The sequence below is a fragment of the Tiliqua scincoides genome, chromosome 1 (assembly GCF_035046505.1).
Source record: "Tiliqua scincoides isolate rTilSci1 chromosome 1, rTilSci1.hap2, whole genome shotgun sequence".
In the NCBI taxonomy this organism is placed as follows: Eukaryota; Metazoa; Chordata; class Lepidosauria; order Squamata; family Scincidae; genus Tiliqua; species Tiliqua scincoides.
The window spans coordinates 13,957,264-14,007,854 of NC_089821.1; the positions used below are offsets into that span (position 1 = coordinate 13,957,264).

Here is a 50,591-nt window from a genome sequence, read left to right on the forward strand (position 1 = left end):
CACAAGGGGTGGAATCAGTGTTTGTGTTTGGGGGGGCCAGAGCACTTCCTTAATTCGAGAGCCCAGGTCAACCAAGCAGGTAGACCTGGGCTCTTGGCTGAACTTTGGCCTCTGATAGGTAGACGCCTATTCTGCCTGGGCTTCTATTCTGACTGCCCTCTAGAGTCATCTCTCCCGGCCATGTTTGGGGTGCTCCCAATCCCAGCAGGTACCTTTCCTGCTGGTGCAACAGTTTGGGGTAGCATGCACCCTTGGCCCTCCCTTGGATCCACTCCTGCCGGGATTGGTTGGCAACCTTCAGTCTCGAAAGACTATGGTATAAGCCTACAGCACCCGGTATTCCCAGGCGGTCTCCCATCCAAGTACTAACCAGGCCTGACCCTGCTTAGCTTCCGAGATCAGATGAGATTGGGCACGTGCAGGGTAACAGGACGGGCATCAGACCAGGTCAGTGGTGGGGGTTACGGCACCCTGGTTCCTCCTCTTGATCCCTTGCTTGATGAGCTGAGTCACTGCAACTGGCCAGGCTCTTATCCTCACCCGTTCTTACCCTTAGCCAGTGGTGTAGCTAAGGGGGTGCAGGGGGTAACAGTTGCACCGGGCATCAGGCTTTAGGGGGGCAACAAGCCGAGCTTGACACTAGTGACCAAAATTGTGAAAATCTTGGTATGTATGAATAATATCATCATGTTATATATCATTGGAAAGGTAATTTAATGCAGAATGCAATGAAACAAACTGCACTTGAATATCTGTTTGCTCTCAAAACTTATGGCCAATTAACCAGAAAATGAAAACACAACTGCCTTGTGGAACAAAAAGTGGATTTGCTTAACTCCAAACCAACCTATGAGACTGATTAATCTGAGTGCCAATGAGATGTTATTATGATACAGCATGGAACCAATAATGTTTTATTTATTTACCTAATTAAATTTGATTTTGTCATGGGGGGGGGATTTACAAAATCTTCTTTGATCCCAGGTAGCAGATATATGCCTTAGCTATGCCACTGACTGGGGAGAGGCAGCAGAGCAAGTGGGTGGTGAGCTGCTGGGGAGAGGAGGTAGGTTCCTCCCACTTTTCACTTCTTAAAAAGCCTGGGCGTGATGTCACTTCCGGCTGTGACATCACTTCCAGGGCAACATTTTGAACGTGGCACCGGGCTACACGATCATTAGCTACGCCACTGCCCTTAGCTGGCTGTCACTCTCACTTTGAGCTTCTCATCAGCTGGCTAAGTGTTTATATGCACTCAAGCTCTCCAGGGGATTGCCTTTCCCTTCCATATGGTCACCTCCAAAAGCCCTCATTGTCCCCAGACTCCTCATCCCATACCACTCCCCAACCCTCACCCTCCGCCATCTCTGGCAGGGATTGTCGCATGGTGTCTGAAGAAAACAGAACATGGAGCTCATGCTGGTCCCAGCTGTGCCACCCCTTCCAGGAGCACTGAAAAGAGGCTGGGGGCCGCAGCTTGAGCAGCAAGCAATGTGGGAATTCTTGAGCAAACCCATGGCCCATTGGCCACATCTGCTAAGCGAACCCCCTGTACATCGAGTATTTGCGCCCTGGATGATTGTGTCCTGGTCAAATGTGTCCCATTCATTGGCATCCCTGGATATTTGTATCTTTGTGTGTGTGTGTGTACTGGTTATTTGCATCCCTCTACAGCCAGGCAACAAACCCATGTTATATATTCTAAGCCTCTTATCCCAGCCCTAACCCTAACCCCACCTTTGTGCTTTAAAAATAAAAAGTACATCAAAATATACATATAAATGTGTGGAACGCAAAAAGAAGGATGCAAATATACAATACTGGGATGCTTTGACACCATTTTTCCAAGATGCAATGGTCCTGTCACTGAGGATCCCAAGTGCTTCCACCCACTCTGCAGTGGGTGGAACAGGGTGGGGGGTGGTGGGAAGAACTGAGTGGCAACAGGGGCAGGAAAGAGGGTGGATCAGGCCCAGGAAGGGGGTGGGTTTGGTGACTGAATTCTGACCCCTTTCCTGGGCCTGATCTGCCTTCATGGGTCAACGTGGACTTGCTCCTGCGATATCACTGGCTCAGGTTCATGTTGACCCACCCTTTGCCTGGGGCAAAGGGACAAATGTTCCCTGTCCTTGAGGAGGCCTCCCAAGGCTGGGGTTTCAGTGAGCACCACCTTGGCGCCTCTGCATCACTGCATGGGGAGTTGCAGTGGATTGGGCTACCCGTGGTCTCATCTGCAGCAAAGATTCCAAAGTCCACTTTGGGCACCTGAGTGGAATGGAAATCAGTGTGCACATGTACATTTGTGAATTGGATAGATACAGTACATACATAAAATGAACTTGAGAAGTCATTTCATTTTCTGTCTCCTATGGAAAAACATGACAAGTATCTATGAAGAATAACGGGTTAAATATACTCACAAATTACAGCAGGGTAATTACTGTACTTTTATTAGAACCAAACTAAAAAGGTGACCAAGATGTGAGCAGCTTGTCAACTCATCAGTCTGGAAGTTAAGGAAATTAAAAAAGAAGACAGGGAGGGACAAAAGCATGAGATGAAAAACCCCTCCCCTATAATTTTTAATAGTGTTAGAGTGGAATGGGGGAGGTGTCCTGCAGATTTAAGGACAATCTTATGCATGTTTACTCAATACTTTCAATTAGTTCAGTAAACTTATTCCCAGGTAAGTGTGCATAGAATTGCAGCCTCAATTAATTAGGCTGTGTTTGATGGAAACAGAGCTCAGGGTGCACCAAAGGATACAAGGCAGACAGACATTACTGCTGTTCCTATGCAGGTATAAAAGTCAGCAGTTTTTTCAGTTCTGTCTCTAGCGCTAATTGGTCCTAATAAAGGTTTTGCCCTTTGTTATTTTTAGATTTTGTCTGATGGACCAAAATGGCTACCAGCAATTATATTCATAGTAAGTTTCACAATAGTTACCAGTGCTAATAAATCCTTTGAGAGTGCTCTCAGGATCACACAATGCCAATATTATTGGTCTGTCTATAAGACTCACAATGACCAGCTCTGTTCTACTCTTGTACAGATAAATGAAGTAAGAATGGTAAGGAATTGAACACCCAACCCCCCCTCCACCTCCACTGCAATCTTTAACTGCCTAATAATAGTGCTGTCTGTTTATTTAATAAATTGTTATGAGAAAGATGCTCTTAGCCCTTGATCAGAAGAACTGAAGTGCAAGCACTGTTAACAGCAATGGCACATTCTTTAAAAGGCTACAGTAATTAGCATTGTTAAGTTCCCAGTGGACACCTCAGCCATAGAAATTCAGATAGGTTGGCTGGTGGACCCATGTCAACCCCACATTTACCCTTTGTCATGCGTACTAAATAAGATTTAAACAAAGACAGCAGGAAGTGTGAATCTTTTGGAAGTTTTCAAAGCCTTGCCACACCTCACTTTCAGAAGAGGCACCCCACTGAATTGGACAATACTTCCAATTCCAGGGCTTAATTCCCACCCTGGGATCAGAAGCAGAATAGGGCAGCAGTGCCAGCTGGGAGCTGATGAGGTGCAGCTAAGCCTTTTTAAGGAGGTGCTTCTTTTAGAAGAGAGAAATAAATTGGTCCATGTCTAGGGCAAAGCAACACTTCATGTTATTAATGTGATTGGTCCTGGCACGCTTGATGTTTCTTGCCTAACTAATGTCCATGGGGGAAGGCTGCATTCCAGCTAAGAATCGTGGTGTGAAGGCGGGGGGCTTTAATTATTTGCCCCCACCAGCCAGCATTCTGATCTAGATTGGGAGTCCTACAGCTGCTTTTTGTTCCACAAGGGAAGCTTTTATTAATGACAAGACAAAGCATTTGGAGAAAGCTAATGTGGTGACATTGGCACCCTAGTGTGGATGGGGTTGACTTGCAGTTATCATCACTGGGTAAGTTAGGTCTGCAATCAGGCAGGGGATGGGGCACTCAATGGACTTATTACAGAATTCATTACTGAGATAATACTGAAAGCCCAGCTGTATAGGTGCCACCCTGATCAGAATTGTCAAACTTGAGCTCTGAGATGGGAAAGTTCTAAGATTGCCTGGGGCAGATAAGTCTGCGCTGAGCCGCACAACATTGTTTCCGCTTTACTTTACTTTATAAAACAGTGGAAAGAATGTAGTTAATATTTGGGGAGTGGTCATAGCTTCAGTAGCAGAGCATTGGTTTGTGAATGTGAACAGTCGCTGGTTCAATCCCTGGCATGTCCAGGTAAGACTGGCAAATGACCACTGCATGACACGCAGGAGAGCCATTCTCAGCTCTAGATTGCACCAGGCTAGACAGACTAATGGTCTGAGCTTGGTATAAAGCAGGTTCACGTGCAATATTGATTGTAATCAAACTGGAGGTTGTTAGCAGACTGGAGTCTTCCATTGGCACTCACTCTGCTTTCTGCACCATAATTCAAATAACAGTGAAAGTATGGGTGATTTTATACAGCAGGTAGAGTCCCTGTAGTGTAAAAAAAAAAAAAAAAGGTATACTCTGGATCTCTCTAAGAAGTTTTGATGTCTAGAGGCTAAAGTCCCTGGACTTAAATGTAGGGAAGCCTAGATCCAAGTTTCACTCCAACCGCAGCCTCAGTGGGTGGCCTTAGGGCAAGTCATTACTCTCTCAGCCTTGGTCTCCCTTTTCCCACCAACTGTAATATGGAGATTGTAATATTGGCCTACCTTGTCAGAAATACTGAGATAATGTATATGAGTGATTTGATCATTTGAAATGTGCAACACAAATGTTCATTATTATTGCTAATGCTCTACTTTGCAGCTTGAATTCCATAAAGATTGTAGAACATGTCTACTTATCCATAAAGATAAGTAGAACATGTGCAGCGCAATCCTATGCATGTTTACTCAGAAGTAAGTTCATTGGAGCTGCCTTACTGTGCTAGATAAAACATGGAATGCCATAAAAACTGTTCCTTCCCCCATTTTTTTCCCCTTGGACTTGATTTCTTCTTATGTCCAAAGTTGTAATTTGAGTTTTATGTTCTTATGGGGTGTTGCCACTGGAATAAATTATTCATTTTTTTTTTTACACTTTGCTAATAACTTCCAGCCAGCTGTCTTTCTGCAATATTTCTTCTCATAATTGAGTGTGGGAAGCAGCAACAGATAAATGAACTCCAAAATCTGTGTTGTCATGGATTTCCTTTGGTTCCAAAATTAAAACAAAACAAAAGCAAGACATGCTGTAACTTGGCCAGGTCAAGCGATAGGTCGGCTGCAGCAGAATTAAAGTGCTTAGCTTATGTCTCTTCTGCTGGCATCCCTGTGGCTTGCTGTGAAATAAAGATGACTTCCCCTCTCCCAAAATTAATGCCTGTATTGCACAGAGGTTTTCTTTGCTATCGCCAAAAGCATAATGCGCACAAGGGAAATGAAGTTCAGTAGGGACCAGACAAACTCACTGAACTTAGCAAAGAGTTTTGTGGCACTGGAAGGACTAAGGGCCCAATCCTTTCCTACTTTTGAGTGCCGATGCAGCTGCAATGAAGCCCTGACATAAGAGAACAAACATTCCCTTACCTTGAGGAAGCCTCTGTGACTCCCCCCCCCCGGCCGCATGGCTGTAAGCACTGGAAAGCTGGATAGGATTGGGCCCTAACACATTTATTTCAGCACCTGATCTTCTTGGGTTCTTGCTCTCTACAAACCTGGACTCCAGTTGCTGGCCATGCAAGCTTCTTTTTCCTGCAGGTGCCCAGTTCCATGAATCAGGGGTTAGAAAGCTTTGCAATCATTGCTTTCCACAGCCAGCTCTTCTTTGGGCTTCTCTTTGGTGCAACAATCCCGCAAACCTGCGGTTTTCAAACTCTCAGGGAGTTTGAAACTTGCAGTAAGTCTTTGCGGGGGTGGGTGGCTGGGGAGGCAGCAGGGGCAGGGGGAGGCAGCGACGGCAGGATCGCGTCGCTCAGGGGGCTGCAGAGACTGGGGTGCACCCTCCAGTCCCTGCAGCAGCCGTACCTGGGTGCACATTGTTTAACTGGGAGCAGTTAATGCATTTTACTTCCGCCTCTTAAAAGGAGCCCAGATGGATTGTCAATCAACTTGGAATTATAACCTGAATGTAGATACTAGGTGTGATTTTTTTGTTCCTTAATATTCACAGGTGATATTCAATTTTATGAGCTGCTCAAAAAAGGATACAATAATTGGGCCTGTATTCAAACCTGAAAGGGAGAATTAGGTTCTGAACATGCATTCCATGTTTCTCAGATCTGTCATTATTAAATTATTATTCAGAATATTTATATACAGCTTTTCAACAAGAGTTGTCCAGAAAGCAGTTTATAGAGTCAGTATCAAGGAAGTTATTGTATTAAACCCAACAAAAGCCACAGGTTTGAGTTAAAAATACCACAGGATGTGTAAAGCTCAACCACCCCCTTTGCTCAAGCAATTGCTTTCTGTGTTGTGTGTTACAGGAATACTGTCAATAACTGATTTTTACAGGTATGCGACAACATACCCAGTGATATCGGGTCACTCTTAGCCTGTGATTTGGTTGCCCCTCTAGCTTAGATGTGGGAGTTCTGGTTTCTTTTTCTGGAAGGCAGGTACTGGAATAAGGAATTTGGAGAGTTCCCTGGTTTCTATGTAATTTCCAATTAGACCAATGGGGTATGTGATTTTCCATTAAAAACCGGAATAGAAACTGGAATGTAGTTTTTTGGGGGTGTTTTGTCACTTAGGGCGCAATCCTAACCCCTTATGTCAGTGCTTTCCAGTATTGACATAAGGGCAGCGCAGCTCTGAGGTAAGGGAACAAACATTCCCTAACTTTGAGGAGGCTTCCATGAGTGACACCCAACTGCAGGAAGCAGCACATATCCCATTGGCACTGCTATGCCAGTGCTGGAAAGCACTGACATAAGGGGTTAGGATTGCACCCTTAGTGTACATAAGAACATAAAAACAGCCCCACTGGATCAGGCCATAGGCCCATCTAGTCCAGCTTCCTGTATCTCACAGCAGCCCACCAAATGCCCCAGGGAGCACACCAGATCACAAGAGACCTCATCCTTGCATCTGGCATTCTGATATAACCCATTTTTAAAATCAGGAGGTTGCACATACACATCATGGCTTGTACCCCGTAATGGATTTTTCCTCCAGAAACTTGTCCAATCCCCTTTTAAAGGCATCCAGGCCAGATGCCATCACCGCATCCTGTGGCAAGGAGTTCCACAGACCAACAACACACTGAGCAAAGAAATATTTTCTTTTGTCTGTTCTAACTCTCCCAACACTCAATTTTAGTGGATGTCTCCTGGTTCTGGTGTTATGTGAGACTGTAAAGAGCATATCTCTATGCACTCTGTCCATCCCCTGCATAATTTTGTATGTCTCAATCATGTCCCACCTCAGGCACCTCTTTTCTAGGCTGAAGAGGCCCAAACGCCATAGCCTTTCCTCATAAGGAAGGTGCCCCAGCACAGTAATCATCTTAGTCGCTCTCTTTTGCACCTTTTCCACTTCCACTATGTCTTTTTTGAGATGTGGTGACCAGAACTGGACACAATACTCCAGGTGTGGCCTTACCATCGATTTGTACAATGGCATTATAATATTAGCTGTTTTGTTCTCAATACCTTTTCTAATGATCCCAAGCATAGAATTGGCCTTCTTCACTGCCACCGCACACTGGGTCGACACTTTCATCGACCTATCTACCACCACCCCAAGATCTTTCTCCTGATCTGTCACAGACAGCTCAAAACCCATCAGCCTATATGTGAAGTTTTGATTTTTTGCCCCAATGTGCATGATCTTACACTTACTTACATTGAAACACATCTGCCATTTTGCTGCCCATTCTGCCAGTCTGGAGAGATCCTTCTGGAGCTCCTCACAATCACTTCTGGTCTTCTCCACTCGGAAATGTTTGGTGTCATCTGCAAACTTAGCCACCTCACTGTCTCCAGGTCATTTATGAAGAGGTTGAAAAGCACGGGTCCCAGGACAGATCCTTGGGGCACACTGCTTTTCACCTCTCTCCATTGTGAAAATTGCCCTGTTTCCTGGTCTTCAACCAGGTCACTATCCAGGAGAGGACCTGCCCTCTAATTCCCTGACTGTGGAGTTTTCTCAGTAGCCTTTGGTGAGGGACCGTGTTGAACGCCTTCTGAAAGTCCAGATATATAATGTCTATAGGTTCTCCCACATCCACATGCCTGTTGACCTTTTCAAAGAATTCTATAAGGTTCGTGAGGCAAGACTTACCCTTACAGAAGCCATGCTGATTCTCCCTCAGCAAGGCCTGTTCGTCTATGTGTTTTGAGATTCTATCTTTGATGAGGCATTCCACCATCTTACCTGGTATAGCTGTTAGGCTGATCGGCCTATAGTTTTCCAGGTCCCCCCTCTTTCCCTTTATAAAGATAGGCGTGGCATTTACTATCGTCCAATCTTCTGGCACCGTGGCCGTTTTGAGGGACAAGTTGCATATTTTAGTCAAGAGATCAGCAACTTCATTCTTCAATTTCTTAATAATTCTTGGGTGGATGCCATCAGGGCCCGGTGACTTATTGATCTTTAATTTATCAATGAGGTCTGAAACATCTTCTCCTTTAATCTCTATCTGACTTAATTCCTTGGTCAGGAGGGGCTGTTCGGGCAGCAGTATCTGCCCGAGGTCTTCTGCCATGAAGACAGATGCAAAGAATTCATTTAATTTCTCTGCCATCTCTAAGTCTCCTTTTATCTCCCCTTTCCCTCCCTCACCATCCAGAGGGCCAACCGCTTCTCTGGTGGGTTTCCTGCTTCTAACATATTTGAAGAAGCTTTTATTATTCCCCTTAATGTTGCTGGCCATGTGTTCCTCATAGTCTCTCTTGGCCTCCCGTATCAACTTTTGCCACAGTTCATCAAATTACATTTCTTTTGCCACAGTTTATGGTCCTTTTTGTTCTCCTCATTAAGGTAAGACTTCCATTTACGGAAGGAAGCTTCTTTGCCCTTTACAGCCTCTCTAACGTGGCTGGTTAGCCATGCAGGCACCCTCCTGGATTTAGTGGAGCCCTTCTTCCTTTGCGGTATACACCTTCGCTGGGTCTCTATTACTGTTGTTTTAAGCAACCTCCATGCACTCTGGAGAGATTGGACTCTTTTTACCTTCCCTTTCAACCTCCTTCTAACCAGCCTCCTCATTTAAGGGAAGTCCGCCCGTCGGAAGTCAAGGGTTTTTGTGAGAGATTTGCCCGGTATTCTTCCCCCGACGTGCATGTCGAAACGGATCGCAGCATGATCACTGTTCCCCAACAGCTCCGTAACATTGACATCTCTAACCAGGTCCTGAGTACTGCGCAATATTAAATCCAGAATCACCTGTCCTCTGGTGGGCTCCATGACTAACTGCTCTAAGGCACAGTCATTTAGCATGTCATGGAATCCGGTCTCCTTTTCGTGACCAGAACACAAATTGACCCAGTCTATATGAGGATAATTGAAGTCCCCCATGATTACAACTCTGTCCCTCCTTGTCACCTCCCTGAGCTGTTTCCTCTTTTTAAGGTCCCTTTCTGATTTCTGGTCTGGAGGACAATAGTACGCCCCCAGTATTACATCACTGCACAAGCCTGGTAATTTAACCCACAGAGATTCTACGGTGGAGTCGGACCCACCTTCAATCTCTACTTTGCTGGATTCTATCCCTTCCTTAACATAAAGGGCCACCCCACCTCCAACACGCCCCTGCCTGTCCCTCCTGTAGAGTTTATAGCCCGGGATTGCGGTATCCCACTGATTCTCCGCATTCCACCAGGTTTCCGTTATGCCCACTATGTCAATATTTTCCCTTGTCACCAGACATTCCAGTTCTCCCATCTTTGCTCGGAGACTTCGGGCATTTGCATAAAAGCATTTGTACACGGAATGCCCCAGGATGGCCTGCTTATTTGCTCCTTTGTCTCCGCATCCTCTCACTGTGCCAAACCGTCTATCGCATCCCATCATGCTACCTTTCCCAATTTCTTCTCCTACCCTGCCTTTGTCTTGTTGTTCTCTAACCTCCCCATCCTCATCCCATAGGCATGAGGAGTCCCGAACCGGATGCTCCTCGGCTCCTGTCGGCCTTCCCCCAGGGATCAGTTTAAAAGCTGCTCTGCCACCTTTTTAATGCTATGCGCCAGCAGTCTGGTTCCATTCTGGTTCAAGTGAAGCCCGTCCCTCTTGTACAGGCCCCGCTTGTCCCAAAATGTTCCCCAGTGCCTAATGAATCTAAACCCCTCCTCCCTACACTTACACTCCCTCCCAAGTGTAAGTCCTCATTAGTCCAATGGAAGTGGGGGTTCTGGCTTCTTTTTTATAGCCTTCCAGAACCACAACCCAGAATAGGAGGGGCGTTGTGAGTTGCTATAATAATCCCAATTATTCCAATGGGTGCTGTGATCTTTATTGTTGTACATATTTGGGAAGTTGATATTCCTATTCCTTTTCCTGGAAGCTGTTTATTGCCCAGATTGGGTTTCAGAATGTGGAATTTAATCACTCCTACCTAATCTGTTGTGGTATATTTGGTGGTGCCTGACACCAAGTCATTCAAAGCTGTTGCTTGTCAAAAACAGGTTTTGGCTGAGGACTTAGTAAGTTTCAATTCTATATGGATGTCTTTTCTGACTTCTTGTTCTTGTGTGACTTTAACACACGTTCCTGCGTTTTGTATGATACCGAGTTAGAAAACGTCAGTTCTGACTTGTTCTATACTATTCCAGATGGGCTTTTCCTGGGAAGGGATTAACAAAAAACCTGCTGTTGGAATGGTTTCAGATCTAAAATATTGTTCTGAAGTGTCTAATACATCCTTCCTTCCCCACTCCATTTATCAATAGCCCGTTCCATTCTGGCTTTTATACCGTCCCATCTTTGAATTCAGAGACCTTCTATAAGTTGATGATGCTGGTGTGATTAAGCTTCTTTTTGATGTTCCCAGCTTATCAATGATCACTGAAATTCATCTGCCATTTGGTATCTCATTGTTATTACTTCTGAGCTAGAGGAACCATCTGTGATTTTTTTTTACTCTTGCATCTTCTCATTGAGCTTTTGTCATTGAGATTGAGCTATTGCCACCATTCTGTGGGAACTTTGCTATAAGCCTTTTCATATTGTGTGCCTGAACTTAGTAGATAATATTATCTACTATCTTACCGTCTCTGTTGTTGTCAACTGCCTTGTAGAAAGGCAGAGGGTCAAGTAGTAATCATTATTTTGAATACTTTATCCACTTTTATCCAGGTGCTGTTGGTTTCTCACCAGTGAAAATAATGCACAAACAGAATTCATGCTCAAATTGAAGAGCTTTATTTGAAAAGAAAATCAAAGACAAAAAAAAATGGTTTGATATCCAGTCTCTAGAGCAATGGGAGCAGTACTGAATATTGTTCTATTCCCAGGAAGGCACACTTGGCAGCCTGTACAATGCTACAATGTTGATTGACAGCACCCAGAAATTCCTCAGTACTGCAGAAAAAGGAAGTGTGGTAGTCTTACTGAGCTCCTGCTGTTACCACTACCTTTTGAGATTTTATTCTCAAAACAAGCCTGTTCTCATTTTCACCCTCATTGCAGGACTCTTTCTTTCCAAACAATCGAAATGCATAAAGACCCAACATGCAAACATTTTTTTTAATTACACAGCAAAAGTGTACTGTGCAGCTAGGAAGACCCAGAACTTCAAACATGGCCCAGCTACAAAACAATGCATAGAACATTGTACAAGGTATATGTGTGCCAAGAGATCACAGTTCACATTCCTGGAATATGTATGTTTCAACTGGAATATGTATGATTATGTCTAGTTAGGATGCTTTTTCTCTACTACACTGAAATCCTAAATGTCTCAACACAATTGAAGTGGCCCCAAGACGAACAAACCTCTGATGCTCCTTCCATAGATAGGGGATTTCATGATGCAAGGAGAAATGCAGTTTCTCCATTGGGGGGGGGGGGGGAGGCGAACAGCACAGCAAAAACAAATCTTATTCCCATAATAATTGTATTTCCCCAAGCTGCTTCCTTCATTTAAATCTGAGGTATGACTAAGAATTAATAGAATAGGTCATTAAGGCCTTCCTAGTGCTTAAAAGACTGCCTGTCAGCATTATCTAAACTCATAACTATGAACTCTCCTATCCACTCTGCCTCACCCTTTCAACTGATTTAAGCTCTCCTTCCCTTTTTCTCTCATGTTCCTTCTCTGCTCTTTCTATCACATACTTCTCCCTTTTTTCATTTCCTCCTTAACTTCATGTTTTATTTCCTGATGTTTTACCTTGTCACACACTAAGGTAAAATTGTCTTACATTTCTTTTAAATGCACTAGGAGCTCAATCCTATTCTCCCCCTCCCCACTGGTGTAGCTGTACAAAAAAGGAGCACACTGTATCCAGTGGGGGTGGGGGTGGATCAGGGGACTTTGGAGGGTAAAGGAGATTACCCTTACTCCTCTGTAAGCCTCCTGCTCTGCAGTGGGGCTCCTTGGACCTCTGTAGCACAGGTCTGGCAGGTTGGGGAGTCAAAGGGGTCTAGTGATGGTCTGGCAAACCAAGGGACCTGGCAATAGATGGGGAATACTGCCTCCTCTTGTGGCATTACTCCCCAAATGGCCACTGACTGTGCACTCTGCATGCCATTGACAGCTATTTTGGAACTCTGTTCCACTGTTGCAAAGTGATCCAGCTAACAGCCTAAACCTACATAGGACCGGGCTGCCTGTTTTTTGAAGGGAAACATTCACATTTAAGTACCAGAACTGTATTAATGACACCACTAAAGCACAATTCATTTCATTCATTCATTCAATGTCACAATTCAGAGACATTCAATTTTCTCTTTTCTTCTGTTTAGAAGACTCCATTCACTTTTTGTTCAATGGAGGCTGAGCTCTGTCTAGGTCAGGGGTGTCAAACTCGTTTTATACCGAGGGCCGAATGGCATTCTTGAGGCCTCCTGAGGGCTGGAAGTGATGTCATTAGGCAGGAAGTGATGTTATTAAACAACTCATAACCAAAAATTAGCACTTTTTCTCACTTAGAAGAGAAAGCACACAAATCTTTATCATATTTCAAGATATGGGAGAGCCCAATTTTCGTGGGGGCTGCCCTTTTAGCAGTAACACCTCAGCACTGCTCAGCAGCTGAGAGCCTGAGGGCCAAATAAAAAGCTTCTACGGGCCGCATCCAGCCCCCGGGCCTTATGTTTGACACCCCTGGTCTAGGTTATCAAACAAGAACTGGAACATTAAATTGTCTACCATTAACTTGATATGTATCTGTTTTCAATGGCTTTTCTAAGCATGTTTGTATTTTACAGTTTCCTAAAGGCAAATTTTATTTTCTTCTATTCTGTTTGAATATACAGGGGAGGGGAGGGGAGGGGAGGGGATATGATAGCATATCATGTTGTTGCAACAGCCCTGCAAGCTAGGTGAGCTGAGTGATTTGCCCAAACTCATCCCCCTGGGCTTCACGGTTGAACCAAATATTATACTACAACCTGCTATAGCCCTACTTTTAGAAGTGGTCATTCTGCTTGTATCCCTCCCTGCTTTTGGATACCTGATTTAAAATACCTGGCAGACTGAAACTGGGGCACAGAAAGAAGACCTTGATGTCACTAAGATAATTTGGACAGGTGAATGCATCCTTTTGGCCTTGCTATCTTGTTTTGAAGGTTCAATTGCATTTCTGTCTCACATCTGAAGGGTGAGCTTCATCTGTGCCATTACATCAATCCTAGTAGCGAAACTGGTAGGACTAGACAAACGAATCAGCATGCTAACAAGGGTTTCGGGGAGGGAACAGAAGTCCTACAGATCAGGATTGAAATGTGACGGTGTATGACATACAAAAGTGACCCAAATATAAGTTATTGGCTTGGTGACTGGCAACACATACCAAACACAGGTATCATTAATGCCTTCACATGTACACCTGTATGGGGCAGAGGGCACAATCTAGGCAAAAATAAGTCCAGAAGTAGCAAATGTATTGCTGACTTTACTGTGAGGAGAAGATGTTTTAGTCCATTAGCTCAGACTGGATGAGATGAAAGATTAATTCATGTTCTCATGGGATGCCTTTTGAAGTGACCCAGAGTACATCTACATGGAAAGTTTACATTGGACTGACTATACATGTGATTTTTTCAGGGATTATTCTTTCAACACTCTTGTTAGAACCTAAATAACATTCCCCTCAGAAAGATGAACAACATTTTTCACCTATCTAGGTTCTTGGGACCACTTCAAAATACCCAGGGGGAAACAACTGTTGCTTCAGAATCAGTCCTATATCTTTCTAGCTTTGTGATGTCAGAGGAATCCAGGTCATTTCATCAGTGAATATTTTGTCCTTTTTAAAGGATGTGCTACACAACCACTGTTCCTTTGCACAAGATGTCCTGCTCTACAGTACCTTGAGGACTTATTCCGTTTCTATAAACAGCACTGAATGGCAAGTCTGAGCGATACTTCTAACTGAGTAGGCCATACTATTTTCTGATGTGGTCTCCCAGACAAAGTCCCTCTATCCTGAACTATGCCTGAGAATGGTTGCTGAAGTAGCGATAACTCTCAAGTTTTACATCTTTGTTTAATTAAAGACTTCGTGAAGCCTCTGGGTGCTTCTGGAAACTGATCATGCCATCTGGTTTATCTAACAATCACAAACTTGGATGTTCTTTAATACTGAACTCTAACATGTGAAAGTAGTGAAGTATCCCTGTCGCTTAAAGTTTGCATGGATCATTTGGTATCCTGGCGCAACACAAGTCCACTACCAGTCTTCTAGGCAAGTCCCACCACAACCCAGCAAGAGCCAGGGCTCCAAGTCACCATGGCAACAACAATCTCCTTGTTGGAGCCATTTCTGAGTCACTTCACCCTCGATGGGAGAAGGTGTGAGGTCAAATCCTGGCTCAAAAGCCTGTCATCCACCACACCAGCTTTTCAAACAAAGCAGAAGAACTTCTTCCATCGGCACTTGGAGAGGGTTTTGATTCCTTTGGCTGTCATTTTCTTTTCCTGCTGGGCCTTGTGCTCCACTGCACTGACAATGGCCGTATCAAAAACCTCCTTCAGGTTCTTTTGGGTCAGAGCAGAGCACTCGACGTATGCCTGAGCCTGGATTTTCTCAGCCAGGCCTTCAGCCTGAGTTCTAGGCACAGGCTTCACATGGTAGCGGTCCAGGCTGATCAGCACGTTGACATCATCCCTCAGGTCAGCTTGTGTCCCCACCAGCACCACTGGGGTCTGGGGGTTGTGAGTTCGTATTTCAGGGATCCATTTCTCTATAATGTTTTGGAAGGATGTGGGATTCACAACGCTGAAGCAAACCAAGAACACATCAGTGTCGGGGTAGCAGAGTGAACGGAGAATATCAAAGTCTTCCTATGGAAGGAAAACAGAGACATCCAGATCAGTTTGTGACCGACACTTATAGCAATAATGATAGGAGAGCTAGCAGGTTCTCAGGTACAACTACTTTGTATCTTCCACTAAAGGAGGTGTTCTCAACCTTCCTTGCTGAAAGCTGCCTTGGTAAACCAAAATCCAAACAGTTTGCACTATCCCAGGTGTAAATAAGAGGAAAAAAGACATATTGGTAGATCCCTTTTATACCAGGTATAGGTTAAGCCAGGTATATGGAAAAGGATGGAAAGTTGCATTCTTTAAGGCCCACTGGATGAAAGATTCCAATAAAAAACAAAGAAAAGCAGATTCTCCACAATCTTTGGGGAGGACAGGTATCTCCCTTGAGCTCATCTCTCCCCCACAGCAAGGAAGTTTTGTGGCTCTGTATACAGGTACCTCACCTTGTAAGAATCCTGGCTGTAAAGGGCTCTGTGCGGGCTCTGTGCATTTCAGTTACTAGAGTCACAAAATGGAAACTCGTCTTAGGCATAATCTCACTAGGTAGTTTTAGAAAAGCCATGATTCCCTTGGTCTCAGCACATCCCTTCCATTTGCAACATGGGATAAAGACTAGCTTATACACAGGCCTATTGTAAGGACTTACAAGATGATGCATTTGAAGCATGTTATATAAAAATATGCTATGTACCAGTACATCTAGATACTGTATGTCATATAAAAGTTACTTATTTGTACCAACATCATGATTACATAATGCTAGTATTATAATTTCACTCTTCTTCCCAGATTTTCATCAACTCCTTTTTCTGACATCATTCTTGTCACCTTATGATAACCGAAACTGTCTCTATGTCTTTTAACTAGATTTATGAACCTCACCTGTCCTGCCGTGTCCCACAGATGAATCCGGAGCGGTGCACCATCCACTAGGACCTGAACTGCAAACAGAGAGAGAAGATGAGTAAGTGCTTGTTCATGTACTTCATGCATATTCAGCACTGTCTCCCTTCATGTACCTGGGAGTAGCCTCAATGTGAGAAGCTGCACAGTACCATCTAAAATACTCCCATTCCTTTCCTGGCTAGAACCAAGAATGTTCCCACTCATCCCCCCCCAACCCTTGCAACAAGGCTGTGAGTTAGATTAGGCTGAGGAAACGGACTGTTCCTAAGTCACCCAGTGAGCTTTGTGGCCCAGTGTGATTTCAGCCCAGGTCTCCCCCCCACTTTTAGTCTGACATAAGAACATAAGAACAGCCCCACTGGATCAGGCCATAGGCCCATCTAGTCCAGCTTCCTGTATCTCACAGCGGCCCACCAAATGCCCCAGGGAGCACACCAGATAACAAGAGACCTCATCCTGGTGCCCTCCCCTGCATCTGGCATTCTGACATAACCCATTTCTAAAATCAGGAGGTTGCGCATACACATCATGGCTTGTACCCCATAATGGATTTTTCCTCCAGAAACTTGTCCAATCCCCTTTTAAAGGCGTCCAGGCTAGACGCCAGCACCACATCCTGTGGCAAGGAGTTCCACAGACCAACCACATGCTGAGTAAAGAAATATTTTCTTTTGTCTGTCCTAACCCGCCCAACACTCAATTTCAGTGGATGTCCCCTGGTTCTGGTATTATGTGAGAGTGTAAAGAGCATCTCCCTATCCACTCTGTCCATCCCCTGCATAATTTTGTATGTCTCAATCATGTCCCCCCTCAGGCGTCTCTTTTCTAGGCTGAAGAGGCCCAAACGCCGTAGCCTTTCCTCATAAGGAAGGTGCCCCAGCCCCGTAATCATCTTAGTCGCTCTCTTTTGCACCTTTTCAATTTCCACTATGTCTTTTTTGAGATGCGGCGACCAGAACTGGACACAATACTCCAGGTGTGGCCTTACCATAGATTTGTACAACGGCATTATAATACTAGCCGTTTTGTTCTCAATACCTTTCCTAATGATCCCAAGCATAGAATTGGCCTTCTTCACTGCCGCCGCACATTGGGTCGACACTTTCATCGACCTGTCCACCACCACCCCAAGATCTCTTTCCTGATCTGTCACAGACAGCTCAGAACCCATCAGCCTATATCTAAAGTTTTGATTTTTTGCCCCAATGTGCATGACTTTACACTTACTGACATTGAAGCGCATCTGCCATTTTGCTGCCCATTCTGCCAGTCTGGAGAGATCCTTCTGGAGCTCCTCACAATCACTTCTGGTCTTCACCACTCGGAAAAGTTTGGTGTCGTCTGCAAACCTAGCCACTTCACTGCTCAACCCTGTCTCCAGGTCATTTATGAAGAGGTTGAAAAGCACCGGTCCCAGGACAGATCCTTGGGGCACACCGCTTTTCACCTCTCTCCATTGTGAAAATTTCCCATTGACACCCACTCTCTGCTTCCTGGCCTCCAACCAGTTCTCAATCCATGAGAGGACCTGTCCTCTAATTCCCTGACTGTGGAGTTTTTTCAGTAGCCTTTGGTGAGGGACCGTGTCAAATGCCTTCTGAGAGTCCAGATATATAATGTCTACAGGTTGTCCCGCAGCCACATGCCTGTTGACCTTTTCAAAGAATTCTATAAGGTTCGTGAGGCAAGACTTACCCTTACAGAAGCCATGCTGACTCTCCCTCAGCAAGGCCTGTTCGTCTATGTGTTTTGAGATCCTATCTTTGATCTTTGCTAGAGCATCTCCCTATCCACTCTGTCCATCCCCTGCATAATTTTGTATGTCTCAATCATGTCCCCCCTCAGGCGTCTCTTTTCTAGGCTGAAGAGGCCCAAACGCCGTAGCCTTTCCTCATAAGGAAGGTGCCCCAGCCCCGTAATCATCTTAGTCGCTCTCTTTTGCACCTTTTCCATTTCCAATATGTCTTTTTTGAGATGGGAGCACACTATGAGAATGTACCAACATTAGCGGACATAAGACTTTTCAGAGTGGGCAAGATGTGCATCCAAACCCACTCAGTCTACCCATGCCAATGCCTTTGATCCGCATGGACCACTGTGTCTGCTCACTGACCAACACCTCAGTTAATTGTGTGAACAATGCAGCCTTACACTCAGCATGATTTTTCTTTCAGACACCTATTAGAACTTCTTCCCATGCAGACATCCACTGTGTGTTTTACTTTACCTGTGTGGATTCAGCTCTCAGTTTCCATCTTACAGAAATATGGGGTAGGGTGTGAGAAGGAAAGGTAGGTCTTTTCAAATGATTTTGATTCAGGGTTCCTTCCTATTGCTAATGTTTAGTCAAATGGAAGGCTGGCAATAATGTAATAGGGAACGTTGATCTTTCTAAATATTTAGATTGGGATGAATGCAGCTCATTAACTCAAGCAATTGCTTCCTAGCTACCTGTACTTGCTTGCATACACGCACAGACACAGGAGCACACACCGAATGACTATAAGTTATGTAAACAGCAAAAATCACAGAAACCAGGACATTACCCCTGCACGCTTACAGCTAAAACAGCAAGGGGCATGTGCAAGAAAAGATGACAAGCACAAGAGAACTGTGTTCTCACAACAGCATTGTGGTACCTTGACAAAAGCTGAAATGCCTACATGGAAGGACATAAAGGTTAATCTGCACCTATTGTCAATTTCACACCTGACTCTTGAAAATACACTTGCTGGGGAAGTCAGAATTTGCTTGGGCTTCTCAGTGGGTTGTCACCACACGTACACAGAGCACAACACATATGTGTGTATATGCGTGCTCATTATTTACTTTTTGCTATGCAGACATTCCTGGTCACCAAGAAGGCTGTTTAAAAAGCACAGGCTTCCACACCTCTTGGATGACCTCCTTTGTCTCGCTGACACACTAATGAAGTGATGGAACCTTGTTCCAAACATCCGTCCTTGTTTACTGTCAACAGTGAAATTGCACTGGTGGCAAGTTATTTGTGCCATGCTTGCAACAGCTGCACCTCTCCATAATTGCAAGGCACCCTGACCTAGCAAAACCACACAAGCAGCCTCAGATACAAGACAGAGGCCCCTCCCTTGGAGGTTTCATAGTCACAGTCTTTGCAACAGGTCAATTTTTCCCCACTGATTTCTGCACAGCGGTTTCACTGCAGGGGCTCACTGGTTTCTTAGCAGACAATTTAATCATGAAAGTGTTCCCCTGAGGGCAGAAACATCAAATGGCACTGGCACAGAGGATGAATAAGACCAGAAAAAACACAACAGAATAAAAGCATAAATAGGTGACTGGACTGATTAATGATGGCAAGTTACTGTGTGAAGTCCTTTTTAAGCAGTCTTCTTTCCTCTACTTCCAGAAGTTTGGGAGTACATATAGGTTTTTAGAATAAAGATATGAGCCAGTCAATCTCCAGAACGTTCATGGAAGTTTGATCGTCTCCCCTGCATATTTATACTCCACTTTTCAGCAGGTTGGCTCCCAAAGCAGCTTACAATTTAACATTTATTTACGAATAGTATTTTTACGCCACCTTTCATGCTGAGGGGAACAAAAAAGGGACACAAATGTAAGAGGGAAGCATCCTGATCCCTGGCAGTTGAGGACATAGTTGAGTGTCCAGAGGAAAAGGTCAGAAGGAGATGCAGATGGACTGGGTGGGGGGGTGGGGTGGGGTAGGGTGAGGGTGGTGGTGGTTGTGGTTGTAAACATGCCAGCTCACAGGACAAAACACAAAAACAAGCTACCCTCTGTTGATCTGTGGGGAGAACTCAACTAACAGATAATACAGGAAGGGGAGAGGCCAGAGTGGTAAAAATCAGTTAGGACAAGATGCATAATTAGCATGAATATGTCATGGAGGAGAGGAGACATCCTGTGCTAAAGGTGACAATAGCCCGTACTTAACACCAACTAGTGATATTAGCACCATGTGCTTTATTCAACTAGGGCGTGGACCTGCTCTTTATTTTACAGAGATACAAGGTTAATCACTTCTCAGGCTTGATGCCATTAGCAGAGGAGCGGAAAGGGGCCTTTTCAGCCGCACTAGACACTGTTCCAGAACCACAATTCAGAGGATACCATAGTGATACCATAGTCTTCTGAGACTGAAGGATGCCAGCAGTGGAAAGGGGCACACAAACAACTGGCTTTAGAACTTGCAGTGACTTTCTTAGAGAAATAACTCCTGCTTCCTCACTGCCATTCAATATCATCAGGCAAAGGCTGCCCCAAGCATATTCCATCCTTTGTGTGATACATCATTAAGCCTGGCAAGACAACTTCCAATACATTACAGATGAAGTTTGGTCTCGTTTGTTTTTATTTTTTAAATGCCTAGATGCATTTAATGCCAGCCCAGAAAACAGGAGGGGGTGAACTCACTGTACCAGCTCCAATGAATAAACACATAAAAGTCAAAAGTCAAAAGCAAAAACACTGCTGCTGGGAGAAGGAAGAAAGGAGGGCTTGCAGGGGTTTGATACTTTAAAAAAAAAAATTGAGCAACTAGTAGATGAGTGTTTCCACCATTGCGTTGAGCGTGACATTAAAGGCCCTGCCTCATGTCTCATTGCTGCAAATAGGTGGTTGGTGGAGATGTGGGATAGGACTTTATCAGTAGCAGCATCCAGAGGATGAACTTCTCACTTAAAAAGGTTAGGTTGGACAAACAGCTACCAGTTTCTAGAAATGCAGCAGAATCATATTTATTTCTTTTACCCTTTTCTTGATTCTGCTCTGTTACGCTTAGTTTTTATATACGCTCTTGATTTTAAATTCATAAGCTGAATTTTCATTGCTGTCTTTGGTTTTTACCTGCTGCAATGGTTCATTTGTGTATCATTTTTTGGCACTGTTTCTATCGATTGCTAAACGACACCCTGCGGTTCTTATAAATTTTATGAATTAAATAAATGCATAACCCCAAAACCGTCACCTGAATTTGGCTACTACAGCCTGCCAAATAGTGGTGCCAGCTCTGTGGGGCAAGCCAGGTGTCAAGGTGTCTTGCGTCACCATCATGATGGTAGGGAAATAATTACGGCTCCTAATCTGGACAAACAGTAGCTGTCCTTGGGTGGTGGAATGGATCTAAATGCTACCACCTCTGGATTAGAGGATAGGAGCGAGGTGGGGGGAAGAACAGGGAAGTGTGGTAGATAGGGAGGCAGATGAAGCAGAGCCTCCCCACTGGAGTTCTTTGGAAAGCAGCGTGTCAGTTGTGAGTGCTTGCACACTTCACATGTGGTGGTGCTTTGTCAAGGACTCTGGTGGGGAGACTCTGCCTCACCTGCCGCCCCACCCATGGTACATCCCTGGGGAGGGAGATCTACCTAGCGAATGTTCTGGTCCTGGAAGGTAAAGGCTCCCTACAACTGATATGACAAACCTCCATGAAAAGTTTGCGTGCTGCTGTGTTAGGGGTGGGGCGGGGAAAGAGTTGTGAGAGAATGCTTGCTGCACTAAACAACTGATCCATGTGAATGCCAAAGGAAAAAGAAAGGGAGACAATGACAGATCAAGGTCACACAGCACCTCTTCAGCTATCACAACAGCAAGATGTGCAAGCCATCCCTTCCTTACGGCTGGGAGACAGTTGTGTTTGTTACCACATCACAGCCACAGAGAAAGAAGAGAAACCTGTTCCTGGTCAAAACAGTTGCTTCGATGCTGGTTTGATCTTCAAGATAATGGGCATTTCCCTCTTGGTGTCTCATTACTTTGTTCTTGCCAACCCTACACAGCTAATGGAAAATGGCTGGCATGAACAGAGACCTACCAATGCAAAAACAGAATTCAATGTTCTATATGTTTTTAGGACTAAAAGAAAATATTTATTTACTCAGCGTGTAGTTGGTTAGTGGAACTCCCTGCCACAGGGCGTGGTGATCGCATTGAGCCTAGACGCTTTTAAAAAGGAATTGGACAAATTCTGGAGGAAAAATCCATCACGGGTTACAAGCCATTATGTTTATGTGCAACCTCCTGATTCTAGAAATGGGTTATGTCAGAATGCCAGGTGCAAGGGAGGGCACCAGGATGCAAGTCTCTTGCTGTCTTGTTATCTGGTGTACTCCCTGGGGCATTTGGTGGGCCACTGTGAGATACAGGAAGCTGAATTAGATGGGCCTATGGCCTGATCCAGCGGGGCTGTTCTTATGTTCTTATATGTGAATACATACTGTTAGTATGTGTAGCAGAGCTGGTGCTGCTTGAGTTGAGTATCCCAGTGCAACTCTGTCCAAGATCAGTGCTCATCAGTGCTCACTCTTTGCATGCTGAAGTTCCCAGGTTCAGTCCTTCAGCATCATCATTCAAAAGGCTCAAAAAGGAGCTGATGAGAAAGACCTTTGCCTCTAGACCAGGAGTGCCCAAACCCCAGCCCAAGGGGCCATTTGTGGCCCTCGGCAACTCCCAATTGGACCCAAAGGGATTCCCTAGTCTCCAATTAGCCTCAGGACCACAGAGCCCAACACCTGTTCTCAGCGCAAGGGCCGACTGTTTGATCTTGGGTGTGAGCTGCAGATTGAGTTTTCTCTCCACTGCTCGCTGTTTCATGTCTGTGAAGCAGCAGCGGCAATAAAGGAAAGGCCGGCCTTGCTTTTGAACAAGGCCTTGAGCTATCGAAAGACCTTCATTCATTCATACAAGTTCCATCTCTAATATATTTGTTCATGTAAATTTATTCAAATTTTAAATGTAAATTAATTTTTTTTCTGGCTCCCAACACAGTATCTGAGAGATGATGTGGCCTTCCTGCCAAAAGTTTGAACTCCTCTTTTGAAGACTTTTGGAGAGCTGCTGCCAGAGTAAATATTGATGGGCTATGTTCAATGGAGCTGCAGGGACATTTCCATTGAAATGCATCGGTATTTCAATTGAATCAATTTCAATCGGTATTTCAATTGAAACGCATCGGTAAAGCAGCTACCACGTTTTCCAGACTCACAAAGAGAGTCTGGTTCAACAAGAAGCTGACGGAACATACCAAGATCCAGGTCTACAGAGCTTGCGTCCTGAGTACACTTCTGTACTGCAGCGAGTCATGGACTCTTCACTCACAACAGGAGAGGAAACTGAATGCTTTCCACATGCGCTGCCTCCGACGTATTCTCAGCATCACCTGGCAGGACAAAGTTCCAAACAACACAGTCCTGGAATGTGCTGGAATCCCTAGCATGTATGCACTACTGAAACAGAGACGCCTGCGTTGGCTCGGTCATGTCGTGAGAATGGATGATGGCCGGATCCCAAAGGATCTCCTCTATGGAGAACTCGTGCAAGGAAAGCGTCCTACGGGTAGACCACAGCTGCGATACAAGGACATCTGCAAGAGGGATCTGAAGGCCTTAGGAGTGGACCTCAACAAGTGGGAAACCCTGGCCTCTGAGCGGCCCACTTGGAGGCAGGCTGTGCAACATGGCCTTTCCCAGTTTGAAGAGACACTTGTCCAACAGTCTGAGGGTAAGAGGCAAAGAAGGAAGGCCCATAGCCAGGGAGACAGGCCAGGGACAGACTGCACTTGCTCCCAGTGTGGAAGGGATTGTCACTCCCGAATCGGCCTTTTCAGCCACACTAGACGCTGTTCCAGAACCACCTTTCAGAGCGTGATACCATAGTCTTTCGAGACTGAAGGTTGCCAACTAACTATGTTCAATGGACTGACACAATATAAGACAGTTTCATATGTTCTTGTTCAGATTGCTCCTCCATTCTCCTTCCCTTGCCAATGTTATACTTGGAGTGGGAGATGCAGCTGCCAAGTAATTTCTTCCAGCATTGCCCTTTACTTACCTGGGCAGTACTTAGGTCCAAGTTCCATTCCAGACATTTATCCAAACCTGGAACCAACACAATTCAGAACACTAATATCGCACCTGTGTGAAAGCACAAGGCTGGATAAAGTGCGAAAGCAGCAATGAGGTTGTTCTCAAGTCAGACACCAAAAAGTTGAGGATTACCTGTCCAGGAAATCTGGAAATGAGGGCTTCAAGATGCAAGCCCTCTTCCCTGGACTGCCATTCCACCTGAAGCTACAGACTTAAGGGTGCTTGAGCAGCAGTCAAGAGTTCACTGAACTATAATCGAGGCACAATTGCCAACAAGGCTCAAGAAGAGCTAGTTCCTGTACTCTCCACAGCCCTAGCAGCTCATACTCTGGGGATCTACCATTTATTATGGAGGCCATGGCATTGATGCAATGTGGCCACATCTATAAATATTCCTGCGGCTTTCAGTGATAGGGCATTTTCATCTAAGTTATGCACAGGACTGGCCTGTATGGTGGTCATGAAGGGATTTGCCCTAAGAGCTAGCCCACTTTTATCAGAACCCAGACTAAGAGGTTCCTAGGGATCATTGTTACTGACTTCCAGGTTGCAGAAGGAAGAGATTCACTTGCATTTGCTCAACAATTGCATATTGTCATTTCCCTTTGGCTAGGAGGACGCACACAAGTGGTGGGGTGCAGAAGCAGGCGGAACTGTGCCCCTTTTGAGATGAGCCAAAATCCAGAATAATGTGCTGGTATGAGGAAGTTTCTTTCCTCTAGTTTGTAGGTCTCTCTGACCTGAAACATGCATTGTCCTCTCCCTTCAAAGGCTGCAAGAGTTTCAGTATAAGCTGGCTAAACAGGATAGTTTGGTGGACGAAGGTCATGCATATTACTGACCCCCAAGTGGAAAACTTGCAATGACAAACACCAGCAGCTCCAGTCTCAAGCACATACATGGGAACTACATCTGTTTTCCAGTGCTATCAAGACTACTATAACATTATTTTATCTGCTCACTTGCCACTCACAATCTGTTATTCCACTGACAGCCAAGAAGTCTACAGAACCTTCCATGCCATTCATTGATGCATACCCCAAACATGTTTTAGCTGGTATTTATTATATTTACTGTATATACCAGCTTTCTTTCATGATTGAATGCAGAGTAGCATTCTTAGGATTCTCAGGCACTCCCCCATTCAGGCACTGACTGGGCTCAGACCTCCTTAGTCTGCATCATGCACTTTTGGACCTTTTGCTTGAACCATTGTGTCTGTACAGTACTGACACACTGAAGCAAAATCCCAGCCACACATATTACATTGGAGTTGGGTGGAAAAGCCTTTCTGTGAACAACCAAGCCCCCTCTGGATAAATCTGATTCTATGTACTTTATCACATAATGCACACAGCATATGTTTCATTTAGGGAAAACTGCTGGGAGAATGTTCTCCCTCTGCAATGGAAGGGGCTGAAGCTTGAGGGAAGGTCTATGGTCAGTGCTGAATAAATGAGAGACAAATGTTTTGAGTCATTTAATTAAAAAAAGAGAAAGAAACTTTGGAAGATTGTTATAAAGTTGGCCTGGATTTCAAGGAGAACCTACACTATAGCTTCTCAAATCTGGGTGTGCAGTTTGGAACTTCACCCTGCCCATAAATGGGATGATCGTCTGAGTTTCCAAATGGGCCTGGAGGATGCAGCCTTAGGGTCTCTATTCAAAGTGCACCCCAATTTGAAGGAGCCATTGGTGATGCTGTGGATTCCACTGGATATGCACATGAGAGACTCCATGTGGATTCCACATGGATATGTGGTCATGTGGATTCCACATGGATATGCAATGGAGAGAGGTGAAAAGTGGTGTGCCCCAAGGATCTGTCCTGGGACCGGTGCTTTTCAACCTCTTCATAAATGACCTGGAGGCAGGGTTGAGCAGTGAAGTGGCTAAGTTTGCAGATGACACCAAACTTTTCCGAGTGGTAAAGACCAAAAGTGATTGTGAGGAGCTCCAGAAGGATCTCTCCAGACTGGCAGAATGGGCAGCAAAATGGCAGATGCGCTTCAATGTCAGTAAGTGTAAAGTCATGCACATTGGGGCAAAAAATCAAAACTTTAGATATAGGCTGATGGGTTCTGAGCTGTCTGTGACAGATTGGGAGAGAGATCTTGGGGTGGTGGTGGACAGGTCGATGAAAGTGTTGACCCAATGTGCGGCGGCAGTGAAGAAGGCCAATTCTATGCTTGGGATCATTAGGAAGGGTATTGAGAACAAAACAGCTAGTATTATAATGCCGTCGTACAAATCTATGGTAAGGCCACACCTGGAGTATTGTGTCCAGTTCTGGTCGCCGCATCTCAAAAAAGACATAGTGGAAATGGAAAAGGTGCAAAAGAGAGTGACTAAGATGATTACGGGGCTAGGGCACCTTCCTTATGAGGAAAGGCTACGGCGTTTGGGCCTCTTCAGCCTAGAAAAGAGACGCTTGAGGGGGGACATGATTGAGACATACAAAATTATGCAGGGAATGGACAGAGTGGATAGGGAGATGCTCTTTACACTCTCACATAATACCAGAACCAGGGGACATCCAATAAAATTGAGTGTTGGGCGGGTTAGGACAGACAAAAGAAAATATTTCTTTACTCAGCATGTGGTTGGTCTGTGGAACTCCTTGCCACAGGATGTGGTGCTGGCGTCTAGCCTGGACGCCTTTAAAAGGGGATTGGACAAGTTTCTGGAGGAAAAATCCATTATGGGGTACAAGCCATGATGTGTATGCGTAACCTCCTGATTTTAGAAATGGGTTATGTCAGAATGCCAGATGCAGGGGAGGGCACCAGGATGAGGTCTCTTGTTATCTGGTGTGCTCCCTGGGGCATTTGGTGGGCCGCTGTGAGATACAGGAAGCTGGACTAGATGGGCCTATGGCCTGATCCAGTGGGGCTGTTCTTATGTTCTTATGAGACAAGGTTCAAATCATTGCTGAGCTATGAAAACTCATTGGGTGGCCATAGATAAAGCAGCATCTCCCAGGGCTACTGCTGTAATGGGGAAAAAGGTGATAAGGACGCATTGTATCCTGGCCTGAGTTCTTGTTACAAACAAACACCTCTAGAAAATAGGCTTCAGTTATTGTTCAAAGAAGGGGAAGCAATGGACATTTGCAGGTTGTGCAGAGCACAACTTTTTAGGCTAGCGCTGCTAGAACTTGGAAGCCAATTTGCAGAGAAAGAAAGTAAACATGGTACAGTGGATACAAAGCATCGGAATAAGGTCTGTTCTTCCAAAAAGCACATCTGCTGCTGTGGAAGTGGGAAAGGGCAATCAATAAGACTGAACAAAAACTTACCCCTCATTAATGAGTCGGAAGATTTCATGATTTTTAATTCTAACACTTGTAAAAACTGCAGATGGCAAATGTCTTAGAAGAGGCATTCCCTTAGAAGAGGCAGTCCTTCCTGGGTATAAGTGGAGGAAGAAAACCTCTTCTAAGATGATGCCTCCCATGACACATGGGTAAACAAAATACAGAGCCCAATCCTATCCAATTTTCTAGTGCTGGTGCAGTTGAACCAGAGGGGTGTGGGCTGCATCCTGTGATGGAGGGGCAGTCACTGGGGTCTTCTTAAGGTATGGGAACATGTGTTCCCTTATGATGGGCTGCATTGTGGCTACACTGGAGCTGGAAAGTTGGATTGGGTCCACAATTTCTTGCTTGAGATGATTCTTTTTTCATGTTAAAATGTATGGAGAATTAATTAATTAGCTCATGTTCAAATGATCATTTGTCTAGCTGGTTTTTTTTTTTAATCAAATAGCAAAAATGCTTTTTAAAAATCACTGCTCAGAAAATCCAAGCTTCAGACTGACCACTGGAATATAAGATTTGGCCCACTGTTCACTGACTCATGACCTACCTGCCACCCAAGCATCACATGGCCCAATTTTAAAAAAACAGATACATCACTTTCAAACATGCTTCAGCATGTTCACTCTAAGGTTCACACTACGGAAAAAGCTATTCATTTTCCAAGAGACCAAAAGTGGAAGGTGAAACTACCTAACTGCCCAACCCTACTCATATTTACCCAAGAAAAGTCTCAGTAATTCTTGACATTTATATCGTGCTTTAGTGTTTGCATACATTCACTTCCCCTGGGGGAATCCCCTGGGGGCTGGGGATAAGAATACGCCCTCAGTTTGGCTGTACTTGTCATAAGAGGCAACTAAACAGCCACCGGGGAGATGGGACTCGTCAGCCTGGGAAGGCAGCTCATCTGAGAGAAGGAAAACTCTGATCCCAAACCTCCACTGCCTTGTGGCTACATCCAGTTATGGAAAAGGCTTCAGGAGTCAACCTCGAGGCAAAATCCAGAGCCGGAGTCCCTGAGGCAGTTCATGGCTGAACACAGTCACATTCTGGCAACTCCTGCGACGCCGCTGGAACCAACCATATTGGCTTCTGCCTTTCCATTGGACCATTTCAGCGACGTGGAGAGGGGGGATTTGCTGCATGGGTAACAGCCTATCCTCCATACCTACTTTACCCAGGCTTCGCGCACTAGAGAGGACACTGTGTTCCAGGACTACCATTCAGAGCGTGACGCCATAGTCTTCCGAGTCTGAAGGATGCCAACATTCACTTGTATTTCCAACAACATCCCTTTAAGGTTGATATGCCTTATTATTTCAATATGGCAAGTTAGGGATGGTGTGAGTATGAGAGGGAGAAGTTTTCCAGTGACTACCTAGTGAGCTCATGGCAGACATGGCATTTTAATTTGGGACTTCCAGATTCATTGTTGAATATATTAACCTCTATGCTAAACCAGAAGAGGTTTAGCACCTCTTCTGTTGCCCTACCATCACCCTATCAATTAAAATGCTTGAGGCCCCAATCCTATCCAGTTTTCCAGTGCCAGTGCAGCCTTGCCAATGGGGCATGCACTGCATCCTGTGGCAGGTAGGCAGTCACAGAGGCCTCCTTAAGGTATGGGACCATTTATTCCCTTACCGTGAGGCTGCATTGCATTCTGGAAATTTGGATAGGATTGGGCCCTGAAACTTTTGCAATTTGTTCCTTGCATCTGTCTTCTTTGCATCTGTCTTCACGGCAGAAGACCTCGGGCAGATACCGCTGCCCGAACGGCCCCTCCTGACCGAGGAGTTAAGTCAGATAGAGGTTAAAAGAGAAGATGTTTCAGACCTCATTGATAAATTAAAGATCAATAAGTCACCGGGCCCTGATGGCATCCACCCAAGAGTTATTAAGGAATTGAAGAATGAAGTTGCAGATCTCTTGACTAAGGTATGCAACTTGTCCCTCAAAACAGCCACGGTGCCAGAAGATTGGAGGATAGCAAATGTCACGCCTATTTTTAAAAAGGGAAAGAGGGGGGACCCGGGAAACTATAGGCCGGTCAGCCTAACATCCATACCGGGTAAGATGGTGGAATGCCTCATCAAAGATAGGATCTCAAAACACATAGATGAACAGGCCTTGCTGAGGGAGAGTCAGCATGGCTTCTGTAAGGGTAAGTCTTGCCTCACAAACCTTATAGAATTCTTTGAAAAGGTCAACAGGCATGTGGATGCGGGAGAACCCGTGGACATTATATATCTGGACTTTCAGAAGGCATTTGACACGGTCCCTCACCAAAGGCTACTAAAAAAACTCCACAGTCAGGGAATTAGAGGACAGGTCCTCTCATGAATTGAGAACTGGTTGGAGGCCAGGAAGCAGAGAGTGGGTGTCAATGGGCAATTTTCACAATGGAGAGAGGTGAAAAGCGGTGTGCCCCAAGGATCTGTCCTGGGACCGGTGCTTTTCAACCTCTTCATAAATGACCTGGAGGCAGGGTTGAGCAGTGAAGTGGCTAAGTTTGCAGACGACACCAAACTTTTCCAAGTGGTGAAGACCAGAAGTGATTGTGAGGAGCTCCAGAAGGATCTCTCCAGACTGGCAGAATGGGCAGCAAAATGGCAGATGCGCTTCAATGTCAGTAAGTGTAAAGTCATGCACATTGGGGCAAAAAATCAAAACTTTAGATATAGGCTGATGGGTTCTGAGCTGTCTGTGACAGATTGGGAGAGAGATCTTGGGGTGGTGGTGGACAGGTCGATGAAAGTGTTGACCCAATGTGCGGCGGCAGTGAAGAAGGCCAATTCTATGCTTGGGATCATTAGGAAGGGTATTGAGAACAAAACGGCTAGTATTATAATGCCATTGTACAAATCGATGGTAAGGCCACACCTGGAGTATTGTGTCCAGTTCTGGTCACCGCATCTCAAAAAAGACATAGTGGAAATGGAAAAGGTGCAAAAGAGAGCGACTAAGTTGATTACGGGGCTGGGGCACCTTCCTTATGAGGAAAGGCTATGGCGTTTGGGCCTCTTCAGCCTAGAAAAGAGATGCCTGAGGGGGGACATGATTGAGACATACAAAATTATGCAGGGGATGGACAGAGTGGATAGGGAGATGCTCTTTACACTCTCACATAATACCAGAACCAGGGGACATCCACTAAAATTGAGTGTTGGGCGGGTTAGGACAGACAAAAGAAAATATTTCTTTACTCAGCATGTGGTCGGTCTGTGGAACTCCTTGCCACAGGATGTTGTGCTGGCGTCTAGCCTAGACGCCTTTAAAAGGGGATTGGACAAGTTTCTGGAGGAAAAATCCATTATGTGTTACAAGCCATGATGTGTATGCGCAACCTCCTGATTTTAGAAATGGGTTATGTCAGAATGCCAGATGCAAGGGAGGGCACCAGGATGAGGTCTCTTGTTATCTGGTGTGCTCCCTGGGGCATTTGGTGGGCCGCTGTGAGATACAGGAAGCTGGACTAGATGGGCCTATGGCCTGATCCAGTGGGGCTGTTCTTATGTTCCTACAACTGTTCCTGGCTGCAAGTAATCAGTCAAAATTATCAGTGTGTTAACCACATTAACCTGTTGCAGAAAACACACACACACAGTCCTGTGGCACCTAAATGGATTATAGCAGTGGTTCTCAGTCTCTGGAGCCTTTTGCACTGTTTAGGAGTGCAAAGGGCTCCAGAGACTGAAAAGTTTAGGCACCACAGTACTCTGTGTTGTTTTTTTATGTAATGGGCTCTAGGAGCCCTGCTGGCACACATGCAGAGTCTCGGGAAGCCCCAGACGACCAGTGCTGAGCAGATGGTGGCGCCACTTGTGGTGTGCTCATGGAGCCACAGGCTCCTAAGAGCACACTTTCAGAAATGCTGGATTATAACATAAGCTTTGGAAAACTAGAGCCTAATTCATCAGATTGGATCAGTCAACGTGCATTATTTATATATATTACAGGATGACAAACAAGTCCAAAATATGAACAGGCAGACTAAGAACCAGAGACAGTTGGAAGACCTTTCCATATCACTGTCCTCTTCTCAACCTCTCAGCATCTCCATTCTATTTAGATATACAACCTGGAAAACAAACATCCCCCCCCCAAAGCCAATCTCTTCACCTATTGCATTTCACAAGCAATACCAGAAGCTGCACTCTGTCTCTCATGCTGTGCCTTTTTTCCATTACAAGGCAGGCATCCAGACCAACAGAAACTCTTTAAGGCAGGGATCTTCTGACCAAGGCTTTGAAGAGAGGAACTTGTCATGGAGATCTCTCACCATTAGACAATGCTGACAAAGCTGGGAGATTATCCTCTCCCTGCCCTTGGGAGGACAATATGGCAGTACTAGGACTGGGGACTAGCACGTATGCACTGCTGAAACAGAGACGCCTGCGTTGGCTTGGTCATGTTGTGAGAATGGGTGATGGCCGGATCCCAAAGGATCTCCTCTATGGAGAACTAGTGCAGGGAAAGCGCCCTACAGATAGACCACAGCTGCGATACAAGGACATCTGCAAGAGGGATCTGAAGGCCTTAGGAATGGACCTCAACAGGTGGGAAACCCTGGCCTCTGAGCAGCCTGCTTGGAGGCAGGCTGTGCAGCATGGCCTTTCCCAGTTTGAAGAGACACTTGGCCAACAGTCTGAGGCAAAGAAGGAAGGCCCATAGTCAGGGAGACAGACCAGGGACAGACTGCACTTGCTCCCAGTGTGGAAGGGATTGTCACTCCTGAATCGGCCTTTTCAGCCACACTAGAGGCTGTGCCAGAACCACCATTCAGAGCGTGTTACCATAGCCTTTCAAGACTGAAGGTTGCCAACTAAGAAGGACTGGGGAAAGTTATCAGCAGTAAACGGTAGTCTAAAATCACCAGAATCTCTGATACAGGAAGGCCAGCGGTTCCAAAGACACATACATGAAGGAAATGTGCTACTAAAGGTGAGGTGGCAGATTTGGAGACTGTCTGGTGCCCTGACTCAACACTTTGGGTTTCTCAGCTCACGTTTGAGAGAACACTCCTGTCTGTTTCACAGCTGCATTGTCGCAAGAAGCTTGCATGGTAGGGCTGTTCAGCAGGATGCAAGCAGCCAATCCTATCAACACCAGAGCCACCCACAAATTGCACACAGAACAGAACTGTCTGTCCCTTGTGTGGAAGCCTAGGTGCCCAAAGAGCATGCTGGAAGTTGTAGGAAGAGGGGGTAAGAACACATGAAAATGAAAAAAAGGGCAAGGCTTCATTCTCCCCCCCCCCTTATTATAATGTGTTCTATGCCCAACATGTCTCAACAGACAATCGTCCTCAGGGTACAAAAACCATACAGTGCCTTATTTCATGATAGTTACAGCTGTTCACTTCAAAGCCTGTTCTACCCACTTGGAAGCACTTCCTCCAAATTACTCTTTTTTCACAGGCCCTCCTTCCCACACTTCCAGTTTGGCATCCTGTCACATGACCAGCAGTGTGGGAAACAGATCTAAGGTAATCAGGCCCTAAGGTGCTATTGGAGTTTCATCCTAATAAATGAATTTCTAACACTCCCACACAACCACCTCCTTCATCCTGTACTTTAATTAGGAATACTGTACAGTTGAAATGCAGTAAGCTCATGATACTTACTCCTTCAATTAACACCCCCCCAACTAATCAAATAGACTAGGTGACTTGCATAGCTAGCAGAGGGGGAGGGCTCACATGTTTCAAGTAAAAGGCCAAAACTTTTATCGTTGTCACCTCCTTTGGCAGGTTCAAGATGTGCTCATGCTATGAGAACCTTTTTCAAAAGTTCTCATAGCTATTAATGCTGATTCAACATCATTAGTGTTTTAACCTTGGGAACATGCAAGGCTTTAAATATGGTGTGAGTTTAAAATTTGCTTCCTTCAAAACATGCAAAACTAAGAATGAGCCCACCAGATGAGCTTTACTTTTGATTCCCCCTAAATCTGCCTTGACAGTCCTATGTTTCCTTAGCCTGTTTGGCTGCATTATCTCTGACACCCAAGCCAGCTATCACCAAACCTCTTCAACACTCCAACTGATTAGATTAGATACAGGGGGGTTATCAGTCTTAGAACTACACAGAAGTCACATGTAGAAGTCACATGTAGGTTACCTTCTTTTTCCTGGTAAGGTTTCCCCATGTCAAGACAAGTTTTTCCTGTCATTCATATGGCTGCTGGGAAAACCTTCACCTCCTGAATTTCTACTAGTCTTACTACTGACTTATTAAAAGTAAGTACTACGGAAAAAAGAGTTGGCAATCCTATGCACATTTTCTATGAAAACCAATAGAATTTCCAGGAACACACAGGAGCAGGCTGACCCCAACACTTTAATCATTCTTTAGGTCAATGATTTTCAACCAGAGTGCCAAGGCACATGGGTGTGTTGTGAATGGTCCACAGATGTGCCGCAGGAGTTAGGGGGAATGTCATTTATGAACTGGGCCATTAGGGGATGTGATCCCTGTGCCAGCAACAGGGTGTGCCGTGTCAATTGTCCAAAACCTGATGGTGTGCCTTGACACTTTTTACACCTTGTCAGTGTGCCATGAGATGAAAAAAAAAATGAAAATCACTTCTTTAGGTACTTTATATCCCACCTTTCGGATCTTATAGAGTCTGATACTTTCTGGAGTAAGAGCTCAGGTTCTCTGGTTAGAATCCCACCCTGGGATGCAAACCTCTCCATGGCCAGTGGGGGTGTCAGCTCACGTGCATCCCCCCAAACTGTCTTATAGGCAGTTAGCAGAAAGGGAGACACATCAAGCTCCTCGCAGGAAGGAAGGGACGAGCTTCTCCGCCTCCCCGCGGCTTACCTGAGAAGGTGTCCAGGGCAGTGGGTTGATACTGGTCGGGGTAGCCATTGGTGGTGTAGCTCACGATCAGGCTGGTCTTGCCCACCGCCCCGTCGCCGATGAGGACACACTTGATGCCCAGTTCCGAGCCGCTGCCCCGGGGGGTGCTGCACCTTCGCAGCGTGGGGGAGTAATCCAGGAGCTCCTGCGGGGGCATGACTTGGGGGGCGGGGGGCGGGACCGCCGGTGATCCTCTTTTCCAAACGCTGGGGGGCTTGCAGCAAAAAATGATGCAGGTGTGTGTGTGGATGCCTTCTGTTGGAAAAACAACAGCCCTGCAAGGACGCCACCGAGCACCAAGACACGGGGGGAGCCGACGGTGGGCCAGCAGTGCCGCTATTCCCACGCACGGGGCCCGATTCCCCGGACCTGCATCCCTTCAGGAGCGGAGAGTTGCACTGGGGAGCTTTGCAGCCTGCTGGGCGTGAATGCCGCCCGCTCCGCTTTGCATTCAACTCCCCAAACCTGCGCTGGTTTCAAAGGAAGGAGGAAAGCACACCTGATTTGCATGGGCCCCACCTCCTCTCCCTGCAACCTGATGCTGCCGGCTCGATGCTCAGGCAAAACTCCGGCAGCTCAGTGGCGTAGCTAGAAGGGGTGCAAAGCACTAAGTCGTGCAGGGAGCCTCACCGCGACGTGCAAGCGGCCTCCTTGCACACTGCGGTGAGGCTCCCTGCAAAACTTATTGCTTTGCACCCCCACTCTAGCTACGCCACTGCTGAAACTCAGTACTAATCTTTCCTCTTATTGCTTGGCTGGTGGAGCTGCTTTGGAAGTGAAACTGGGGGGGGGGGGAGTGGGGCAGTTTGCCTTCTGATTTTCTGCAATAACACAAATGCACGCAGTGCACTTTTTTTTTTTTACTGAAGTGACCCCTTGGAGGGGAAGCTGCTGCACAATCACACTCACAGGGTTCTTTGGAAGAGATCTAAAATAATTGAACACTGCATTAAGTGGTGTAGCTAAGTGGGTACAGGGAGTAGCAACTGTACCATGCAACAAGCTTTAGGGGACAAGCTTTTGGGGGGTAACAACCTGAGTTTGACACTACCTGTAGTGTCAAACCTTGGTATGCACAAATAATACCATCATGTTATATATAATGGAAAAGGTAATTTAATGCAGAATGCACTGAAACAAACTGCTCTGGAATATCAGTTTTCTATCAAAAGGTAGGGCCAGTTAACCAGAAAATGAAAACCTTATGGAACAAAAAGGGAAAGAACTCAGAACTGACCTATGAGACTGATCTGAGAGGCAATGAGATGTTGTTATGATACAGCATGGAACCATGCTGTTAATATAAGTCAGCTTTCATTTCCATGTATCACAATGCAGTTACCCTGCTAACTGGATAAAGACACTTTTTCAAGCGGAGCTCCAAATTATACCCCGGAAGTGATGTCACATTTTTTTATTTATTAATGAATTAAATTTGATTTTGTTGGGGGGGGGGAGGCTAAAAAAATCTTCTTTGACCCCAGGTAGCAGATATATGCCTTAGCTGTGCCACTGGCTGGGTAGAGGTCTCAGAGCAAGTGGGTGGTGAGCTGCTGGGGGGGGGGCTGGAGGCTGGTTTCTCTCCAATTTTCACTTTTTATAAAGCCTGGGCGTGACATCACTTCTGGTTATGACATCACTTCCGGAGCATCATTTTGAGCTCAGCATCAAAATCAATAGCTATGCCACCACACATGTGATCTCCTCTGGGCTGAGAGGTGACAAGTATCTATGTGTCAGGGGCAGATTTAAATCAAGGGCTTTCAAAGATGCAGGCGGGCCTGAGACTATACTCCAAAACACATGAAATATTGCCCAAGAGCAAATACAGGTAATTGATTGCATGATCTTGTGCTCAGAGGAGTCCCTGACCGAATGTGTTTGACCCCAGACACTATCAAATGCAGCCAGTGGTATGATAACACATTTTTTCTCCCCCTTGACATGTGATGCTGCACAGAGTTAAATGTGTGGAACACTGAATGGTTTCAGGAATAACTGACTAGGGCTAGGAACTGACTGACTAGGAAGGGTGGAGGAAGTGAGAGAGACCCTGTTGGAGGAGAGATGAGGCAACTGACTATGCTGAGGGCCCAAAGAGATGGCAAAGGGCCATGGGTAAGAAAGATGGTGCAAAATCAGCTGGGAAATGTGGCTAGCTATGACCACACTAATGTACGCACTGGCACCCTTTGGCAGGCATCCCTCTAGTTCAGCGGTTTTCAACCACTGTGCCACAAGGCAGCCTCAGGTGTGCCAGAGGACCTAGGCAGCAGCCTCCGCCAGGAGAAGGAGGGGCCTGCTTTGACCCTCACGCAGCAGCAGGCGAAAAAGGAGCAGCCGCTTTGCATCTCCTGCTGCTGAGCAAGAGGAAGGCTGCAACTCGATCCTCATTTACCTGGAAGTAAGCCCCCTTGACTATTATGGGGCTTACTTCTGAGTAGACATGCCTAGGATTGGGTATGAAGTCCTTGGTTGCCTGCTGATTGAGCAGCCAGAGGAGCCTGGAGGAGGTCTGGGTGGAGTGAGAAGGCGGGAGCCAGGGGCAGGCAAGCAGGTAGGAAGCCATGCTGGGGCCACCAGCCTAAGAATGGGCTGGATGAGGGTCCACGAAAGTCCCTTTTCCTTGCCACAGTTGCTTGCAGCTTCCCAAGGCCTTACCTTTGCCTTTCAGAGGAGGGGCCCTGGGCCACAATCCTATCCACACTTTCCTGAGAGTAAGCCCCATTGACTATAATGGTACTTACTTCTGAGTAGGCATGCCTAGGATTGGGCTTTTGGTCACACTTTTTTCTGAAATACAGGAGTAGGCAATGGGGGGGAGAGAATGTGAGTCAAGTGATTCTGGACCTTTGGAAGGTGCGGATGAGTGAGGGAGGGGCAGTAGGAGAGGTGCTAACTGCAGTTATGAGATGGGGGGGAATGTCCCTGTGGGAGGGGGTGGGTGGGGGAGAGGAGGAGAGAGAAGTGCCAATTGCCCGCTCCTGTATTGGAGAAAAAAAGAGTGCAACCTAGGCATTGCAACCCAAGATTGCAACCCAATAAGATTTGCAATAAGATTGCAACCCAATCCTAGGCATGTCTACTCAGAAGTAAGTCCCACAGGCACATCCCCCCCAATGTCCCCCCTAGGCTTTGGCTACAATCCTAACTACACTTTCCTGAGAGTAAGCCCCACTGAATAAAATAGGACTTACTTCTGAGTAGACCTGGTTAGAATTGTGCCCTTTGTCATGTAATGATTTAATTGTATTAATTATATTAATTAAAAATTAATTGCAATGTCCTAATTTAATGCAAGTAAAAAACTGGGAGTGTGCCTTGACAATTTTAGTGCCTTGAGAGTGTGCTGTGAGCTGAAAAGGGTTGAAAATGGCTGCTCTAGTTCACTGTTTCTGAAACTGTGGGTTGGGACTCACAAGCCAATTTCAGGTGGGTCTCCATTCATTTCAATTTTTTATTTTTAAAATATTAGGCTAGATGCTACCATGTCATGTGACTGCATTTGGGAAAACGTGACAGACCTGTACTTTTAACAAGCTATTATGCAGATTCTTTTAACAATGATAATCAATGGGACTTACTCCTGGTAAATATGGGTAGGATTGCAGCCTAGGATAGTGAAAATTTTTTCCCTGCATGATGATATCACTTCCGGTGGGTCCTGACGGATTCTCATTCCAAAAAGTGGATCCCAGTGCTAAATGTGTGAGTACCATTGCTCTAGTTAATTATAATCACTTAAGTTCTTTCATACTTTAAAAGAGTTTCCCCACTTTAAAAAAGTGAAACATTACTTACTTACTTAGTAAGTAAGGCTTACTTCCAGGTAAATGAGGATCCAGCTGCAGCCTTCCTCTTGTTCAGCAGCAGGAGATGCAAAGTGGCTGCTCCTTTTTCGTCTGCTGCTTTGTGAGGGTCAAAGCAGTAGCTTCTCCTGCCCGAGGCTGCTGCCTACATCCTCTGGCCCCATGGCACACCTGAGGCTGCCTTGCGGCACACTAGTGTGCCATGGCACAGCAGTTGAAAACCACTGGGTTAGGGTAATGATCAAATTACTTTTCTTGAATTTGGCCAATGCAGTGGTTCTCAAACGTTTTAGCACCGGAACCCACTTTTTAAAATGACACACCATCAGGACACTAGCATTATGAGACTTGGGGCACAATCCTAACCAGGTCTACTCAGAAGTAAGTCCTATTTTGTTCAATGGGGCTTACTTTCAGGAAAGTGTGGTTAGGCTTGCAGCCTTAGGGTGCAATCAAGTGTGCCCCTTCAGCTGGCACAAGTCCATTGTGCTGGCTGAAGAGTGTCATGAAAGTGCCATAAAACACTTTCACAGCACTCTCAGGGTAGATTGGCCAGTGCACATCTGTGCGCTAGCCTCTCAGTGCTGACACATGCCCCAGAGCTCAGTAAGGTTGTGCTGGCCAAGCTCAGCCAGCATGGGGGTTGGGGGTATGTGGGGAGGGCAGGGAGGAGGCATTTTGGGGTGGGGAGGGCAGGTGGCGGGCATTCTGGGACAGGCAGGCAGGGCATTTATGCCGGATTGTAGTCCTGGGCAACCTGAACCAGCTCCGGAGTGCTCGGATTTGTCTACTGGTTTAGGTGGCACAGATCCAAGAAGCCCAATTGGGGCTGCTGCGGCTCTTCCTGGGGTACGGGGAAAACTTTTCCCTGCCTCAGGTTGAGCCTCAGAAAGCCCAAAACATGCACTGGATAGAGTGCAGGCCCACCAGCTTCCCTGTTCCAGTGCAAATTAGGATTGTGCTGTTAAAGAAAAGACGATCTAGAAAGAAATATTATTTTTATTTAAAAGCATTTATTTATTTGCTTGCTTGCTTGCAAAAAATACACAATCAATTTCTTATAATGGGGTATCCCTAATAAATAGCCTTGAGGCGCTTAGGGCCAAATCCTGTCCAACTTTCCAGTCCTGGTGTAGCTGTGCCAATGGAGTGTGTGCTGTATCCTGTGGTGGGAGTGTAGTTATGGAGGCTTCCACAGGGTGATGGAATGTTCCCTTGCCTCAGGGCTGCACCAGTCTTGGGTGCAGGGCTGCACCAGTCGGGCACCAGTTTCACTGGTGCTGGAAAGTTGGATAGGATTGGGCCCTTAGTTATGTGACCCAGCCTTCACCTCCCCTACTACCTGTCATTGAAGGTCTGGGGGGGGGGGAAACACCAGTAAAACACACTCAAACATTTATCTCCTTATATTCAGGCAAGCTTGCAGACTGCAGGAGCTCAGCTCTTTGCAAGGCAGTTAGCAGCTGTCTAATTTTTGAATAGCTTCAGGGCTTGAGGCAATTAGTTATCTGATCTTTCCATCACCTATGTTTTCATTGGAGGCTCTGTGGGTCCCACTAGAAATTGGGTTGTCACCCACCAAGTGGGCCCTGACTAACAGTTTGAAAAATGCTGGGCTAACTCAGTGAAAGAAGCGAATGGTTCTGGCTTTTGAACAATGAGATCTGTAGAATGTTTCATGCCTATGTACAGTAGCAAACTATCTTCCAAAGTCCCCTCATTCCTCTGCATTTATTACTGTAGTCCTGACCAGTTGCATGTACTGGAAACAAACCTTAATCTCTACAGTGTGATTGAAAGACAGACGGATTAAAAAGTAGAAATAGAAGTGATTTAGAGCTCCATTCTATGCATGTCTCCTCAGAAGTAAGTCCCATTGTCCTGCTGGGATAGTTCCTGGGATAGGATTGCAGCCTTATTCCCATGTGTTGACATGAGCATTCCCAGTGTCACAATCAGCCGTGCAGTGAATGCTGCAACAACAGGAAATTTAGCAGACAAGGATTAGGAGGGTGACATATTAACTCACCTATTCCAGGGAGCTTCCTTGGGAAGGTTTTTTTTCTTCCATGATCTTTGCATCAGAACAATGGTTGTTGAAACTTATTGCCACTAGATTTTATCACAGTTTGTATGCTCAGTCCCTCCTCCAGTCTCAGGGATGACGCATCTATTCCATACAAACCAAGCAGAACCAGGCCTCAGTTCAAATGCTGGGTCTTTCGCCCATCTACACTACAGATGCATTTTTGTTTATGGTTTCCCAAACTTTTTCAACTGGCGGTTCCCTTGATCTACTGGGCCATCAATCACGGGCTCCTCCTATCCATTGTATAGGGGGGTGAGTTTTTTTGCAAGGATTCTGCTGCTCCCCGGACTGGTTTCTGCGGCTCCCCTGGGAGCACAGCTTAAGAACCACTGGTTTCTTACATTTATATCCCACTGTTCCTCCAAAACAGCGGTTCCGTATGCCAAAAATGGTTCACTGACACCCCATTTTATCCTTCCAACAACTCTGTGAGGCAGGTCTGGCTGAGAAAGTGACTGAGTGAATTTTATGGCTAAGTGGGGTTTGAATCCTGATGTACCTGTTCCTAATCCAGTTCTAGTTACTACATAATTGCCACCATTCAGGTATCCCAACAGCAAGTCACCATAAGTCTGGGGCCACCTTCTGAGAATGGGTGTGTGAAAAACTGAATTTTCACATCTCTCGAAATCTTTCACTTTTTTTTTTACTGACACATTCTTGCTTTTCCCCAAATTTATATATTTCTGTCAACAGTTGACTGAAATGACTTCTTCACCTCTGTGGGAATTCTCCTATGTATAAACCATGTTTAAGCGCAGCAATTACTTCAGTAGAAACAAACAAGGGAGCTCCCCCAGGTTTCTTTCTCAGGTTTTACCCAGCTCCCAGGATCTCAAACTTGCTGGTGCAGTTTCACTTAAGTGCAAAGAGCTTTCAAACAATGAGCACCTGGCTTCAGTTACATGTTTTGTTTTCATAAGGATTAAAAAAAACAAAAAAACAACCCTTGCTCTGGGCTGTACAGGAGTGATTGCTATGGAGACAAGGGCGTCAATCCTGTGCACACTTACTTGGGAGCAAGTCCCACACTGAACACCACAGCTGGATTTACCGCCATGATTAATTGCACAGCCAGCCTGGAGTATTTTAATTTTGTGCATCTCGATTTAATAGTTCATAGTAGCAGCTGGAGAGTAATCACAATATTTGAGCATCTACTTAGCATTTCTAAGTGTTCAGTGTGTATCACCTGTATGATCATGATTTAAGCTACAATCCTATCCACACTTACCTGGCAGTAAGCCCAATCGACTATAACGCAGTGTGTCTCAAACTGTGGGTCAGGATCCATTAGGTGGATTGCAAGCCAGTTTCAGGTGGGTCCCCCTGGTTGGCAACCTTCAGTCTCGAAAGACTATGGTATGAGCTTGGTATTCCCAAGCGATCTCCCATCCAGGTACTAACCGGGCCTGACCCTGCTTAGCTTCCAAGATTAGACAAGATCGGGCATGTGCAGGGTAACAGTCAATACCCATGAGTCTATCCATGTCGTGAGATTATCCGAAGAGGCATTACTGTGTGTTTCCTGGCTATTGGAAGTATGGCTAATGGGGATCATGGAATGGCCTCTTCAGTAGGGCCTCCCTTCCTGTGGAATTCCCTTCCATAGAACGTTGACTGTCCTTCCTCCCTTTGAAGCTTTCAGAAGAGGGTCAACACATATTTATTCCAACAGACCTTTCTCAATTCCTTTTGATAACGGTGCCTTTTCTCTTTCTTGGTTTGTGTGGTATGGGTGGTAGTACTTCAATTGTACCAAGATCCAGGTCTACAGAGCTTGCATCCTGAGTACACTTCTGTACTGCAGCGAGTCATGGACTCTTCGCTCACAACAGGAGAGGAAACTGAGCGCTTTCCACATGCGCTGCCACATGCGCTGCCTCCGACGCATTCTCGTCGCATTCCACATGCGCTTTCCACATGCGCTGCCTCCGACGCATCCTCGGCATCACCTGGCAGGACAAAGTTCCAAACAACACAGTCCTGGAACGTGCTGGAATCCCTAGCATGTATTCACTGCTGAAACAGAGACGCCTGCGTTGGCTTGGCCATGTCGTGAGAATGGATGATGGCCGGGTCCCAAAGGATCTCCTCTATGGAGAACTCGTGCAAGGAAAGCGCCCTACAGGTAGACCACAGCTGCGATACAAGGACATCTGCAAGAGGGATCTGAAGGCCTTAGGGATGGACCTCAACAAGTGGGAAACCCTGGCCTCTGAGCGGCCCGCTTGGAGGCAGGCTGTGCAGCATGGCCTTTCCCAGTTTGAAGAGACACTTGGCCAACAGTCTGAGGCGAAGAGGCAAAGAAGGAAGGCCCACAGCCAGGGAGACAGACCAGGGACAGACTGCATTTGCTCCCGGTGTGGAAGGGATTGTCACTCCCGGATTGGCCTTTTCAGCCACACTAGACGCTGTGCCAGAACCACCTTTCAGAGCGTGATACCATAGTCTTTCGAGACTGAAGGTTGCCAATATACTTCAATTGTGTGCTTTGGGGTTCTCTGTTTTTAATTGTATTTTTACTGTGTTTTAAAACTTGCTTTGGGAGCCACTCCTCAGTGATATGGCAGGATATCACTGTTTTAAATCAATAAAGATTTGAGTTGTGCCGCAAGGTCCATAAAAAAAAATAGCGAAGTAAAAAGGTCAAAGCAACAGGGAGTTGCTTTACTGGTCAGAATATGCCTAAACTATTGATATGATGTCCAAACTGAATGCCTGTTGAGTAGGATGACTACACAGTTTTGCCTTGTAAACAGAGGCTTTTAAAAGTAGCAAGGGATGGAGAAAGAGAAAACAGAATCAATGGTGAGGCCATCTGGTCAGCTGTTCAGAGACTCTGGCTGATCCTCAGGCCAGCCTCATCCCTGCAAATTGAGACATCACTCATGTGACCAATTGGGGGCAAAGTTTCTAAGCTGATCTCTATTTTGGTTGTGGGGAAATATCAATTGGCTGGCAATTGCCCAAATGTGTATGTATGATGGGGGGGGGGGGAGAGAAAAAAGGCTCCTATTTAATTGAGCAGCTAACGCTTTCTTCAGCAGTGTTTTAAAAAAAAACACAAACCTCAGGTGCTGAATTTCTGCAGTCAAAAAAGATGGAAAGACACTTTTCTGAATAACCTCTATGTGTATTCTCTCTGTCCTAATATGACAGCATAGTAGCCAGCCTAGGAGCGAGTTGGCACACCACAGTATAGCAGTGCACTGTGACCCTCAAGCTTAGAGAGCCTCTGGTGGTTGAAACCTGCCCTATTTTTTACTGACTGTAGTCTGTGTCCTTTTGCTGTCCTCCTCTTCCCTACTACTTCCTGTCTTGTAATAACTTCTTCTGCCTTGCAACCCCTACTGCTGCGGTTCCCAGGCCTAGCCCTAGATGGAGGGTTGTCAAATCTGACTGAAGCAATTCCTGGATAGTTCTTCCACCCAACATGATGTAATGTTCTTAAGCCAAGGAGTCTCTGTTTCCATCTCCAGGATTGCTTTCCACTGTCACCTAGAGATTGATGCTGATTCCTGGAGGGTTGCCAACCCTACCAAAGAGTCTCATCGCCCACAGGCCTCCACACTCTCATGGAGTTGAGCACAGTACTTGGAAGAGTAGTGACTGAGCAAGTGATTTTTAATACCATATTGTTCACTGCCTTCCTTTGACGCTCAGGGCAGAGGACAATAAAATAGTAATAAAAAGCCATTAAGAAAAACACACTTTGTCAAATCATATGAGAACAAAATTCACTGAAGCAACTGTGGTGGCAGATTAAGACCCCTGGCTCATGACACATGGGCCAAAAGACACAACAAGGGGCTTGTTTTATAGCTATTCTTGATTAATCAATAGAACATAGCTGAGCTTTTGCTCAGAGGGCAACTATACAGTGTAAAGAACAAGATTAAGTCATAACACTTGAACCCTGATGGGACTGGCAAGGAAGAAAGAGCGATTTCTCTCCTAAATTGGGGACATAAGGTAGAAAAGAGACAGTCCTAGGAAGCAGTAGATACGCAGTGGTGGAATTATAAGTCAGATACTTGTTTACTTCATAATTAAAAGCTAATGGTTGGTGTGATGTTTTTCCTTTACACATAATACTTATTGAATATTTAAACAACACACACATACACACACACATTTCCTGACATGGGCAGTCTTTACTGACCATCTTTTCTGACTTGATCCCTTGTTACCAGTACCTGGAATAAATTCTCTTCAGAGTGTTCTCAGAGAAACTGGTATCAAGCCTCTTCATTTAAATTGCCATGGCACAACTGCAACGTATATCCCATATGCAATCCTCAATTTGACTATTATTTATTTATCACTTCACATAATTTAAGGGAGACTTCAGTGCAACTCTTCAAAGAGGGGACTTCAGAGCTGGGGTGTCACCACTGAGAATTTCTCAACCTGGGTTCAGCTCTGAACAGCACCTGGAGCAAATCCCTCTTCTCCCCAAATCTCAAGGAGCAGCAGGTATCAGCAGTGGCATAGCTACAAGAGGTGCAGCATGGTAAGTATTGCAGGCGCCGCAATGTGCTGTGTAAGCGTCCCCTCCCACTTCGCCATTGGAACCATTCCAGACAGTGATGGCAGCGTGCAGGAGCGCAGAGCGTGCATGGCTCCAGTGCTGAGTGGAACAATTACATGGTGCATTTCAGTGCCTGCAGTACTTACCATACCACAGCTTCTATAGCTATGCCACTGGGTATCAGAATAATCTCATTAAAGTCAATGGGAATATTTACAAGCTTCCATTGAAGCATGTGGTTCTTGATGAATCAGTGCTCAGGTCCCTAAATGAAACATGCAGTCCAATCCCATTCAAGTTTCCTTGTATATAAGCCTCAGTGAATTCAGTTCAACGGCTTGTATGCCCTGCTCCGATGCACTGCTTTGTTCTGAGAGTGAGATCCTGATCTCTGCAGATGTGCATGAATATGCCACCTGGGCAAGAGCAACCAGGATCTGGTGAAACCCAAGGAGAAATGAGACACAACCTTCTCTTGCCAATCACGCTCTTAATTATTATCTAATTAGTGAGCTAACTAATGCAGACTCATCATGCATCACCTCAGACAGCTCATCTCAGTCCACTGTGGGAAAAAAGCCAACTCCCTTATTTCCAAAATAAAATGAAATAAAGTGCAATCACTGCTTAAGGGACGACAGCCAAGACCAGGATGAGAAAATCATGAGATTTTGCAATGATGTCTCTTGTGTGTAACTACAGATATGACATTTTATAAAATGGCACATCATTCAATTCTCATTGATGGACTCTCATGATGCTGTAAATGCTGTATATTAACATTCAAAGATGTTTGCCAGGTGACTGGCTGGTAAAGGATCCAGTTACAATTTCAAAGGCCCATTATGGAGAACTCGTGCAAGGAAAGCACCCTACAGGTAGACCACAGCTGCGATACAAGGACATCTGCAAGAGGGATCTGAAGGCCTTAGGAGTGGACCTCAACAGGTGGGAAACCCTGGCCTCTGAGCGGCCCGCTTGGAGGCAGGCTGTGCAGCATGGCCTTTCCCAGTTTGAAGAGACACTTGGCCAACAGTCTGAGGCAAAGAGGCAAAGAAGGAAGGCCCATAGCCAGGGAGACAGACCAGGGACAGACTGCACTTGCTTCCAGTGTGGAAGGGATTGTCACTCCCGAATTGGCCTTTTCAGCCACACTAGAGGCTGTTCCAGAACCACCTTTCAGAGCGCGATACCATAGTCTTTCGAGACTGAAGGTTGCCAACAACAACAATATTGTCAGGAGGAAGTACAAAGTCAGTAGAGACTTAAGCCTTAATCTCTTTTTCTGTCTCAAACCTTGGAATATATCTAAGAATGTATCTCTGAGAGACATTAGACAAGAGAATTGACCCTCCATAAGCATTTGTGTTTTCTTAATGAATATTTTATTTACATAGGAAACTTGCTAAGAAATTGGGTGTGTCTGTACACCATTTTTGAAAGGCTCACTGAAGGGCTTGGTTTTGTTTTATCATGGGGGTGATCAGTTACTAGATCAACAGATTACTAGAGAGAAATGGGATGGGACTCAGTTCCAGCTCCCTGGCTCCTCCCTCCTGTATCATCTCCTGCCTTGGGTTTTTCAGGCTTCCTGGAAGTTTAAAGATTTGCTGGACTCTTGCTTTCACGTCAGCTCTTCCTTTCATTTCGCCTCTGGGTTTATAATTTTCTAATTTGTGTTGCTCAAGTGTCTCCCAACTCAGAAGTTTTTTTTATTCAGAAGTCAGCCCCTTGAGTAAGTCATTGGGGCTTACTCCCAGCTAACTGTGCATAAGATTGTAGCCTTAACTTACCCCAGTTGAGAAGCTGACAGGATTGAAAAGTGGGCTAAAAATAACCTGCCCACTTACTTAGGAAGTTTGTGGCACCCAGCCCCAGACTGCATGGCCAGGTTTAGATTAAGGGACACTGTAACTGTCTTTAGCAGAATCGCATTTATGATTAACAGATCCACAGGCTGAAGCATAACCTGGTGATCTGGGTCTTTCTGAAGCAGACTGTCCAATTCCCTATGGTTCCTGTCTGCTACCGGATACACAGAAGACAGCATCCTTTCCCCTTTCATTAATTGCACATGTTGAATCTTGAGACAGCAAGGTGGTTTTGCTTTTCAAACCTTCCCTGATTTTTTTCTGCATCAGGAAATATGGTCACTGCACCCTGCATGTGCCTGATCTCGTCTGATCTTGGAAGCTAAGCAGGGTCAGGCCCGGTTAGTACTTGAATGGAAGACCGCTTGGGAATACCGGGTGCTGTAGGCTTATACCACAGTCTTTCCAGACTGAAGGTTGCCAACCATCTCCCTATACTGAACACTATCTCCCGATCTCGTCTGATCTCGGAAGCTAAGCAGGGTCAGTCCTGGTCAGCACTTGGATGGGAGACCGCCTGGGAATACTGGGTGCTGTAGGCTTATACTATAGTCTTTCGAGACTGAAGGTTGCCAACCATTCATTGTCATATAATGATGAGGTATCAATGGGAAAACCTGTGTTCTGAGCTGCGCAGAGCTCAATACAGGAAGCAGAAGACAGGAGCTCCCTCAGTTAGAGGTGCTAGCAGACAGGGAAGCTCTTGTTGTGTAGTACATTCAGGAAAATGGTAAATCTGGCTCAGTTCCAGACTGATTTCAATGAGCTTAAGCATGCCTAACTTTCCACAAGACTATGCTATTTTGCAAAATTTCTATGCAAAATTGGATAGATATGGAAACTTGGGGCACACAGTGATTGCAAAGTGGCCATGGAAAAGCTGCCACTCTGTTTTGGTGGGTCATGACTTCCTAAGCCACAAGAATGGAGAAGTACCCATTCAAACTAGACAACTGAATCAACAGCTCCTTTGTGTGACATGAAGCACCTTTTATCACTATTATCAATAATATTATCAATATGGTAATTTCGATATAAATATTAATATTTATAGGTAGTGATAATATCAATATCATTAAAAAAGGATATTTTGCTGTTGTTGGTAGAATATCATTCTGAATACACTCATCTATACTGAAGAAAAAAAATCTGTACAATATGCCTGTTGGGCAGAATCCTAACCCCTTATGTCAATGCTTTCGAGCACTGGCATAGCGGTGCCAATGGGACGTGTGCTGCATCCTGCAGTTGGGTGTCACTCACGGAGGCCTCCTCAAAGTAAGGTAATGTTTGTTCCCTTACCTTGGAGATGCATTGCCCTTATGTCAGTGCTGGAAATCACTGACATAAGGGGTTAGGATTGTGCCCTTAATTGTATAGACTCTGTGCACTGAAAGAAGAGGGGGTGGATTCAGATCCTGATACTCAACAAAGCCTCATTGCTATTTTATACTGGTAACATGCTTATGGTGCATGCCAGGCAAATAAAATAACTTTGAGCAGAAAGAGGCTTGAACTAGGTGAAAAGGGGAATTGTACATCAATCATTTTGATAACATATTGATGCATCTCTTAAGTCGCTTCAGAGATTAAAGGCACTCTTATTGGCATCCTTCAGTCTCGGAAGACTATGGTATCATGCTCTGAACAGTGTTCTGGAACAGAGTGTCCTCTCCAGTGCGTGAAGCCTGGGTAGATATGGAGGATAGACTGTTTCCCATGCAGCAAATCCCCCCTCTCCACGTCGCTGAAATGGTCCAATAGAAAGGCAGAGGCCAATACGGTTGGTTCCAGCAGCATCGCAGGAGTTGCCAGAACATGACTGTTCAGCCATGAATTGCCTCAGGGACTCCTGCTCCGGATTTTGCCTTGAGGTTGACTCCTGAAGCTTTTTCCATAACTGGATGTAGCCACAAGGCAGTGGAGGTTTGGGATCAGAGTTTTTCTTCTCTCAGATGAGCTGCCTTCCCAGGCTAAGGAGTCCCATCTACCCGGTGGCTGTTTAGTCACCTCTTAGGACAAGTACAGCCAAACTGAGGGCCTATTCTTATCCCCAGCCCTCAGGGGAAGGTTAAAGGCAAGACTCTTTTTTTAATGCTCCAGATAGTGCAGACACATGTATTAGTCTGACTGCCATCCCTTCAAATATAGGTCAACATTTCCTCCTCAAGCAGGTGGGAATTTACACTAAGTATGTCTTTGCTTGAGGATATTATGATAATGTCTAATCTTTGCTGGTACATGTTGCCACCTAGTGGATAAAACATAAAATCCAATATAATTGCAGCAGAAATGTGATGCAGTCAGTGGTCTTCAACCTTTTTCATGGCACAACCTCAATGAATGAATGAATGAATGAATGAATGAATAAATAAATAAATAAACAAAAGTATGAGACTAGGAACCCACCACTGATCCTGCCCCACTTCCAGGATCTGATCTGCCCATCCTCCACCCCACCCAATGTGTTTCCCTCTACCACTTTTGTCTTCACAACCGCCTTGCTTCCACCAGCCAGCTAGCCTGGCTTCCTTTCTCTGGGAAGAATATTCAGAACCCAGAAGTAATGGACTTGAGCATGAATTCTGATTTCCATTGGTCTAACATGACAGGCCCTTCATACACCTAAGCAGTGGTATCTGTGGGCAGAAAAAGAGATCAGCAGCAAGTTTTAAGCTGCAACAACAATCCGCTGTGTGCTTACTTTGAGTCCCTGTATGCAAAGGATCAGACTACAAGGTTATAGATAATCAAGTCATTCCAAAGCATGGGAGGTGATTACCTGTTCAAGACTGGCTGACAAGCAGCAACACCAATCTGAAAAGAGACAACCTGGAATTAAGCACTTGAAGACCCAGCAATTGCTAGGCAGCAATTTTAAGCATGTGTAGAGCGAGAAAGAGAGAGCTCATGCTTCTACCCCTTCAGGCACCCAGAACCAGCTTGTTTGTTGTCCTCTTCTCAAACCTCCCTTGAGAGAACTGGGGCCAGATGCAGCTTTCAAATGTAGAATTTTCCCGTAGGCTAATTTCAGTTCATGGGAAAAGACAAAAAATTAGAAATTTTTTAAGGACCTTAGAACTGGATTTTCTTGTTTACTACAGTCACCCACACAGAGACTTTAAAAGGCTGCAGGTAAGTGAAGCATTGGTATACACAGTGTTTTATAGAAGTAATAGAGCCCAGTCCTTGCCCCACAGAGAAGGGACTGGAAGCTGAAGAGATGGACAATGATAGTAAGGAAAGACAGTAGGTAACTGGCAGCTATATTGAAAGCTTGGGAATAATGATGAAGAGAGAATGGGCTTCAAAAGGTCACAAGGCCCCCTTGCATTATTTTCTGTCGAATTTCTGGGCTCCTTCAGAAGCTAGCCCTGGTTGTGTTGTCTCCTTTCTCAACTCTGGTTTGGGAACCTCCAGTTGCTTGATTGCAGGGGCAGTGGCAGGCAGGAGGGAGCAGGGCCCATGAGAGGGGTAAATCGGCCTACTACAGAAACTCTGCCTTGTGGATCCACTAACCATGAAGGAGTGTATAGGAGCTTAGGGGCACAGTTGCGGGGCTACAGCTGCCACAGAAGTATGTTTGGTTCACACTGGACCACTTTCCATTCTAGTGTGAACCCCATTTCCCATTCTGGTGGTGTTTGTGTTTGACAACAATGCCTCAAAAACTGATCAAGGTCCAGTACTTTTTGCAGATTAGTTAACATAAGAACATAAGATTAGCCCTGCTGGATCAGGCCAAAGGCCCATCTAATCCAGTTTCTTGTATCTCACAGTGGCCCACCAAGTGCTTCAGAGAGCACACAACAAGACACAACCTGCATTCTGCTGCCCTTCCCTGCATCTGGCATTCTGAGGTAGCCTACTTCTAAAATCAGGAGCCTGCCCGACATGTAACCCATGATGGACTTTTCCTCCAGAAATTTGTCTAAATCCC

At 45.5% G+C, this 50,591-nt stretch overlaps 1 protein-coding gene and 2 pseudogenes across 1 annotated transcript; 1 reads left to right on the forward strand and 2 right to left on the reverse strand.

Annotated features, from left to right (window-relative positions):
* Positions 1 to 321: 321 nt before the first annotated feature.
* Positions 322 to 440, reverse strand: LOC136638347 (5S ribosomal RNA; annotated as a pseudogene).
* A 14,532-nt stretch (positions 441 to 14,972) lies between these two features.
* RHOV (ras homolog family member V) lies at positions 14,973 to 34,505 on the reverse strand. Its single transcript, XM_066630998.1, has 3 exons — positions 34,310 to 34,505; positions 16,278 to 16,336; positions 14,973 to 15,413 (listed from the first exon to the last, which is right to left on the reverse strand). Exons 1-3 carry the CDS (start codon positions 34,503 to 34,505, stop codon positions 14,973 to 14,975), a joined length of 696 nt encoding a protein of 231 aa, XP_066487095.1.
* A 12,417-nt stretch (positions 34,506 to 46,922) lies between these two features.
* LOC136637768 (5S ribosomal RNA) lies at positions 46,923 to 47,041 on the forward strand (annotated as a pseudogene).
* Positions 47,042 to 50,591: the final 3,550 nt, after the last annotated feature.

What these genes read in the sequence shown, in the direction of transcription:
- RHOV (XM_066630998.1), bottom strand. Translation starts at nt 34,505, where the DNA reads ATGCCCCCGCAGGAGCTCCTGGATTACTCCCCCACGCTGCGAAGGTGC. An exon ending in TGCCCTGGACACCTTCTCAG is followed by an intron (nt 16,337 to 34,309) that starts GTAAGCCGCGGG and finishes CTCTGTTTGCAG; the next exon opens with TTCAGGTCCTAGTGGATGGT. An exon ending in TGTGGGACACGGCAGGACAG is followed by an intron (nt 15,414 to 16,277) that starts GTGAGGTTCATA and finishes TTCCTTCCATAG; the next exon opens with GAAGACTTTGATATTCTCCG.